We start from the raw sequence: 51,948 nt of genomic DNA on the forward strand, positions 1-51,948 counted from the left end.
CACGTTCGGAAGAGGCGCACCTACCTTGGAGGGGCGTTTGGGAAGCTTCGCCAGTCACCGAGGAATGGCACAAAACCTGAAAGGGCTTCAACGCCTACCTGGAAGGGTATCAGGTAGATACACACCAGCTCTTTCGTCTTCGCAGCTCGACCTCTGGGCGTCGACAAAGCGAGGACCTCGCCAATCAATTTGGCACTCCAAACTTGGCTCGGTCGTCAAAAACGGGTTTAGCATCACGTAGGACTTGTTCCAAGCGTTCTTCAGGGTCTCCTTCCGTTATAGCTGAGTCTTCAGTCGCCGACACGTCTTCCTTGGCCCTTACTGCACTTGTTCCTTCAACCGCTGAGCTCGCGTTGACGTCAGAAATGACGCCATCGTCTGCAAACTTGGACAAATGATAGGAGATATCTTGGCCATCGTGTAGCGCCGGCGTACGATCCGCTCGGACGTCTATCAGCTTGAACGCTGAGTTTATAGCCGGGTCACCCCTTGTCATCCCAGAAGTTGATACGACGTTGGTGTTATCGCGCCGCCTCTGGTCTTCGTCGGCTTCTTCGATCCTCCTCCAGCGTTCGGCGCATGTTAACTCTGGTCCGTTCTCCACTGGAGGGGGTCGCGTTTCCACCGCCGTCGGAATAGGGTATTTTCTTCTTTCCACAGCTGGCGTGACAACCAGTCCTCGTACAGTCGTTGTTCCTTCTGCAGCAAATATTTGTCCATCGCTGACTCAAATGCCAATATCTGCCAGTCACGGTATTTCGCCGAATTCACGCGGACATATCCCTCATTGGCCAGTACTCCGTGTGGTTGCCATTTTATCACATAAAAATGAGGTGGGCACCAGACTGACTTGGGTCGTACGTTTGTAATTAGGACATGAGTTGGCCTTCCCCGGCGATTAAAAACAACCGTTTGGAATCCAACCCTTCGTCCATCGCACCCACAAATCATGCGTTGATTCACTGGGTTGCCGCCTGAGCAATTTGAACTCAGCGGTCATTTGACTTTCGATTGTCAACCCGTCTGGTGTCCTACATGGGACATTTGGTCCGTACTCGGTCTTCGTCGGCGCATTACTTGATCGGATGAGTGGAATCACCATCTCATCGGGTAGCTTGCCGACGAGTTGTACAGATCCAGACGGATCCCAGCTGGGATCATGAAGTCAGTGCCGATAATCAAATCGACTCCGGCATGATGAGGCATTATCCACACTTCGAGCTCGTATGCCACCTCCCAGCCGAGTGTCACCTTCACAACTGCTCGTGACGTTTTCTCCATTCTGTCTTTACTTATTCCTTGTATGTCGATTCGCTTACCTCGGCTGGCCACTCTCTTGAGACGCAGTTTCCTCGCGAAGTACTCACTAATCGCCGAGACATTTGCTCCGGTGTCCAAAAGTATCCTGGTCCTTCGGTCGTTCACTGCCCCCAATACGAGAGCTCTCATTCTAACTCGGCGATCAAACGTCTGTGCTGACCACCATCATAGCCGTACTCCTGGAAGCAGCATCATGATTCTGGTACGATGCACAGCCTGGTCTGACTGCCGAGCTACACTTGCAATCGCTCGGTGGCTATCGTTTCGCTCACCGAGTTCACGTTCAATTTTGTCGATTTCACACATCCAATTGCCATCCCCGCTTCGTCCCTCGGGCCGTCCTGCTTCGCCTACGAAGGCAAACAAGAATTCGCCTCAACTGCAGGTTCAGCTGACTGTGGCAGCCAGGCATATTCCAACCCAGTCAGTGTTGGCGGGCCGCCGAGTTCAAATCATTCGGCGTGTAACGGTTTTGCAGGTCTTCTGGCACTTGCGACTTGTCGACAGCGTTCTTCACGAACGCAGCCGGCTTCTCGTATTGACGAAACAGTTCGCACTGGCCGACTTCATGGACTTGTCTGCAGAATTTGCAGCGCCGCCGACAGTAGTGAGCCGAGTGCCCCGTTCTTCCACAAGCTGCACAAGGTCCACGCTGTGAGTTGTCGCGTGATCCATCTCCTCGGTTCGACTGTTCCCGTTGGTTGTACGGTCGCGGAGGTCGACTCGCCGAGTTCCCCCAACTTCGATTCGAGCCATTCTGGTCTCCCGCTGAGTTACCTCGGCGTTCCGGTGTGTTTCCATTATCATTGGCAACGCCGGCGTCTATGTAGTCGTCGTGTTCCGCTGAGTCGTAACCTCCGGACTGGTCCTCATCATCCCATTCGTCTTTCGGAGTTGTATGGACTCGGCGGGTTCTGACCAAGTAGTTCTTCCCCGTCAGAGTCGGCGTCAACGAAAGTGACTCGGCGGTCGCGGTTGTCTTCTTTGCGACTACGCTTCCCATCTCGACGTCCATCTCGGCGTTCATCTCGGCGGCTTCGATCCTTCCGCTTATCGTCTCGGTCTCGTGCAATCACGAGTCGGTCGCGTTGCTTCTTGCACTTTTCACCGAGGATCCGACGATTAATTAACTGCTCTACCTTACTAATGTCTTCCAACTGCAAGGGGTACATTAAATCCATCACATCGTCATCACCACAATGCAGCAAAAAGTGCTCAACATGGTCAGCTGCGTCCGCGCCACCTTTCTCGTACTGAATCTTGGTTGTCGAGCATACCCATTGAGCCGGATCAAAAAGTCGCAGATCGGCTCGTTGACTTTACGTCTCGCCGAGTAGTAGCGAGTGTGGGCGGATTGGTCAAACTGTGAGCAATAATAATTTAGGAACGCCTCGCTGAGAAGTTTTCAGCATCGCGGGATCTACTTCGGCAGCTGCCTATACCAACCCTTCGCCGCGCGTCCCAAGCATAACGAGAATGGTTCGCACCAGGCACTTTGGGGCATCCTTGTGCTCTTCGAACTCGGCGATTTTGTCGAGTGAGGCGTGGGTTCGGACTTCTAGGTACTGATTCGAGTTTTCTTCTGCCGCGTCGAAGCTCAAGTTTCGGATGTAGTCCTTCACGGTCTCGTCACGGTTTCCTCTCACATCGAAGAGGTAAATCGTCATCTTCGTCCTTCTCGTGAGCTTCAGCTTCGTCTGCAGCGTCATACAATTCACGGTAGCGACCTGCATTCCGCTGTCCACGACTCGGCGCTCGCTGAGTCGGGTTGAGCTTCATCGGAGCTAGCATGTGGGAGTCTTCGAAGTATGGAGTGCCTTGCGTAGCGCGAAACACTTCACGTCTCTTCGTCTCTGGGGTCTTCCGCAAAGGTATTTTGCTTGGGTCTTCGCCGAGTGCTTTGAACTCGGCTACTCGGTTGTACACCTGCTTCGTTCCACCAGGGGCCTTCTCCAATCCAAATGCCACTCTCAACTTCTTCTTCCATTGCCAGAGATTTGCTCCGCCGTGGGTCAGACTCCAGTTGGACAGGATGAGGCTGTTTGGTCGGTTGTTGCACCGATAGCTCATTGCCTTCAGCAGCAACATAGTTTTCTTCCACCAACTGATTGATGCTGGCTGCACACACCGGTTGAGGTAGCTCGGGACCCAACATCGGCCACTTCGCCTGCGACATCGCCACAGGCGCGAACATCATCATCCACTCCGATCCCGTTCTCATCTCTTCGCCAAGTCGAGCCAACACTTTATTGGTGCTCGGCGTATCGGCGTTCCTCGTCGCTTTCGGAATATGGGGTAGACGGTCCCCTTGAACAGCGCCATGTTCTTCTTCATCTTCTTCATCGTCCGCACCTTCGTCGAGCTCGGCGGATAAGTTGCGCTCGACAGGACGTGGGGCTCCCATGCGTCCCACCTGCAGCGTCAACTCTTCCACCTCGCCAAGTAGCTCGGCGGTAGTCTTCGTTTCTCCGAGCTCGGCGGTCTCGGCCTTCTCTTCATACTCTCCTTCACTTGCATCTCCATTCTTGCTCTCCTGGTCTTGGCCATCCTCGTCGAACTGGACGGTTCGTCCCACCTCCATCGTCACGGCAATGAGTCGTTGATCTGCCGTGTCCGAACCCGCGAGAGGAAATCCTCCAGCCGTCGCTGGGCTTCCGTCGCTCGGAGTTGCAGATCCCTTGACCATCTTCACTCTTCTCTTCCTCTTCTCTTCCTCTTAACTTGGTTAGCCGGCACCTATAAAAACAAGCCCACACTCCTGTTCCCGGGTCGCGGAACCAGTTTTGGTAGTAGAGCACACAAATACCGTCAGATGTGGATTCCTTACACAAACCACAACGAATCGCTGAGTTAGGTCGGCGGCTGAATGCCTTGCGCAGATGGTGGTCACCTCGCGGTTCGGCCCTTCCGGGACAGACGCGTGGTTCGCTTACACTCGGTTCCGACTAACCAAGTCAGAGCACTTCCGAGGCTCCGCCGAGTTTGGTTCGGCTGAGGTCGCTCACAAACCCTGCGCCCCCCCCCACCCCCCACCCCCACCCCACCACCACAAAAGGATGGACGACGGCGCGCGAGCGCTTTTACAGGTCACCGAGCGCAGAAGCTGCTCAGCTAGAAGTGTTACGGCACCCGGGCTATCCGACCTACCGGCCCGCTGAGTATGCGGGACTTTCTTTCGCGCGTAGCGAGACTTTGTCCTACCCGGACCGACCTAATCTCTTGGCGCTACCAGTTAATACCCTACAAGCTATGCCTCTCGAGTATCGACGGCAGGCATAATCCAGGGACGTACCGGGAACATGTACACGTGTCTTGGAGTAGGAAAATTCTGCTCTGTTATTTGCTGAGAGCCTTTTCGGCTTCCCCTATTTAATCCTATGCTTCTCATACAAATATCTAGTGAAATGTAGTCGTTTCGGATCTCTACCGACCCTTCCGCTGGGTTCAGGGGACCGTTTAGCTCAGCGGCTATCCGAATGGCATCATCCTGACAGACCGCTGAGTACTTACCGTGATCCTTTGTTTCTAAGCTCTGGGTTATCAGACCGAGCCGATTTTTGATCTAAAGTAGGTTGACTTATGGTCGAATCTGGAAATCCCTACACCACAGAACCAAATACCGCGTAACCAGGATATGGCCTTTGCCAAGAGAGCAGTGATACGTCATTGACGCATTCTTCCGTACGAAGCACGAGGCAGGAATGGTAAGTCTCCGCACTCGACACGCACTTTCTGTATCAGAAAACTGAATGGCAAGTGGCGTGTTGTGCTTGCTTTCAATAAGCTGGATGCAGCTATCATTCCGGCACAGACGCGGATTCTTCACAAGGTTGTTCTGCAGAACAAGATGGAAGGGTGTACGTTGTACAGGACTACGAGCTAGCCCACGTCACCATAGTGTCGTCGTCCATACCTGAACTGATGCTCGCAGCGTATGCACAGGATGCCATGCGCGTAGCCCTGCTACGAGCGCTAGGGAGCGAGGCATTTAGAGACTCTGAAAAGGAATTGTGGGAGCCTACGCGCGAGGTCGCATCGATACACTCTCAATGATGGCCTGCTGTACTACAGTACTAACACAAAGGACACTCCTCGCGTCGTCGTTCCTCATGATGAGGACCTCAAGTATTGAATCCTCTACAGGGTTTACGATACACCCGTCGGTGGGCACTTGGGACGTGAGAATATATATGGCTCGGCGAACTCGATATACTGGTGGCTCAAACTGTACAAATGGGTGGGCACCTACGTACGCACGTGCGAGACATGTCAACGGACGAAGTCCACACCGAATGCGGCAGCGCAGTTGGCGAGCTTGTCTGTCCCCACGGGATGTTGGCAGGTCATCAGTATGGACTGTGCGTTTGGCCTTCCGAAGGATAACGCGGGCATCGTGGTCTTGTCGACCGATTGAGCAAGATGGCTCATCAAGGGGCGGTGCCGGACACCATTGATGGTGAAGGTACAGCGTTGCTTTTTTTAGACTGTGTCTTTCGCCAACATGGATTGTCGGAGGCAATAGCCTCGGATCGAGACCCGCATTTCACTGCGAAGTTTTGAACTTCGTTGTTCAAGGTGCTTGGCACCCGTTTGGACATGTCCACAGCGGAACACCCACAGACCGATGGTCAGACTGAGCGCGTGAGCCGCGTTGTGGAGGACATCCTCTGAAGCGTAGGCGCTGAGGCGCCGACACGCTGGAGAACGATGCTTCCTTTTGTCGGGATTGCTTTGAACAATGCGGTGCATGATTCGACAGGCTTCACACCGCACTATGTGAGCGAATTGACAGATCCTCGCGTCCCACTGACGCCACCGCGTAGTGGTTCAGGGCTTAGCGGGGGAGGAATAGCCGAGCAGCTTGCTGATATCCGCCCTGGTGCAGTACACAAGCAAGTCGATGGCTTTGTCTCGCTTAGACTTAGCGTTATGAGTCAGGTACGCGATGATCTAGGGTCAAGACCTGCAAAAAGAACATGTTGAGGCGAAAAGCAGATATAATGTTGAAGACTTTAAAGTTGGGGGTCTTGTTTTGTTAAATGCAAAAAAACTACCTACACTTGCAGTGCCTGCAGTGTTCAAGACCAAACTGAGACCTATTTGCATCGGACCTTTCAAGGCCATGTGCAAGAAGAGCCTGGTGTACACGCTAAGCCTTCCGAAGAGGATGCGGACGCATTCAGGCCTCTGCGTGGGCTGTTCAAGCCATATCGAGATCCGGTTCAGGTGCGCTGACGCCAGACCGACCGGTGGCTGAGCCACGACAGCAGGCGGGGCAGGAGCGAGAGGCGGAGCCACGACGGAAGCAGCGACAGCGGGTGGCAGGGCCACAGCCCGAGGGTCCATTTGCTGAAGATGCAGCAACAGGTCGATCAGACCGTACAGCTGAGCAACCTCACGCTCGAGAGAAGAGACCCGGTTTGGAACCGATTGCGGTTGATCTAACCAGTCCACACGGTTATGGATCTTTTCGCGGTCGCCCGCAAACCGGTGCAGGGCGTCGTTCGTATCCCACATATACCGGTTCAACGGACTCACACGTCGCCCTAGCGCAAATAAATTGCTACGACTTCCAGCGCGGTAATCCAACGGAGGCTCCTCCTCCACCTGCGCTGCCCGACAAGCCTGGGCAACGCCACTACATGTGGAAGTGGCGCGGCGTCGACGGCAGGGTCAAACCCAGTATCGGGTGAAGTGGCGAGGGTATCCTCATTCGCAAAACTCGTGGGAGGTTGAGGTCGTCCTGCGCCAGGATTGCCCAGACGTCGTGGATGCTTATGATCGGGCAAATCCGATGCCGACGCGCCACCTTGACGAACGGCGACATCGCCAGGCACGGAGCGCTTCTCCGTTGACAGGGAAGGCGAAAGGTCAGCAGCTGAGCACAGGATCGGACCGGTGGCAGGAGCAGTAGGATCATAAGGTATAGCCGTACTTGTAGCGGAAGCGGAAGGAACTGGGACCTTATGATTTTAAGGACGAGGTCCAGGAGGGCGTCGTCGTGATTTCGACTTTGCGAAGTCTAGGCGTAGACGCCTGTCCAAATGAATGTCAATTTTTGAACGCTAGCGAAACTCGCTCGGAGAGCCGCATAACTGGGGGGCCGTCGAGCGTGCTCGACCCAGTTCACAAACTGCACTTCGTAAGTGGCCGAATACGATTTTCCTGGGCTCAGGACCACAGGGACCGTGCGCATGGCTGGAGCCGACTGTTAGTTCAGCTGAATCCGAAGGCGCTCCCGATCCCTCTGGGGAGTGGTGACTTGTGGGGTCAGGAAGCGCTTACGGAACGGGTGACGTCGCACTCCCTCTTCTGCGGTAGACGCCGTTGGGCGACAGACATTCGTGTCCAAAAGCTGCTAAGCAGAACAGCGGTCCGTCTCGGCAGGATCACGGGGGTTAAAGCCATAGTCGCGATGCGACGGATTCGTGGGTGATCGATCCACGGGTCGAAAAAAGGACTGGGGAGAGCGCGACCGCGTGGATAGCTGTTGGCACTGAGCTATATCTAGGTCATCGGTGATGACGCACGATTTGAAGCGGTCAGTCTCTTCATACCGAGACGGTAGGGGTGGAGCATCGCGCAAGACGAGTACGGTGTCTGATATGGTGCTCGAAGCGCACGCTGTAGTGATGAGCGGGGGTCGCTGATGTTTGACCTCGGAAAGGCTGGGTTAGGGTGCGACTCACTGCCCATGATATCATCTTGATCAACCTGCCCCTCTTCGAGGTCTTTTAACAAGGGTCGGCTGCCCTAGGCGGCGTACGCGGCTCCGGCGAACTCGGAGTGTTACTCTTGTGGGCGTGGCGGCTCGTGGAGCGCGTGTCGTGACGGCGATGGTACTCGCGATGGTACTCCTTGACGGAGAGGATGGGTGAGGCTCTGAGAGCTGGCGCTGACTGTGAGCGACGATCGGGGGCTATTTGGGGGCGGAATTCGTGGGACGCGGCCATGGGCCGAGAGTGTGGAGTTGGCCATCCAAGAAACGAAAGTGTTAATGAGCTCGGTGAGCTGTGGAACGCGGCGTGAGAGGTGGTGACCTCTAACGTCTTGACAAGATAAGACCTCGCTGAGGTATTTTCAAGAGCGAACGAATTCTCATCTTAGTGGGGGAGAGCGTAACGGGGTTACACGGTGTGGGCCACACAGGGTACGGAATACACGGAGAGTTAACAAACGCTCAGTACATAAGCTGGATAGTTAACAATGTCTCTCAGTACGTTGGCGGAAAGCCACACGTTATGCATTTGATTAGGTTTAACTATGTTACTTCTCTCACCCACTTTAATATGACGATTTCGGGGTTTTAATAAATCGCACATAGCCGTATATTACAATTTTATTGGCTTAAATCTACTAATGTTATGGCTGGATGCAAACCACTAATTTCATGGTTGGCGGAGGCTTACACTGATCCACGTATCTTTCTAAAGAATCCCTAAGATGCCTAGAACACCGGGGAAGCAAGATGTGTTACCAACTACACGACTGCACATTGTGCTGTTCCTAGCGGAGCGGAGTGTCCGTAGTAAGCTCCTCCGTGGGGCTGTCTGTGCTGCTATGAGAGAGTTTAACCGCTCTCGTAATAGTATTATGAAAGTATGGTGCATCCAGGGCGAAGTGGACGCCATATCCGCTTCAAAACGGGTGCAGTCGAAACGTGGAAGGCATCTGACGTTAAACGAGGTTGGGCAGCTGGCACATGATGTACCTCTGTGCCAACGTCAACTCAACGGTCGCTTGCAGCTGCAAATGGAATTCCAAGAACTACACTCCAGCGTCACATCCCCGATGGCTCGCTACGCCATGCTTCCTCGCGTGTCAAGTCTACACTTACGGATAACCACAAGACTAAACAACTTCAGTGGATAATATACCACGTTGACTTGGGGTTAGGTATTGAAACCTGTTAAATCATAATTCTTAAAATTACTATCTGTTTTGCTCATACTAAAAATTATTTTGTGTCAAAATGTTTAGGTTCAAGGATGTACAGAATGCCTCACATGTAGGACACTGTACATGTCGATGAAAAGCAGTTCAACCTATCCAAAGGGGCTACAAAGTATTACCTGACTGCAAAGGAGCAGCTACCCTATCGCTCATGTCCAAACAAAAGGTGCATTGCAAAATCATGCTGTTGGCTGCCGTACCGCGGCCCCAATACGATTTTCACTAAATAAAGCAGTACTTATCGAGGGGTACTGGTTTCAGACGGTAAGTATACATAAACCGGTCCAACACGATCCCGCGATGATTACGGAAGTTTGATTATGCTATCGATGATTAGACGAGTAGGATGGTTGAACGAGTGTTGGTGATTGGATGCACCAAATGATTGGATGACCTAGGTAGTGAGGACAGTGTAAGCTCCGATAAATCAATTACTTCGGAATCTTCCTTCTTCACCTTAAGTGTCTTCGCTCCAGTCTTCTCCCCGAGTGGTGACTCTCCCCTTCGCTCCGTACAAGCCTAACGTTGCCCTAAATCCGTGACCTCTATCAGGTTATGAGCCCAAGTAACATGTCCTCTGCGCAAGACGTTTCAACTAAAGTCTACATCGACAGGTTCAACGGTGCCCACTAGGCGACGTGGGGCCGCTACATGCGTGGTGTACTCCTGACCAAGTCAGTATGGCATGTGGTGAACCGAGAGACGATTCCAAGCTTCACGGACCCTCGTGCGAAGGACGAGTATGTCAAGTCGAGCAACATCGCGTTCGGTTTGATGCTGCTCCGTCGAATACCTAGTGTTACCGATGGGTCTCGCTAACGCCCCGGTCACCTTTAATGCAGGATTACGCCGTATTTTGACGGACTTAAGTGATATTTGCCAGAGCTATTTCGACGATATATATGTGTATACAAGATCGCAATCGCTGGACACGCGCTTGATCGCGCACTAACGAGACTTGATAAACTTTTTTTTTTACGTGAAGCTAAGCAAATGCGGGTTCTGTGCGGATGAAATCCCCTGCCTAGGAGATTATGTCGGACGCAAAGGAGTTCGAATCGATCCTAAGAAAGTGAAAATACTTCGTGACTGGCCATTACCTCGTACTCGGAGCGAACTGCAGTCATTCCCGGGTACTGCGAGCTACGTTCAAAGATTCTGTCGCGACTTTGCATTAAATGCTGGGCCGTTGTTCAAAATGCTAAAAGGCCCTGCAAAACAGACTATTCGGTGGAGTCATGAGCTACAATCTCACTTTCTGCTGTTAAAGGAGAAAATTAGTTCGACACCAGTGCTTGCTGTCCCCGGGTTTTCAAAACCTTTTGGACTACGTATGGACGCGAGTGATCACGCCATTGGTGAGGTCCTTTTTCAAGAGGAGTTCATATGTGACAAGAAGTCGAGATACCAGTTGCATTCAGTGGTAGAAAGTAAAAGGACGCCGAGAAAAATTACTCTATTCGAGAGAAGGAGCTATTTGCGATCCGTTTTGATCTTCGATTATGGAGGGTCTATCTACTGGACAAATTATTCGTCGTTGAGACTGACCATCGCTCTCTGGATACAATTTTTACTCAGAAAACGATTTCGCGACGAATAGCTCGCTGGTTCGATGAGCTTAGCGAGTACCCAATTACTTTTCGATACATTAAAGGAGAAAAAATAAAACACGGTAGCCGACGGTATATCGCGCCGCCCTGTTTTTGTGCGACTAATTTTTTTACGATGGCATCGATTACATACCCGATGACAAGTTCTCGAGCGACTTGAACAAGGCTTAGCGAGTCTGGTCAAAGAGGCAACGGATCGATACGCTGACGACGAGTTCACGGCGATGCTCGAGCTGCACTTAGGAGCTAATGCAACGCCCACACAACCTCGACTTCGTCATTTCGATCGCTATAGTCGACAAAACAAGCATATTTTCTACCAAGCGCCTAGCGACGAGAATCCTCGACTAGGTTTACCTAGTATCATTGATTCGATGCAGTACGAATTTCATGATGCCAAGTGTTACGGTCATCCGAGATAATTGATTCGATGCAGTACGAATTTCATGATGCCAAGTGTTACGGTCATCCTTGTGTCAAACGAACACTCCGTCTCGTGGAAAAAGACTACTATTGGCGGAATATGGAGCGCTCTATTCGTGCGTATGTCGGATCTTGTGAAGTATGTCAGAGAACCAAAGAACGACATGCTAAAACCCTAGGTTTGTTGCGATCTCATTCAATTCCAGCCGCAAGGTGGACGCACCTGGCGATGGTATTTTATCGTAGCACTTCCTGAAACGAAGGCTGGTTATGATGCAATCATGGTTGTGATTGATCGCTTGACAAAGCGGGCCCATTTCCTACCAACAACTACAATACAACGACTATGGAGATAGCTGAGCTGTATCGAAGCCGCGCGTTTGTACTACACGGGTTACCCGAAGAAATACTACACGGTTACCCGAAGAAATACTATCCGATCGTGACACGAAGTTCACGTCAGCGTTGTGGACGTCGCTGTGTAATATGATGTGTACGCGTCCGAAGCTGACCACTGCGTTCCGTCAGCAAGCAAATGGTATTACGGAGCGTGTGAATCAGACTATCTAGAACAATTTACGCGCATTTAGCAACAGCACGAGTGATAAATGGGATAAATGTATATCTCTCGCAGAGTTTGCCATCAATACGAGGTACCAGTCCTCAATAGGAATGTCTCCTTTTGAAGCGGACATTGGTTACATGATTGCAACCCCTGCCATGTCCAGGGCGAGGGTACTGGTCGACCAGCCACTCAACAACGATGAACACGAGCTACTAAAGAATTTGTGGAGCAGCAAAAAAAATATTAGCTCGTGTTCGACGATAGCTTCAGGCTGCTCAAGAGCGAATGAGCTAGTATTACGATCGAAACCGACCAACAAAAGATTTCGCGTTTGGTGATTCGCGTGCGGCTGTCTACCAACAACTTAGCAAATTTCTACGCTGGCACCACGAAACAAAACTGGGACCAAGATGGATAGGCCCGTATCGTGTGGCGGAGCGGATTGGTCACGAAAACTACCGCGTTGAACTACCAATTGGAGTGAAATTTTATCCGGTATTCCATACCTCATTGCTGAAGCCATACGTCACCAGCGACCGCCCAGATCAAGAGATTTTTAAGGTGTTACTGCCTGATGGTATCGAGGGCGAGCATGTTGAGGACGTTTGGGGTATCGTCGGAAGCAGGGCAGGTAGGAGTATCACGTCAAATGGCTCGGCCAATCCAAAATAACCTGGGAGATTTGAAATACGAGCGAGATCTAATTACTCGGTATCATCAACGCCAACGACACAAAAAGAAGTGCTGGACCAAGCAGAAGGATGAGCATCGAGGAGGCCGACGCGGCGGCAATCGTCGAGGACGTGGGGCCAACAATGTCCACTGGCGAAACAACGACTACCACTACGGCTATGATCGCGTGGCGTTTGCGGTTTCGTTGGAATGTAGAGTTATGACGGGCAAGGGTATGTCCTGGCTGTGGGCAGTCAACAGCGGTGCGACGGACCATATCTGCAATGACAAGATTCAGTTCGTCATGCTGAACGAACAAGATGAAGGCGAGCTGAAGGTCGCTGATGGCACTAACGTTGATATCAAAGATGTGGGAACCACCATCGAGCGCGTGGTTCTGCCCAACGGCGATGAGCGCGAGATCGAGATCAATAACGCGCTCTACGTACTGAAGATGAAAAAGAACTTGCTATCGGTGCCGCAGATCAACAAGAGCGGTAAATTGCAAGTGGTATACGACGGCGAAACCATGCATGATGCGTGCAAGGATTCGAAGGAAGTGGTGGCTACAGCAGACCTCGTGGACGGGCTTTACTGGCTGCGCACTCCACTATATTCGGTAAACGCAGTGACTTCAAAGTCAAACGTTGACTTGCACGCGCACAAGAGCCATGCTCCTATCGACATGCTACGCAAGATGGTTAGCAACGGCATGATCAAGGACGCCAAGGCACCTTTGAAGTTAGGTGGGGAAGGTGTCTACCGCGGGTGTCAGCGGTCCAGAAACCGTTCCCCAGTAGCCGCGACAAACGCAGCTACGACACGTTCGACCTGCTTGATTTCGACATCTGCGGCCCCATGGAAGAAGAATCGTTGGGTGAGAGCAAGTACTTGCAGCTCGTCGTTGACAAAGCCAGTGGATGCATGAAGAGTTTCTGAATACAAGCCAAGTCGGACGCTTACGAATGCCTCAAGAGATACATCACGAAGGTACAGAGGCAATTTGGCAAGCGGGTCAAGCTCGTACGCCATGACGGAGCTCGTGAGCTCGCGACAAACTCACTCAAGGTGTTCTATGACGATCTAGGCACCGGACAGCAGGCCACGGTTCCGTACGCGTACCAGACGAACGGCACTGCAGAACGAGCTATCAGGACTATCGTCACGATTGGTTGCAGCATGTTGCACCATGTTAAGTTGGAGAAGTGTTTCTGGGGTGAAGCGGCGATGGCTGCTATCTACGCTAAGAACCGGATGCCGTCACCCAAGATCGAAAACAAGACTCCATATGAGATCGGACACAAGTCCAAGCCAGGTGTGAAGCACATGCGTGTGTTTGGATGTCGGACGTACGTCCTAGGGAGAAGAGACTCATGTGGGGTCCCAAGGCTCGCACAGGGTTGTTCATGGGTCATGAAGAAGCGTCGAAGACGTTTCGAGTTTATGAAATCGAGGCGGGGCAGGTGGTGATCAGTCACGATGTCAATTTCGACGAATCAAACTTTGGTTTTTCGACGGCTAGTCCAAGCGATGACGACGCCGATTCCGATCTCGACCTCGACTCTCTCAGCATCAGCGATACTGAAACTGCGGGCCCAACGGAATTCAAACAGGCAGGGGAAACTCAAGTCCCGCACAAGTAACGTTCACGGCATGACTACGAGATCGCGCGCTGCACAACAGGCTGCCGATTTGGAAGAAGCTAGTGCTCCAGAAACCTCCTTTGAGCGTCAAACAAAGCTCTGATCAGGTCTGCGAAATGGCCGTGATGTGGCCGATGAAGAAGAAAAAGACGTCGAGGATCAAGACGACGACGACGCAACTCCGCCTGTATTTTGGTGAGCATGTGCCAACGAAGTGGAAGCTGGCGATTTAGGTGAGCCGTCAACGTTCCAATAAGCGGTGAACGGGCCTGATCAAGTGCATCGGCGCAAGGCCATACGTGCCGAACTATAGTCGATGCGACTGTGCGGTGTGTTTCGAGCTGCCAAGTTACCGAACGGTCAACGGGCCATCGGGACGAAGTGGGTGTTCAAGATCAAACGCAAAGCGGATGGTTCGATCGAGAAGTACAAGGCGCGCCTTGTGGCGAAAGGCTTAAAGCAGAAGTATGGCATTGACTACACGGAAACGTTTTCACCCGTGGTGAAGTATGTGACGCTGTGTATGATCATTGCTTTGGTCGTGTACCTCGGCTGGCCCCTGGACCGGCTGGACGTGGTGACTGCATTCCTGTATGGCATAATGATGGAGGTGGTGTTCTGCATGGTGCCAGAAGGTGTCGAACTTGATGGTGACTTCGACTGCCTGAAGCTGGCGAAGGCGATCTACAGTCTCAAGCAAGCATCGCGCGTGTGAAACGAGACCTTCGACGACTACGTGTGCTCCATCGGCTTTCAAGGTTCAGCATACGACACGTGTCTCTACATCAAGATTGTGGATGAGCACTATGTGCTTCTGCTAGTCTACGTAGACGACGTTTTGGTGACTAGTAGCTCGGCCGAGCTATTTGCAACCACCCAGAGCGATCTCAAGAAGCACTTCGAGATGACCGACAGTGGCAAGTGTGCGTTCGTACTGAGAATCGAATTGGTGTACAACGCTGACGGCAGTGTGACGATGTGCCAGTGCCGATATGTCGACGACATCGTTAAGGATTTTGGTATGGATGAGTGCAAGGCGGCGGTGAGTCCAGCTGACGTGAGCTCTCGACTAGTCCAAAGCATGCCTCGACCAAGGTGGACACTCCGTTCCGCAAGGCTGTAGGCGCACTCATACACTTGATGACCGCGACACGACCGGACATTGCCTTTGCCGTGGAATACGTTTCTCGCTTCATGGAGAACCCATAAGTCGAGGACTGGGCTGCCGTGAGGCGCATCTTTCGCTATCTACAAGGAACTAAGTCGCATAGAATCTGCTTTAAGCCTGATGACAAAGTGGATTTCCGCAGGTACTCTGACGCAGACTGGGCTGGTGACCACTCCGATCACAAGTCAGCTTCGGGCTACACGTTTCTTTTGATGAGCGCACCCGTGCGTTTGGGGAGCAAAAAGCAGTCAAGTGTGTCGTTGTCAACAAGCGAAGCAGAATACAATGCGCTAAGTTTAGCTATTCAAGAAGCCAAGTGGGTTCACCGCCTACTTTGCGAGCTTTTGACGACAGCAGGGGAATCAGGACCAGAGCTCAAGATCCTCGAAGACAACCAGTCATGCATCAAGATGACCAAGAACCCAGTGAACCATGGTCGGGCCAAGCACATCGATATTAAGTACCATCACATTCGTAATGAGGTCAAGCTGGCGTACTGCGAGACCTCTGTGATGCTGGTGGACATCATGCCGAAGACTCTTCCGGGGCCACGACACAAGAACCTTAAGACGGCACTCGGAGTCAACGCGTGTTCGCATTGAGGGGGCGTATTGAGGGGTACCGGTTTCAGACGGTAAGTATATATAAACCGGTAACCAAACCGGTCCAACACGATCCCGCGATGATTACGGTACGTTGACTACGCTATCGATGATTAGACGAGTAGGATGATTGGACGAGGGTTGGTGATTGGATGCACCAAATGATTGGATGACCTAGGTGGTGAGGACAGTGTAAGCTCCGATAAATCAATCACTTCGGAATCTTCCTTCTTCGCCTCAAGTGTCTTCGCTCCGGTCTTCTCCCCGAGTGGTGACTCTTCCCTTTGCTCCGTACAAGCCTAACGTTGCCCAAAACCCGTGACCTCTATCAGTACTTCGACGGCAAAATCGTAATTAGGTCTATTGTAAAAAAGGTTGAAGCCCTCCGTAGCTCTGCTAATCGGCCTAAAGGTTCTCTCATTACTAAGAGTGTGTCAATGACACGGTCGCTATACTGCGAATTTCTTGTCGACAAAGTATTTCCTGCAATTCGAGCTAAGATGCCAAGTAAGTACGTTTTTTTTTGTTTTGAAACTAAAAGCTGTTTAATTAGCTCGCAGAGGCTCTACTTTTTTTGTCCAGCCAGGGAATGCGGAATCCCACGTCCTCGAAAATGATGCCCACCTACAGAAAACAGGGACTATTGATGGCTGGAAGATAACGATGCGCTGTCATCCACCTCGATCACCAGAACATATTGGATTTTGGATATTTTTTGTCAATTCAAGCTCTACAATATCGCAATGCTGCCTACGACTCTGACAGCCTTTTCGTGGCAGTACAAGAGGTATTTGAAGAGCTTAGATCTCAAACACTTGACAAGTGTTTTGTCACTTTGCAGAAGGTCATGGAATCTGTGGTGATTAGCGGTGGTGGCATTGATTATAAGCTTCCGCGCCCTACAAAGAGTGTTCCAGTCAATGGTCGAATGCCTATGTCTCTCACAATCGCGACCTATGCGGTAACGCTCGGGTACAGTCAGCTGTATGCTTAGTTGTTATCTTGAAGTGTTAATTTCAGTTTATTAATTCGTAATAATAGTCTTAATTTCTACTCAATCGCTGCTTGGTTAATAAAATTCGTTGTTTTACACCAATACACTGGTTCTTACAAATAAACCACGCTCCGGTCTCTTCGAATTTGTAGTACTTCTAACCCATCCCTGCGTACAAGAACGCGTCCTACGGCTGATCATTGTCTCATTTACCTGCTTCTAAATTACGCTGTGATATCGCTAAATATTGACTGAACTGCGACAAAAAAACAACGCTTTTTTAATGCGAGGTGTTTGGGCGGAGATCACTTATCCAAAAAAGGTATTCAAGCACTCTAAAAAATATGCTCGTATGCGCCCAGTCTGGGGCTTTGAGTTGGTGTGCGTTTTGTCGGTTAGTTAGCTCATTTTCTTGAGCAGTCGGTCAAAAACAGAGATTGTCCTTTTGGATTGCGCCCCAGAAGTATACAGTTAAACAGATATATTTACCCCTGGGCGGCTTGGCCGCAATAAAATTAATTAAACACTTCGGTTTTTGAAACAGAGAAGTCATTTCGACTTAATAACTCTCGAGTTCTGGATTTATGGCTGTGCTAGAGTCCCTTAGGAGAAGAAACTTTGTCTTAAGGACTCTTTGAGTCGAACGTCTTCCTCTGACGCTAAAGGTACGGCAGCCCTGCTGCATGGACGGTTCTGGCGCAGTGAGACATCCTTCCACTTAAGAGTCAACACCTCGTTAATGCGGCACATAACATAGAAGGCAAACGACGATACAGCCTTGAGCCACACACGACTTTCCTCGGTAAATCCTTGAAGACCAGCGGGAGAATCGGTAAACGCGTGAAGTACCGTAAGCCTGTCGAAAGTCATCGGGGCCGCTTTGGCTGGCACGTACTCTGACGCCTCGCGTCCACGCATGAACGGGCGTACGAATAAGTCTCTAGCAGAATTTCCACGTCTCCATCTTCGTCTTAACAAACGCACCAAATGTACACATCGGTGCCATCCTGTTTTCGTGAGAGGAAAAGTAGCGAGGGACGGCTGATTTCGCTTTCTTAGCTGTTTGGATCGAAATAGAACTGCTGGCCGAGATGCTCTGCAAGTATACAATTAATACGACTGGAAGCTCGTGGCGGCGCTTGTTTCCAAAATCAGGTAGCCCTTAGCAACACGGAATTCTGAAAACTTCTTAAAACTTGCTTCGTAGACAGTCTGCGTAGTTTTCCTGATCACCTCGCTAGCCGTTCGCCGCTCCTTTGCCAGTTCGGGGATTCTCGATCTCCCACTGAAGAGTCAGATTGCACGTGACTCACAGTACTTTTTAGTTTTATCACGTACACATTGGTTTGAACTGTATGAGCTCGTAGTCTTAGTTCTCTGATCGAAACTATTGGTTTGTACATCTACGTCCGACTTCTATGTTATTTTATAGGAATATACACGTACGTTTTGGTATGACTCATCTTAGAGTTTGCCGCACAGTCCATTTTTTGGAAGACAAAAAAAATGTTGGTCGAAATTTTGCCTGACCGGATTTTGTACATAATTGCATCCTGATTGGTCAAATGACACCAAGCGACGATGTCTCTTACAAAAAACCTAATAACACATATTTGACTTCTTGTGTTGAATCAAGCCATAGAGGGCTAGGCGTATTTCCATACCACGACGGTGCCGACACACCGACGGGCACCGACATCAGGATACACATATCGATTTTAGGAGTGAACAGTTTCCAGACCGACCATTTTGCGCAGTAGCACCATCGCTGGGTTTACCAAAAGCGAGAGAAAAAACTCACGTTGTCATTTAGAAGCTACGAGCAGCTAGTAATAATTTTTAGTGGTAAGATAAGACTGAATAAATTTCACGCGCCCATAAATTTGATTTGTTTAAACATATTAACCCACTACAATCGGTTCCGCAACTGCCTTTTTAAGCTGGCTACGTAGCCTTTGCCTGGTCCAATCAGAAATTGCTGGCTTAAAACCTGAGCAGATCTTCTCAACCCTGTCTTGGAATGACTGTGGTTTGTGGCGGGCGAGATGGCGGTGGAGTTTGTCGAAATAATGAAGAACAACAATTCCACAGTCAAATTTAATATTTTGCTGAGGATTGACCATGTAGGAATAGGACGTCACATCCGTGAAACCACTCTGTTGTGCTACCTTTTCCCGTGTAAAGCGGAAAAACCACTGCATTTGATCGAAAATATGCGCGGGCTTGTGTCCACCTTTTGAAGTCGCGAGAGAATCGATGTGATAAAGAATTGCATCAATTTGCATGGGACGCTCGCAAATAATGAAACAAATGTGGCCAGATAACACGACCGGGTAATAGTAAGTAAGGATATGAGTCCCAATTAAAATTCCCCGCCATTTTAAGTGCGCTAGCAAATCTCTCTGTTATGTTTTTGCAATTTTGATTACGTGAAAAAGTGAGCATCCAAACGTATAAGCTGATCCATCCGTCGGTACCATGAAGTGAAAAAGGAAGTAATCGAGAGCTCCGACTGTGACTTCTCCATAAGGTTCCAGCGACTTCAGATATGTGGCCATCACATATCTAGTATGTTTTTCGTGTGGATTTACGTTCTCGCTGTGATGGACCACGGATGAAAATAGAATGGAGTTTACTACGTAGTCACCGGGTTTTGCAGATGCACGGAGAACCATTGAACAGCTAGTTAGCTCTGTCCGGTCAGATGCAATAGAAGCACCCCAATCCGAATTTTTGCTGGCGATGCTGCCGCGCTCACCCCCACTATCGTCGGCTTCATTCGAGCTATCACTAGCTATGCTGTCGCACTCACTCTCGTCGTCTTCGTTATCACTTTGAACAGGATGCAGAGGAACTCTCCTAGCTCGCTTTTTCTCAGATATATCACTTTCAACACCGTCACAATCACCCGAATCATTGGCATGATCACTGGGGAGGTTGAGAAGTAGTATCCCTGGTAGAGAAGCGGTTTGTATCCAGCTATAATCGGGGTTCTGCGGCTCCATCGTCGGAGGCCACGCCATCCAGTGCAGTGGAGGCGTCAGACGTTGAAACTGCGAGTTAAAGAAAAATATGCGGCTCAAAGGCGGTTCCAGAGTCACCTGCTGTGGTTTGGTACGAGTGGTATGCTAAAACACCGCGACCGGGGGATGTGTGCGCAAACCAGCCAGAAAAATCGACGTACAAGCAGATCACCAACTATATGAAGTTGTTCTTGGCCAATGATTTACACTCGACCCGTCATCGAATTCTTATTGTGACCAGGTGATGCTCGTCGGCAAGGAGGCCGAACGCAGCTTGTATAGCTTCTTCAACATAAACAAGATTAGAAGCAGGAACGGCTCATCTGTTTTAAAGCAACGCCTAAAGCTTCATCGTGATAGTTGAGCAGCCTCATCAGTGCCTACGTTGCTCGTGTCAACATCGGCAGTATCCAGGATCCTGCTCCCGATCGTGTGAAGGACTTTCTTGTATAAGCGTAGTCTATGTTGAGTCCGCACCTACCCGTGAACGGGTCGATCTAACTCTCTTCGCATAAAAATTCAATTTAACTCGACCAAAACTTATAATGTGTCTTCCCATCTTAGAATTATTTGAGAAGATTCAGAACAATCCGACCAAGGTTCGAAATTACTCGACCATGATACAGTTTTAACTAACCCAAAGACTTAGATGACCCCGACCGGTCGACTTATTCTAAGGCCATGCTCTTGATTAACTCGACCGGTCGACTTATTCTCAAGCCGTGTTTCAGATTAACACGACCACTCGACTTATTCTATATCAAATTTTGTTTTAAATCGACAATGATCTCAGCAATTCACTGCAAAACGTGGGCTGCTCCAAAATATATTCTCAACCTTAAAAATGATAAGTAGAATTAAGGTCTGACGTTGATTGACTACAGCGCGTAGCCTAACTTAAGTAAATCCCTCCCCCTCGCTCCCCTCTTCCATCGGCTCTACAGACCATGTCTAAGCGGAAGACAGAGCAGGTCACTTTTGCCGAGAAGATAAACTAGCTGAGAATTTGACAGGCACACCCTTAGGGGAGAAGACTGACCCGATGCAACAAACGAAGTTTTATGCGTAGCGTGAAGACGGAAAAGCACGCAGTCATGAAAAAGACAGAAGGACAAGAATATGACGGGAGCGTACGGGCCGCTGACGGAAACTAAAGTATTGACACCCCAGCATGCTGAAAGGCATGGGCTACGGAAGAGCACGCATGTTCGAAGCCACGGTAGAGCACGTAACGGCAAGAGTGCACGAACATGAATTCTCCCATAGCACCACGGTAGAGCACGGACCACAGTCGACCGACCAAACATGAAGCCGCGGAAGACCATAAACGAAAAATCATCGAACATTAGAACACGATACCAGGGTAGAGTCGAGCCACGGAGCACTATATAACGGTAGCTCACGATAGCTCGGACGGCAGACCAACCGCGATACCGCGAAATAACACGATAGCACGGACGGTGGCCCAGCCACTAAATCATGGGAGAGCACGCGACCATGAGAGCTACAGACGGGAAACCGCCGAGTCGCGTAGTGCATCTGCGTTGCCCGTGTTATCGTGTTCTACAATGGCATCGTGCTTCACGATGTGCAATCGTGGCCACCCCAAGCGTCCCCCGGTGTATTTTGTGGCTGGTCCGCCGTCCGTGCAATCGTGTTCTAATGTACTACTGTCCTCCGTGGCTCGGTTAGCTCAGGTTCTACACTGGTGTCGTGCTCCGCGGCACAATACCATAGACAGCATTACCACACCTCGATTGCACGATAACGAGATAACGCGGCCCATGGAACCTCACGAGGAGAGCACGATAAACGGACGACGGAACGACACGACTGCGTGGAGGCACCAAACCACGGAATAGCACCCTTCGGCTAGAGTACCGGCAATAAGAGACCAACGGCTACGAAAGACTATGTACGACGAAACCGGTGCAGCCCACGTAAACGTTTAAGAACAGGGAATAGTTAGCAGCCACGAAAGAGGCCGTACTAAAGGGCATGAACCCAAAAGAGTGGGCGCATAACCACCAAGCAGCCTGGGCCACGGGTGAGCAGGGAACCACGATGCGAGGAAGAACACGGAAGAGCGCGGTCATTGAAGAACATGGCATCGAACCTGTAGTACGGGGTAACGGAAGCGTACCAAACCACGATATTATACGGGTCCACATGAGACTACGGAATGATAAGTGGTTAAGTACACAAGCCAAGGCATATGGGGGTGAACGACGCTCACAAAGCACGCGACCCCTAGAAGCACTTAAATTTGCGGTCACCTCATCTCCCACAAACCATGCCACTCCGCCGCGTAGCGGCGGCGGTCTAAACTATTAGCGCTAGCACGGTGTCTGTCCGTCCGTCACACGAAACGCTCCGATTTTGTAGCATTATCATTGTCTGTCGAGCAAAGGCTGCTCAAATTGGTTAAAACTCGATATGTAGCTTACATAAGTAAATGCATGTGGTACAGTGTACACATGGAGATTTGCACAAGGCTATCCATTTTCTGAAGGCGTTTTAACCCTTTCGCGCTAAAAGGGCGCCCACTGTGACCTTTAAGCCTGTTTCCAAAACACGCTGAAAATATCGCTCCAAAAGGACGCTCAGAGCGCTTTTTCCATAAATTACGTTTTTTGAAGCACCTTACTTTGAAACAAGTATTTTTTACAAATCAAAAACATGTGATCCAAACATGATGTGGTGAATAGATGCTGATACGTCGTTATGCCAACTGCCAGTACATCCTGATCCGTATTCTGGCCACTCAGAGCTACGCGTTTTAAACACTAAGTTTGTATGTTTACTCATTTCAAGATATATGCATAACTCTATTGGCAGCCACGCGTTTCAATCGTTTGCATACTAGTTCTTGGTTTAGTATAAATGCAAAACTTAATTTGCAGCAAAAATGCGAACATGATTTCTTGATTAAGAGGACAAGGCTCTCGTTCAAGTTGCTGTGCAGCTCGAGCTCGAAGGCCTTCGAATCACGTGGCCCTATGTGGCACGTGCTATGGCGAAGTCGAAGCGCAATAGCCGCGAACTCCAATTGCGCCTGGCGAGCTTAAGGCGAACGTACGGAAAGAAGGCGTCCTGTTCCCCCCGTTGCTTCTTTACAGGACTTGCGCCACCAAGTATTTTCCGAGTATCTCGGCGACCTGGCTCTCCTTGTCGACGGAAAGGAAGCAGAAAAGGGCAAGATGTTCACGGTGGCGCAGAGCTTCATGGTGTCTTTATCCGCGGCGGTGACGAAGGTGGTGGAACTAATGAGGACGAACACGGAATCGATGTTTGTGGGCGAAAAAGGCATGCTGGAGCTTCTGGCCCTGACGAAATTTCACACGTTCTGGATGGATCTCTTGGAATCGCTGGCACCGATGACCAAGATCGACATGGAGGTCTCGAAGATGATGTTGGGCAGGATTTAGCTATTCAAGCAGATCTAGTATCAGAAGAACACGCTTATACCGAACGTGTAGATCATGAGACTAGAAGGCCAATTGTCATTGTGGAAGAACAGGAGCGGTATATGCACGCTCTCGCGACGCAAGCTTTAATGGAGATATTTGGAGATGCTTATGCGGCGGATATTAGACAACAATCTGGACGAACGTAAGAAAATGCTGGGGAGATATTGCCCAAAGGGATAGCCGTTGTTATCGCCACCATCCGCCCACTCAGGACATTTGATGTTCTGTTGGATATTGGATCCGGCATTGGCAATGTGTTGGTCCAAGTGGCGCTTTCAACAAGTACTGGAGCGTGTATTGGTGTGGAAATGTGACCGAAGTTGTATGTTGTTGCGCTGGGACGCATAAGACGGCACGTGGCATCGCATCCTGCACTTGCCAAGGTGGAAATAAAGGCTTTAGACGTACGAGATGCTGCGTTGTCGTACCTGCCTTCAACATCTAATGCCACGATCATCTTCGCAAATATTTTTCTGTTTTAAGAAGCTGCAAAGTTAGTTGTATCGCGTGCGCTTAGTGTCATGGATAGTGCTCGGCTTGTTGTTTCGACATCGGTGTTCTGCCCCCGCCACCGCACGACCGTCAAACAACTCTTTTGTAAACGCTGGACTTTGATATCAAATGTAGATGTTTAATGCAACGCTGCATTACACCCTGCACATGTGTACGTACGCAGTGAATAAAACAACACTTCAAATAGAACGATATCGAATTATCATACTTTCTTCTATATGCATACACACATTTCGATGCAAACAATCGACACGTTGGAAAATGCAATGTGGGGGACGTGGCAAACGCGTATCACTACTTCTATCACTACTTCTATCCTTATTTCCGTCATACAGAACGCGCTGTATGTGTAAAGTACATTCGAAGGCATCTTCTAAGAGAAGACAGAGCATACGGTGCAATTGCCATATCCTCATACTTCCTCTTGCAGCAAGGGTCTTCATTGGTTATTTACTGCTCGGGTCTCTGTCGGTCAAAGCCGCGCACTTGCTGCCACCGATCTTCGTCTCCGTTGGTCATGGCGGTCCCTGTACTGCTACTTGCTCAGCTCGATGTCTGTCAAAGCGGCGCACTTGCTGCCACGGCTCGCGTCTCCGTTGGATATGGCGGTCCGTGTACTGCTGTTGGTCGACTCTGTGTTTGCTGGCCGCGCACTTACTGCTCTTTGTCGAGGCCTTCGTCTCAATGTCGCTTGGTGTTTGGTGGTAGTATCATTGAATCGACGTACTCATCGTTCCAGTCGCAACCTCCAACCTGCTTGCGATGTTGGTATAATATGGCTCGTACTCGAGCACTCGCCACTGATGCATTATTCTAAACATTTAAAGACATCAGTTGATACGAGCAGCCGAGATGTTGACTCAATTCTTATAGTGTCGGTAGCTATTGTCTTAATGTTTCTGATGGAATACATGTACGTTGCAAGACATATACTAGGGAAATATATAATACTACATACAGTTTTCAGTATTCATGCATACAAATGTGTGTATGATATGGTCACTTAATGGCTTGAAATAATGCTTGCCAGTCTGGTTTGTCTTTGTATACTGTGTCAATTCCTCATCGCTACTCGCTATGCTCTGTTGTTGTTGCTGTTGGGCTAAGTCGACGCTTCATTCTAATGCTTGAATTGTAACGTCAGTCATGGGAGCTGGGCTTGGTGTTGCTACAACTTCAGCACCAGAGTTTGAGCGACGTACGCAGTATCCATGACGTTGGACCTACTTCTTGCAGTCTTGCTCGGCACAGCGCGAACCACCACGTGTGACCGGCAGAAGCCTTTGGAAATAGCACCTTTCGTGAAGTCTGGATACTGACATCGCACCCCCCCCCCGCCGCCGTGGGTCTTGCAGCAACCACGTGACTGCACGGCACGACGGCATCCTTCGACACTGCAGTATTTGACACCTCCTTGTGCACTGCATTTGTGGCCAAACTGTGCTACGCGCTCGCAGCCTGCCTCAACTCAGAGTCTTCGGCCGCTATGACCCGAGCCACAATTGTTGAAAAGCACAAACTTGGTGCAGCCTTCCACTTCACAATGTCGCCGGCGATATCGCTTCGGAGCAGGTGTCTCGCTTGCATCTTCAACCCTCTAAATGTCCGTAATAGGCTCGTCCGATGAATCCTTTGCTAGTTACTTCAACTGCAACTACTGCTTTGATTTCCAGTGATTTACTAGTAGAAATAGCAATGGCCATGTGTGCAGCCGTCACGGCGGGTGTTGCAGCTGCAAGAGACACGTCGACCTCTCCCGAAACGGGTTTCTTGTGCTTGTCCTTGGTAATCACAGCCGCCTGCATTCGTTTGTCGATCCACTTACAGGGTGTCCTTGGTTGTCCGTAGGAGGCTGCAAGACTGACGCGTCCGGTTTCACAGACTGGGTAAGCTCACGAGCATCGACGTCGGGTGCTTAAACGTCATCGCCCAGGCCAGACTTTCCTGGCGGCCGGATCCTTCTCCACGAACGAGTCGGTCATCGCAGATACCATCGAGAACTACGGTCCGCAGACGATGTGGTTGGCCAACGACTTGAACTCGCTCGACCCCGTAGCGATGAATACCGTTGCGACTGACGGCATCGTATTGACGTTCCTGGTTACCGGACCGCAGGCAATCGCGGACTTGGATCTGTCGGGTTCGTCTACAACGGCGTTTGTGTGTGACTGGGTTGGCACAGCGTCGCCGCACCCAGCTCTTTGCATACGTTCGTCTTGCCACTCCTCAACACCGAAAGTCACACTACCACGCAGTTCTCCATCATGGCCAGTGACGTTTCTATCTTGACCAACCTCGTTGGGTCTGGTGTCACCGCCCGGCATGGAAATTTGTCGAATAACCGTAGGTTTGGTCACGGCGGTAGGTTCACTTGCTGCACGTAGCTGAGCGAGCTCGGACCCTCTACTAACATTACCCTTCGAGGTAAACAAGCGCTTGGCGAGGTAAAAACCGTGATATTTCTCCCAGCAGGTCAGGTACGCTCCGGGCATGTCCATGGCTTCATATTCTCACCGTGAACAGCGCGGCATAGACAGACAGCATGCGTATGTCAGTAGTTTGTGATTTCCGTTGGGTAACGGCCTTTCCATTGGCACACGATCCAACGGCGACGTTTGCGGTTCTTGTCAGCGTAAATTTGTTTTAAAGACACCGAGTAACACTCGGTCATAGGGCCCCCAAGGCTACGATCTGACATGATGGTAGGTGCAGATGCTATCGTGCTAGCGTGATCCTCCATATCTTGTTCCTTCTTGCGCCCAAACAGCATTCGATAATCGCTCATGACTTCTGCCCATTTTCCATTTTGTAGCTCGCACACAAGATCGGCCACGAAGTCTCGATGGGCGTCACGAGCTACTGAGGCACCACACACTAATCGCCGAGTCAAATATGCATTTGCCCTTGCCACATCAATAAGCGCCAAGGCTAACTTCTTATGCCAGCGCTTGAACGAGTGACTGTCGGAGATAGAAAACCTCGAGCGTATCTGGTCAAGCCGATCGACCCCTTGCACATTGGCGTTATAAGCGCTGACACAGGTCGGTGCTGGAAACGAAACATTGGCGCTACCCACCATGCGAGTCACGGGCGTCATGGTAAATGGGTCCGCACTAGACACTAGGTTTACAATATTTCCATCACACAAACTTGCAGCAACGATGATGGGTTCCGCTGACACCGCTTGGCGCAAATCACCTCTGACACATTGATCATTGTCCGTGTCCAGTATTGTGTGGCCTGGGAAGTGTTTACTGTTGGATCATATTGCTCCCCGCCCGTAAAGCCCTTTCACACGTAGTTCTTGGAGTAACTGGACCGATGAGTAATAGTTGTCAGTGTTGACAACTCGATTGGTACCAAACAGCGGTCGTGTGACTTCTAACACCTGTTGACGGATTTTACCCACCTTCACAAGTTCTTGCTGGAGTGCCATTCTCTCCTGATTCGACACCACGCCCACAAGACGACCAACAATGTCGGATCTGTTGCAATGCAACTTGTAGTCAAGTGCAATCCAGCTCGTTGAGAAGCATAGCATATATAGCCGAAAGTGATACTTACCCAGTAGCCTTCATGGGATTGTAGACAAGCATGTGGCGTCCGTAGCGGGATCGGCAAGCCACACTGGCTTCATCAAGAGCTACATCGCAGGCAACCACAACATATTTGTCTCCGGTCACTTTTAGAAGGTTCAGTAGTGGACGAATAAGCGCTACAGCATCACCCCCAAGTATCGTAGGCTCTGAGTTGAAGCTGAAGCAGCGCCTGAGTAGTTTAAATCTATTCAAAGTCATCACGCCGTCTATCCCCGGGGTGCTACCACCAAACATTCGATCTTCAGGCTGCTCCCCCCCCAATAGTTTGAAAATTCCCATTTGTCATGAAGTGCCATGTAGAACAGAATCCCTAGGAAAGTCATAAGCTCTGCCAGCGAAAAAGAACTCAAGATTTGAATCTTGTTTGCTGCGGCATATTCGTTCGTATCATGCAGTACTTGGTGCCAGAAGTAGATAGGTACGAAAAAGGCAGATGTTGCCGAATGCTGGAAAATGTGCTTGTACTCCGGGCGAACTCGATTTTTCGTAGTTCCATCAACATGCGTGTTTAGGTCTTTGTGTCCTTCTGTACTGCTAGTCGGAGCAAACCGCAGGTTTTTAATCGCCTCCACTTCCTCCAAGCTTTTACTGACTCTTCAGGGAACTTGTACTACTCAAACACTTCGCCCACCTCCAGATCTGCTTCGTCATCAATCTCAATGTCGTCGTCATTATCTGGTTGAGTGAGGACCTTCCAATCAGGGCTTTTGAGATGACCAAGCGAGCAGTAATCCTTGATGCCTTCCTGTATCAATCCAACGCTAACGTGTTCGACAGCATGCTGGAGCTGAGTATCCAGCCATCGCACTTGAAATAGTGAGGAGAGCCGGCCCTTGCGCATTCGCCGACAAACGCGCCCTATTATATACGCACTTCCTACCGCGCGATAAACACGGGCTTTCATTCATCGCTCTTTCTGCGGGAGAAACGCCACAAGCTTGTCAATATAAATATCCTGCAGCAGTGGCAGTGGAGACCTCCCTGGGGTACTAGGTGTGGAATTTAAATCAATTAAACTTCTGCCAATGTGTTCACTATTGTTTTATATTGCCACACGAGATTTGTTCAACAGATCCAAACTCACCTCCCAGTTCCCGAGCCACACTCCGTCCCTGCAACGGCAATCGCTCACAATCACGCGATCGCCCTCCGCCACGTCCTTGGGGTCTTCCTAGTCCCGGTATCGCCTGTTCAACGCCGTCATAGCCTTCGGAAACGTACAAACAGTTATTAGATATATTACCACATCCAACTTGACTCACCCATTTGAAGTATATCCACCGTCTTCAGTAGGCGTAGTCGCATTAAAGGGGATAAATGGAAGCAAGGCCTCTTCACCCAGTAGAAACGCCACACCTTCCTCGCCATTGACATCTCCTCCAGGTTTGATGTATCGATATCGACTGTCCAACCCAGGTCTTGGAGGCTTGGACGTCCAGCCTTCTTGGCGTAACTTGGCCCACGTACGCCTCAATTCAACGGCTCCACCGAGAAAATTGTGCCTATTGGGGCTGGAAGCCGCATCGGCTCGCGTAAGCCGGCGACGTTTAGGCTCAGGAGGAGACTCAGATTGCTGAGATCGCTTCCCCGCGCTAGGAACCTCCGTCATCGCGCGCTTGTATTCGTTTGAAAATCAAAGGCCTAAAAGAGCCGTTATTAAATATTTATTATGATGTCTGCATGAATATACTTAGTATTGCATTTGTAAAATATGATCAGATATATTGGAAGGGTTTATAAAGTCTCAGAATGTACAGGGATGGATATTCCCGGATATTTAACCGTATATACTGGGTTTTAGAGACTTACGTATAAAAGAAAGGATAGGTGCAACAACCAGCAGCTCTGATACTGTATTGAAGATACATGTGTATGTTAGGTAGTATAGATATCCCCAGACATTACAGACGGAGGTGGGTCCTCTGTCTACCAGGCTAACTCGTTCATTCTCAGTGTTTATTGCTGGTCCGCTATCTTCGACCTAGATTACCTCGATTCCTCTCCTTTCAGCGCTAGGCGCGCATTCGAGCTCCCAACTGAACGCAGTCGTCTTGACTGGAAAAACTTCGCGACGATCTGAAGAAAATGCGACAAGATGACGACGTGACATTACAACGTCAACCAACTGCAAGCATGCATAGGACCACTATTGCTGCGCTTATAGAGTGTCTGATGGTCGGGGTGAAGGACGGGACGGTGGAGGGTTTTGCGAAACGCCCTCTTTTACTTCTACGTCTGCACTTTCGTTTTCCAAGCTCATATATCATGTCTACCACCAAGTCTGCTGCGCCGTGTGAGGGGCTGCGGTCAGCCTGTTGGCCCAGTTCATCGTTGTCCAAACTGCTCCCGCCACATGCACCCATTCTGTGGACGTCCCACAGGAAGTAAATGCTTCGGACAATCTGTGGTTTGTCCCAAATGTGACCACGTTGACCAAGAGGCCCAAGATGCACCAGATAGCGCCTCAGCACTAAATATCATGGCAGATGCCGTGGTGTTGTTGGACAGTGATTCCGACGTTGAACTTGACTCGTCTCAGCAGAAACCTGCACAGTCAAGTCAATCTTTGCGCCACGCACAATCCGTAAGCAGTATTGCTCACCGTCGAAACGTTGTACGCTGGATGAAAGCGCACGAGGCGACCAGTGGAATTAAAGGCATGTATGCAAAGGCTGTAGACAAATATCCTGCTATTTTCAACTCGGCTACCCGTGCGGCTAACTTAGCCAAGGCTTTAGACTGGTGGAAGAAACGAGAGCGCATATTGAAGGCAGGGCGCGGCTCAGTCGCGGTTTCAGCGCGTCGATGTGGTGAAAGACAACGTATAAACGCAAACGTTATTGTGGGACGCGGGAGGTCAAGGAGTGCGTGGGTGGCGTTGCTGTACCCGTTGCTGTTAGACGAATTGGACAGACTCCGCAAATCTAGCGTAAAATTTGAGCCGGCATTGTTACTGCAGCTGGCCAAGGATTTCATCCGAAGCAGCCCTGGACCCTTTCATTTCAGGAGTGCCGACTCAAAAGGTGCGCTAATCATTGACAAAATAACATCGCGGTGGGCTTAAAGCTTTTTGGAGGCCCATCAGATCGTTATCAGATCTCAGACTGGGAAGAAACAGCTCAGCGAGGCAAAGATTTGGCACATAGAGAAAGAAGTGGCGTTCCATCTGGGTGAGCTACAGGGAGGTTTCGAAGACGGATCGCTCGATGAAAATGTATCGAGAACGTCACTTTGTCGTGGATTTTGACAACGGTAAGACACTCGGTTTTTGCGGTGACGGGACTGTCAAATATGCCGACGTAGTGTCAGGAGGAGAAGGAATGACGATGGTCGTCAGACTGTCTGGTGGATCGAGTGCGTGGATACATCCACCAATGATGATTTTTATAAGCTCAAGTGACAATTATTCTATCCACGGAGCTACAAACAACCCCCCCCCCCCTCCCGGAATATGCTATCGCAGGGATGGATGACGCAAAAGTTGTTTCGAGAATATCTCAAAGAGAGACGAGCGATGCGTGCAGACGTGGGTGGACGAAAGAAATTTATCTTCCTTGATAACCGCTCTGGCCACCTGGAAGCTGGGGAATGCCGTACCGAGCTTGATGCTATCAAATCCGATCTCAATTTTCCCCCTCCAAACGCGACAGACCTCTGTCAACCAGCGGACTCATTCGTAATCTCTAAGATAAAGGACGCGTGAAAGGTCAAGTGGATCGAGAAAAAGATAAGATTAAGAAAAGCTGTTGGCAAAACAAGATACGGAAGGATGGTTCGTGGTCCGGGAAGCTTCAAAATCCAGGCAAGAAGTTTTTCCTGCAACTTGCTGCAGAGGCGGTGAAATCAGTCAACCTTCAAAATGACAAGAACGATATGTCCTACGCGCGTAAGGCGATAAAACGGTGTGGTTTGTCGCTTGGGTTAGACGGTGTGTGGTCAGTTAAGCAGCTTTATCCTTATCACCAGGATATCATAAAGAAGCATCTCGTGCACTTTGAAGGTGAGCCTGTAGATGCGAATCACATCTGACGCGTTAGTGTCACAGTTAATACTTTTTGAACAAGTTAGTAACTGATACCAAATCGGCCGAGTCGGCAGTGCCTCTTCGTGTTACGGTGGGAGTGGAGGGTTCGAGTCCCTGCTCAATTAATGCTTTTGACTAAGACTATTTTAGAGTTCATAAATAGTATTAGTCATAAGTCAGGTACATGCAGACTTAACACAAAAAATAGTCTCGGTAAGACTAATTACCGTTAGACAGTGTATTTACTATTTTAATAATGCATGATGGTTTTAATATTTGAGTGCTTAACTGAGCCACTTACTCTCAAATGAAATAGCCCCTGTACTGTTTAGCGTACACGTAAGGATGCGTGTTTCCGAGGACATACTATTAATATACGAAATACTCTGTACTTAATAGTTTCTGCAAGTTAGAATAACTAAAATAATAACTACAACTGTTTTGTTGTAGAAATATTAATAAATTATCTGAGTGAGGTAACTGACTGAACTGCCAAATTGTAGTACATGTACAACAGAAGTTGGCCGTAATAAGAACTGGCCGTAAGAGCAACGCTGTGCAAATAAACGTGATCCCTAAAGATAGATAGTTTTAGATTGAACAAAAATAACTCATACTGTAAGCCATTGTTTTCTAAGAGTTGTTTAGACGCAAAATCCGATACTACTTAACGTGTCGCCGACAAGGGCGTAGGATACGATTTTAAATGGAGCGGCAAGACAACAACACAACACGAGAAGTGTAAGTTATAGTTGGTCAAGTAGACCCCATGAAGAAACGTTAATAAACTTGGAGCCTAAATGGCGTTTAACCATACTGAAATCATCGTTAACTATCAAATAAAAAGCACTACCGTCAACAACGACAACAGCATGGCGTCTTGCGACACATTATCCAAATGCTTTAACCCCAACAAGAAAAATTTAAGGACAAAATGAGGACCAAAAGTTGATGGCCTTGCTTGGCCTCAGTTTTGGTAGATGCTCCTGTGAGCATAAATAGAAATGTATCCCTGTGTTAGCTCTCTACAACCGTGCTAGCAATTCTTTGCTAAATCTACGCGTTATTGCATGAGCTGCTGTGCCGTACGGAGTCTGGAATGATTTCCCTGTCCTTAAGTTAAGGACAAAAATCGTCAAATGGAATAGTATAATCAAGTTAAATTTTTATTTCATACAAAGTGGCGTCGGGTGTCTCAACTGTCATATCAGACAGAGGCAATTGCGCTTGGTGCGGTCGATTTTTGTCCTTAGTATCGAGGTGTTACGGACAAAATCACTCAAAAATTTCACGATCTTGCATCTTATTTCGTCCTCATTTTAAGGACAAATTTTGTTGGGGTTAATCATAACTGGCACAGAATCGAGTGTCTAATGACTAATTCTGTACCAGCACAAATTGAACGCTACATGCATTAAAATATTACAATTTGAATATTTTTAGCTGTCATTGAGTTTAGTAAGAGAAGTGATCAATCTTTACTTACTTACCAGCTTAACTAGGCAGTACAAGCGGGTAGGTAAGTATGTCAGAAAGAGGCTACTATTCGAGTGCAGCGTCGGATGTGCTTTTGATTGGTTCCCTGCGTTTAAGTTCGGAGATTAACTTAAGCGCGTACTGGAACTATTTGCCAGTACAGTAGTACAGTACTTACAGGTATCTGCCAGCGAGCGGAGTTTATCGATGGTGGCGGAGCCTGAGGAACATGATGCGGCAGTACAGGGCCGCGTGACAGGTATCATTTATCCCCCACCGGATATCCGCGCCGTGGTGGACAAGACGGCGCAGTTCGTGGCCAACAATGGGCGTGCTTTCGAGAGTCGCATCGTGGGTGAGCGCGTGTCTGCTAAGTTCTCGTTCTTGCGCGAATCCGACCCGTACCACGCCTACTACGAGCACAAGGTGAGCGAGTTCACCGTCAAAAAGGAAGATCCTCTTCCAGCTCCAGAGCCGCAGCAACCGGAACATACAGCAGAGGGACAACAGGAGACGACACAGGAGATCGCCAAGGCGGTGGAGACTGTAGGCGACGTCGTTGTGGAGAAGAAGGCAGTGCAGGACGTCACGGCTCAAGTGGCCAAGAATATCAGAGGCAGGGAACTAGAACCGCCACCGGAGGAGATATTCATCATCAAGCACCCGACGCTTAGTGCGCTGGACCAGGAAATCATGTACCTTACTGCGCAGTACACAGCGCTGAGCGGCAGCTCGTTCCTGTCGGGTCTTGCCACGCGCGAGCAACGTAACCCTCAATTTGATTTTTTGAAGCCAACGCACCCACTCTTCGCCTATTTTACGGCGCTCGTGGAGAGCTACACACTCGTGCTGGCCAAGCAGGATGCGCAGATGAAGCGGTGCGTTAAGTGCATATATAATTTGCTACTGTCTGTATTAATGCAATTGGGGTTTCAGGATTGAGGATGGCATGGAGCGCATGAAGGTGTTGGATCGATGCGTTCACAGAATGGAGTGGCAGCGAACTGAGCAGGAGCGCGAGGACAAGGAGGCGGCGGAGGGTGATGCTGAGCGTCGAGCACTTGCGCAGGTTGACTGGCACGACTTTGTAATTGTGGAGACGATCAACTTTGATGACGACGACGACTTGGGTGCTTCTGCTACTGTTGGAGAGGGTGAGGCGAAGGGATCCGATGATGATATGGACATGGAGGAGGACGATGACGATGAACCCAAGCCGGAAATTAAGGTGGTCGAAGATTATGTGCCGCAAGCCACGGCAGGGACAACGCAGCAACCGCTGCTGAGCGTGGATGGCAAGACCCTATCGTCTGCTGAGGCCAACGAGCATATGCGTATTCTACTGATGAACCCAAAGTGGCGTGAGGAAACGCAGCGTCACTTAGAGAAACAGAAAGAGAGCTCGTACGCAGCAGGATCAGCGATCGCAGACTCGCTACGACGCTTTGCGACGAAGCGTGCAGATATATTTGCGTCGTCAGCCGAAGAAGAAGCGCGGTTGTTGCAAGCCACTACTGCGCCGACCATTACGGAACAACGGCAACAGCAGCAGGAAGACGACATGGAGGACAATTCTGACGAGGAAACCAAAACGGTACTTTCTTCAGATCTATCCCAGGCGCAGCAAGTCCCAGCTCCCACGGAGTTTGCGGAACAAGGACAGACGCCGACAGGTGCGCCAGGTTCTCAGCCAGTACCAGCAATGCTGATGCCGCCTGGTGTAGTACCGCTCGGAATGGGAGTTCGTATGCCAGCTCCAGGCATGATGCCTCGGAGTGCTGGGCCCTCTGGTTTGGTTCCCCCGCACCTCCAAGCTCCAGGAGCTGTGCCGCCAGGAATGAGCGCTGGTCCACCCGGTATCGCTGCCGGCCCTCCTGGTGTTTCGGGGCCTCCGGGTGAAGACCTTGAGCCGGCAGCAAAGAGGCAACGTACAGGAGGGTCTTCACTGATGCCGGAAAAGGAGTTTGCTTCCCGACATCCGGTTAGTTTTGTTTCGGGCATTGTTTCTACTGGTACTTCGGCTCGTTCTAGCTAACATGTTCGTTTGCTTTGTGCACACAGGGAATGGTGCGATTGATTGTGAAGGTTCCAAACGACCCAGACAACGCTCAGTGGAAACTCACGGGACAGACACTGACAGTGGAGCTAGACGTGAAGGACAACATGCGGACACTCAAGCAAAAGCTGATGGTAAGCGTCTTGTTGGTTGGATTTCCCTGCTTTGTCCGTTAACGATTGCGTTGTCTATGCAGGCCGACTTGCACAACATGCCGGTGAACAAGCAGCAGCTTAAGTTCTCGATGGGCTTCGTCAAGGATGCTCTCACGTGTGCCCACTACAACTTCATAAACGACACAGTACTCGAGCTGAGCGTTCGCCAGCGCGGTGGAAGACGGTAGAGACTCGGTACAAGGTGGTATAGTAGCTGTAAGACACGCAGTTCTTTCTACACTGCACGGACACCACAACTCTGTTTCATTCTGCTGCAAAACTGGCACTGGAGTTATTCAACTGACATGGTTACAGCACTGGGCAGCCTTTGTCAACCTTCTACATGTAGTACCCGTCCAGCTTTTCTTCCCTCACGTCGATTTCTTCTGCGCACTTGACCATGTACTGGAGCTCGACGGCGTATTGCTTCGTGGATTCGAGGTCCTGATCTTTGTCGTATACTTCACCCAGCTTGTTGATGATGGTATCGATGTGCTCTGAGACTTCCTTGCGGATTTCGTGCAACGTATCCACATCTAGCGCTTCGGCAATGCGTTCTCTGCAGTACAACACAGAGTAGCATCAGTCGACTGCGTACAGTACCCCATGCTGATTCTCTGTACCTGATCTCCATCGTCTGCATCAGCAATTCGGGATCTACGGCCGTGCTCGCAGTCTCACCGAGTGCATCGATTCCGTGCAATGCCAGCTACAGTAGTAGAAATACTAGCGTTAGGCCATTGCGAAGGATAGCAACTACACGCATTAAGATGCCAGTCTAGGGAACTGCCCACATTACCAAGTACTTGACGCGCGTGTTGGGCTTCTTCAGCATTTTGTATGCATCATTAATGACAGCGGCATTTACAGCAGAAAGCTCTTTTTCAAACTATACGTCACACGGAACAACGGTTGCCGTAGCGTTAGTCTTCACACTAACAGACTCGTGTTCCCTAACAACATCGCACCTCAGACTTAGATCCATACAGATCCGGGTGCAGACGCTTCTGCAAGTTCCAGTACGTCTTCTCGATGCTGCGTTGCTCCAGATTAAAGTTCTTAGGACTAAAGCACGCCACAGCAAATCAAAACAATTATCACAGTCAATTTCATAATTACACAGGGATACTGCCTTGGGCGTACACTTTGAACATCTCGAAATAGTCGCAGTGGCAGCCCTTGTCGATCGGCTGGATGGCGTTGCACGATTTGCAGAAGAAGGAGCAGCAGTCCGTTGCGTGGTGACATTTCCAACAATCCGCTACGGCAGTCACAACAGTCAGAACATCCCAGCAGCTCCGTTTTACAGTACTTCATTAAGACCTACGCCCTTTCGCTTCTCGGCGGCACGAGACCGCCGGCATATCGTCATCCACATCATCTACGACGGCCGCAAAGCTACGCATCGGTCGCGGTGCCCTCTGCGCGCGCTGCAGCCCGCGACGAAGCACCTTTCCAGACAGCATTAACTTTATAGATAAAACGCGAAGCAGCTACGATTTCGAAGTAAGCATCTGCCACAAAACAGAGGTCTTTAAAATGTGGACCACATCGTTTAATGTTTATTCACAAGGAACCTTAATTCGTTTAAGTACGACGGAGAAGGACAAAAAATGACTCAGGGTTTGTATGGAGGGTAAGGCGCTCCAGCTAAAGTGCAAAATGTCTGATATAACAGATCTTCCTTCAATTAGTATGGAGACTTCGTTTGTGAGTATCCACATATTGAGCTCAAGCTAAACAGTGATTTTGTCCTAGAATAAAGAAGAAAACACAGAGATATTTTGTTATTAGTGATACACTTGAGCGTCCAATCTCGCCCTGTTGGACAACGGTAGACATCGTGATGAGCATACCCCGGATAGAAGTCGTAAAGGGCTTTATGTCCATAGAAGAAGACCGTGTGAATGAGATGGGGGGTCACAAATAACTTTTTTGTAGGAATTTTCTGGCCATAATGATTATCATATCTTTTATGTTAGCGACAATTTACATTTTGAAAAGCAATGCCTAGATCCCCCAACTATTTTTGTAAACAAGGAAAAGACATAATACCGAATTTACCCTAACCACACGCTTGATTTTTCACATTTTTAAAGCTCAGAATTTTAAGGTATTGCTGTCCCGGACCCCCCGTTTTTCCAAATGGCGGACGGGAAGAAGGCTAAGGGTGAGCAGACGGCAGGAGGCGGGTGCAGCAGCGAGGGAGACACCGCGCATGGCCAAACACTTCGAAGGACAGCGGCGGTTAGACACCAGGGTGGAGAGGCAGCACGCGTCAACTCGCAAAAAAAGAGGAAGAGGAGCGTCGCCGACGCTGCTGCCACCCCGTCACCAGTTGCCGGAGGTTTTCACGATCCAGACGACGCTGCTCAATCCGTTGTTCGCGTGATGTATGAGCCATTCGCTGGGGTCTTCGATTCGTGGGTTTTGTGGAGGCGGCGACCACCAGGTATTAATGTATAATTATTATTGGCATTTATCTTTTAGCTGTTGTATTTTAAATAATTCTACTTTGTTTGTAGACACCAGTGCGACCCGTATATTCCAAGTATACAAACTGCGAACGAGCAACTTAATAATAGCTCGCAACCGAACTCATGCTCGGGGTGGAACGCAGCCGAGTCTATGGGATGAAGCACTGCGGTACTACACGAAGGGTTGGACATGCACTCGTGGAGGGCAATTCAAGTCGAGACGGAAGGGCTGTGAATCACACGACCCGTCGAATTCAGTGCCCTGCAAAGTTGAACGCATGCTGTTCGCCAACGAGGATGGTTCATTTCGCGTGCGTGTGAAGGTGCACGATTCCACTCACAACCACACCATCGACAAGAACGTATTCAACACGCACGCAGAGACGCGAAAGATCACGTCACCTACTACTCGAAGTGTCGTCCGAACAATGTGGTAAGGTACACTGCAAGCAACCACAAGGCTTTTTTATTATTTGTATGCTACTAAGCATGTTATGAAGGTGGATTCAAGAGAAATAAAAGTCTACGATATCTGAAAGATGTATCTGGAAAGCCTATTTAACCAAAGATGTGAGCAACATGATCGCAGAGATGAGACGGCAGTCTTACACAGCGCCTGACGACAACATTCACGTGATGGAGCTACTCCAGGACTTCAGTGAAGGCACTGGCAATCTGTTCAGGGTCCCCCGAGACGCTGATTCTATGTTAACAAGCTGTATTGTCGTTCAGACGAGCCACATGAGACGCATGGCGCGTCTTGTTCCCGAGTTGGTCTGCATTGATGCGACCCACGGCACGAAAACATCAGCAGGTGAGCTATATTGACATCCTGGGTGCTATAACCGGTTTGGTCGGTGCCATAATTGGGATCGCTGGTATGATTTGGTTATCCAAATTATGATACCAATTTCGATACCAATTTTTGTATTTATATTCAGCTTATAAAATCACACCTTTTTAACCATTATCAATTATTCTTGTCTTTAGGTATCGGTGTTTTAGCTTCACGGTAGCAAACAGGTTTGGCTGTGGAGGTTTTGCGCAGCTTGCACTCATTGACGGTGAAACAGAACAGAACATGAAAACAAATATGCTATTTCGGTGCTGAAGATCAACAACGAATGCTGGAAAGAAATTCAAGTTCCTATTATTGACAAGGTTTTTACAGAGCTTTCCACACTAGAGGCTGATTTTCCTGAGACTTCTATTATCCTGTGTCACTTTCACGTGATTGATTACCTCAAACGAGAAATTTGCAAACGTGATTATGGGTGTACAGGCTTCGAAAATCTTCTTCTCAAAACATTTATTACGATGATGGCTCGAGCTACAGCGGATGAGATATTTGATCATTTCCTGATTGCTCTGAAAGAGCTTTGACGTGAAAAATTGGGCTTCGTGGAGTATCCCAACTCGCTTTCATGCAAAGAACGATGGTGTATATTGCATTGAGGAGAACTGCCGCACCTCGATAATAACACCAGCAATAGGTCTTGAAGCTAGCTGGGGAGCGGCCAAGGACGTGCTGTCCAGACACGTGCCGATGGATGAGTGTATTGAAACACTTCTATTTTTACATCAGGCTGCTGAAGACGCCTACAAGATCAAGACTACACGGACCGTGCATCGTGCAACTACGACTAAGAGACACAGATGCTGACTCGTTGAGCCACACATTACGCGTGTAATCTTGTGGAGGAGCAGTACAAAGCTTGTCAAAGAGCTGAGTACACCGTGATAGCAGATGGTCTGACGCCTGCATTCCAAACAGTTGAAAGTTAAGAAACGCAGCTTGACTATGCGGTAGGTGGACTATTTTTTATTGGCGTCCGAGTGGTGATTTTCTTCGTTCGATTTCTTAATTATGACTCCCCCTAATCACCAGACATCTCCCAAAATATCAGCCCGGCCAGAATTGAAATGGATGACTATTTTCATTCATTTCTCTTCGTAGACGACTCACCGCATGCAGTCGTGAGGCTCAGCGGAAGACGCTTTGCACGTACGGAAGGGGCTCTGTACTCCTCCAAAGCGTGTAAAAGTGCCAAGGCCACTTGTACATGCTTTTTCACAGCGTTGGTAGGTGTATATTTGGGTCGATGGCCACGTAGCATGCCTGCTGCACTTCTAGAATCTGCATTTGTACATATCTGTGAGTTTGGCAGCTCAATGTAGCACGTTATAGCACCGCCGTTTACCAGAGCACAAACTACATCTTGTACGTACGCTTAGAGCGATGAATCGTGATGCGAAGGCTCCCGAACGCTTGTTAGCCGTGTGCAAGGGAGGAGGTGGCGGTGCACGTCGAAGTTGAAGGATTGAAAGACATACATATTATATGCATGAAAGCGTTACCTGTTTTCGTAAACCATTTTCGAAATGTAAATGGTCGCTAACCATAAAAAGGTAATCATTTTGGCCAAGATAATGTCAGCATAAAAGTCATTTCTACCCCCCCCCCTATTTTGTCTTTGTCCAAGTGGTGATTTGGTATTGTAAATTCCGGTTATATTTAGGATACAGGGTTGGCTCACTCAATCGCCCGCTCAATCAACAAGCGTTGATTATTGGTCAAAATAGAAAACGTACCCATTTGATCTCGACATGAAGACTGACAGAAAGTAAAAAAAAAACATCATATCGCACAAATTATTATATCTAACAGGCTCGGGCGATTGATTCGCGCTCGACTCGATCAGTCGCCCATCCAAATTTGGAGTAGATCCCATAATACCATATCTCGATTCTGACTCCCTACCAAGCCAATGCGCTATCTTTGGTCCTATTTTTTTCTTTAATGTCAAGGTGTTGTGGTTAAGAGCCTGAATCAGGAGCTGATTATAGGAGTACGTATCCTGCCAATACGAGGTGTGCTCTCTGGATATTTATATACAGTTCAGCGTTCTTACCAGGATCACAGACCCTCGGTATTAATAACCCTGTACGAAAACATACTTAGACTAATATCGTAATAACGTTAACCTAACAGGTTGGTTCAACTGTACTTTAAACGGTCGCAATACGTAATCAAATGCGAGACCTTATCTCAGAATGGGTGAATGTTGACCAGTCGGGGAAGATCGACATTTAAACAATCTTATGTGTAGCCAAGTTTCACAAGGCGAAAAACCTGAACAAAGTCGTAAGTTCCTATCTTTGAAATGAACGTTTATCCTGAAATAGCAGTACGAAGTGCTGCAGAGCAGCTGCAGCACTTCAATTTGATTATTGTCTTGAAATGGGTAAGAAAAAGAGGCAGTCACGCTCGACGTGAAACCGACGTGAGTCATAGCCCTAGGGTTTTGTACCAGAACTGTATCACCGTCATTTTTAACCAATAAATTGGCGTTTGACAACGCAAGATGCAGCCTGGAAGTTTCATTGAGTTGAAGGTAATTTAATAAAGGGTGAAATTGGGTTGTGCATATTCATTTAGCTTTCTTGTTACACAGCCGTACAGTTGGTCAGCTTCTGCAGTATGTTAAGCAGTACATCTACAGGATTGTGGAGTCGCAACAATCGCAGTGCCAAGGCGCAAGATGCACAAGGGACATGTAACGGGGTTACACAGTGTGGGACACACACAGGGTACGGGATCCCCGGAGAGTTAGCAAACTCTCAGTACATAAGTTGGAGAGTTAACAATGTCTCTACATATGTTGGCGGAAAGCCACACGTCATGCATTTTATTAGGTTTAAGTATGCTAGATAGTTAAACAGATACATTTGCCTCTAGGCGGCTTGGCCGCAATAAAAGTAAATAAAACACTTCCGATTTTGAAGCGGAAGAGTTATTTGGGGCTAAAACCTCTTGCTCCCTGGCTTTAAAGCTGTGCTAAAGCTCTTTGGGATAAGAAACTTTGTTTTAAGGACTCTTTGAGTCGAATGTCTTCCTCTGACGCTAAAGCTACGGCAGCCCCGCTGCAGGACATCAGTGACAGTTGTAAATATTAATCTGTGCTTAAGTCGTGAGTGACGCTCCATGTGAGACAGCCTAAGAGAAAGTAATCGTTGAACATTAAAAACAATCGATGATTTATTAATTAGTCGTCTATGGATTTTAGCGAATCAAGCAAAAAACGTTAGCATTTTTTTTATTGTTCTAAAAACCCGCAATATATGGTCATGCATGTCGAAACTGAGAGACTTCCAAAAATCTCCTGAACTGCGAACCAAGTCTAAATCTAGGCGCGGTATATTAGATTCCTTGGTACGCATTTAGTCTGTGTTGAATTCAGCATCGGCTGCCAAAAATGGGCCAAACGGCGTAAGGCGAGGTAGCCACTCAATATGTCACTAAAACAATTCGAAGTTGTTGACAGCATGCGCAGCAGACATATTGCGCTCCAGATTCAAGTCATCCGCTCCGCCCAGCAGCACCAGCGCATACGACGGCACCGAGTGCTACGTAAACTGCTAATGTATATTCTTCGTCTACGCATGCTATTGCGAGAGCGTAACTATTTGACAATTACAGCCTTGACAACCAGCGTGTGTTGCGCCTGGTCATACATGTACAAGACGCGGTGCGAAAAATCTTTTATCAACACGGTCTCAATTTCACCAGCTGCGTACGACTTGCTCCTCGAAGCTTTCAGTCGCCACAATGTCGTCAAATCAGGGCCTCCGAAACGTGGGCGGCCAGCTCGATTTGTTTCGAAGAACAACATTCTTGCGTGTTTGTTACACCTATATACTGCTGCCGTGGAGAGCAAAACCTTGGGCGAACTCTTCGGGGTTCCTCCCTACCCAATGAGCCGAACACTAAAGAGGCTGCGCTGATGGCCCTTTGCGAGATGTACCATTGGCCGCTGTGAGATGGCCGTCTTTTGAGCTACAAGTGACGTGGGCAAATCAAGTGTCACGAAAAGAGGGACTTATCAAGGGATGTTTCTGCGTTGTCGATACAAACAGTTACGCTGTACAGGCACCCACAAACAGCGGCAATCAAAATGCCTACTACAATAGTGAGGATTTTGTTGATTTTTTTTTTTTTAATTTATTATATTTTTGGATGGTTGTATAGTGTTAAGGTGACAGGGGTATTATGCTATGGCTTTGACGGTACACTGATCTGGGGGAAACACAACTCCTCAGGATTTGGAATGACGGAGAAATGAGCCGCCAGTTGCAGAACCGCTTAGCTCATCGAGATTTAACAATCGAGAGAGGATGCTGTGCGACAGACTCTGCTTTCCCTGTTAGCGACTCATGCAGAATGAAAATTATTACCCCCACTGAAAGATGGGGACCTCGAACGGGCGAGCCCCGAATGACGTGGGGTTTGCTAGCGATGAGCGCAGCCTTAGTTAGGCAAGCTGCTGAATGAGGTATGGGATGTGCCCCGAAGTATTATCATCGTTTGCTTCTACCACTTCCATTCGACCCAGAGAACCGTGCTGTACTACTTTGGAATACATATCACTTGTACAACATGCGCGTGCGTACCACAGGAATTAGCCAGATTCGGAATGTCTTCGCTTAAATAAATCTATCTTGATATGGAAAAACGTTCGTCTACATTCTCTGGTCATAAAGACTTGAATTTGTGGATACTCTCATGCTTTTTTTAAACAGAGTAACAACGACACTTTTATTTAATAAATGCAAATAATTTTTTTTAATATCCAAAAGCTGCGATCACTTTCTGACTGAGCTATACAACAGCTTAAGCGGCTGGTTTGTTTTCATCGTCGTTGCTGGGGCGGCAAATCAACGCTCCCACCTACTAGACGCGCTAAAAGCAACATCATCATCTGCTGGTTTCTTGCTCGTGCTGACGCTGGTAAATTTCGCGCTCCCTCCGGAATTGCGTCTCTCGTGCTTCGTGGCGCTCTTCCATTGTCATCAACATAGCTACCATGGGGCTTGCCTGGTCTGCGGAGCAGTTGTCGGAACGCAGATCACTTTCCACGTTTTCAATCACTCGATTCAACTTGATACGGCGACGTGAGATTTGGCTGATGGAGATATTGTCGGGTGACGCGTAGGGTCTTTTTCCTAGTGCTTGGGATAGAATTGCTAGCTCCGAGGGCTCTAACCACGCCCGAGCTGTTGCTTACAGCGGGGTTGAGGGAGCAGAATGCATGTTGATCTGGGTCGTTGGTATTGGGGGCCGGCGAGTTATCAGAACCGGAAGCGGCAGTGCCGCAAAGCATCCTAACTCCCTCGAGACTGTCGTCATCGAGTGTGCTCTCTCGAGTCCCAGTATTGTTGCTCACATTGTCATTGCTAAATGTGTCAGGATTCTCATCGTGGAGATCAATCACTGCAATAGGTGATTCTATCGCATACTGAAGACGCTTTGCCCGCTGTACCTCATCGGGACATAAACAATTACCTTTATAATAGATTAAATAATAAGTATTAAAAAATAATTTGTACGTTAACAGCGCTTACCTGAGGGCTTTGGAACCTGCACGAGCTTCTGGAACTTACGCTTTAGGATATCCCCATCTCGTTCAGTCCGCCCGGTAGGTATGTTTGCATTGAACTGAGAGGCAACGTTCTGCCACTGCTCAGAGCCGAAAGTTAATATATCTTCAACGATGCTCAGCATTCCTGAAAGACGCGAATAAGCTTAGCGACTTAAACACCAATAGAACAGCTGTATCCCTTACTTATGACTTCAGACGTGGTGAAGTTCTTGCCCTTGGTCGTGCCCTTTGCCATTCGCACCCGCTCTTATACGCTCTTTCAGTGAAATTGCAAACTGGTAGAACTCGTCAGGACCCATGCTGTCCAAGTACATGCTGAGGCGAACCCCCTCTAATTCGATTGTTTGGTCCGTACCAAACTTAGCGTTTGGCTAGACGTCCTCTGCGTCTGACCGTCTGGTACGACTTTGGTACACACATGGTACACAATATAGGAGCGGTTTGGTTTTGGTACTTAATCTAAGTCTCTCACTGTCGTACCAGAAATACATTTGGAGCGTTTTGATAGTATCAATAATTCCGGACTCACACTATCTGGTACCAAAATACGGTGGATACAAGTCCTTTTTAAGTCTTCCGCTCGCACAGCGACAACAAAATATGATTTTACTTATGTAGTACCGTAGATTACAACGACAAACACACACACACAAGAGTCGGCAATTTCGGTCTATTTGCTTTAGAAAATGGCACATTGTGCGCCCAATTGTGGCATTTATACAAGGATTGATGACCCTTTTTAGAGTTGTTTTTTTTGCAGCAATTCCCTTTTTTTCGCATTCTGTTGTCGAAAGTGACAAAAGGTGGTTTTCGTCTGCAACACTTCCAAGTGCTTTGTGTTCTCCCACCCTGAAGCTGAGAGCTAATGGGCGATGGCATTAAAGTACCGTCATTAGAAATGGTTACCGGGCATTTTTGTGAGAAATACGCACTTTTATGGCAAGGACTTGTGTGGCGCAGGCGGTACAGGTCGTTTGACTTGGTTTTGCTTTGTCGGCACCCAGCATGGGACACCTTCAAATTTGTAAAAATGGTCAAACGTAGGTCCCGTCTTCATCGTTTAGATATCCTAATTATCCATGATCTTTAAAAAACCAGTCACGGCAATTTTGCGCTTAAGTTGACACAGTAACATAGGGAAAGTAAATTTTAATTGAAAAATCTTGGACGATCCAGGATAGGAATCCTGTATGATTCCATAATTAAAATCCTGTCCGGCAACTATTCCCTTTTCGGTTTGTACGCTCTACCCGATAAATTCCGACTACTCTTAATTCCGACGGAGGGCGAATTGGGTTTTCATTTTGGTTTCGCGCGCGAGGATGAAACATGTCTCAAGCGGCGGTGGCGAAAGCGCCGAAGAAGGGCACACCGACGGCAGCGATGGGGGAGCTACGAACGCGTCTGGAGCAACTGGTGGTGCGCTAGCGTCGTCCCTCCGAAGACGTGGTCCCGGACTCTCGAATATGGCTTGTGGTTCTGTTGCATCAGGGATAAGTGGAGGCGCGGAAGTAGAGACTGGAAGTGGTCATGGAGACGATGAAGTGGAGGGAGCAGAAGAAGGTGTGGCAAGTGGCAGGGCGAGTGGTAGTGATGGGTCTAATGATGACGCTGAAGTCTCGGACAGCGCTAATGGTGATGATATGGGTGAGGTGGAACCTCTGGCGGTTTGGAATTCTAGTTGGGACGCCTGGCAGGCTTACTTTACTCTCTACTGTGATCGGACGATGCAAGTCTTGCGTGTAAAGGATGCTATGTCTCGTTCTGAGCGTAACAAACGCTTGAAACGATCGCCGACGATTCACAGTTGGTACCAGAGGGTTTTGACTCATATCAGCGTACATACATATGTACTCACGGCTGGAAGAAGACACAAAAAAATCGCGAGGCGAAGGCAGCTGTCCCCGCCAACATATCCGGCTCACTGACTGTCCATTTCGCTTCGTAGTGCAGTGGAATTTGTCTCGTGCAGAGTTGCAAGTCAAGAATGGCGTCTTCAAGCACAATCACAGAGTATCTGCTGCTGCTTATGCAGCCTACGCGACTTCTCGAGGTGTTAATAACCCTTTAGTGTGATGCCGTGTGGATGGCATGTTGGACGTTGGTGCCAAGAGGTCGAGAATCTACGACTACCTTCTCGAACACGACCAAAATGTTATACAAGTGGATGTGGATAATTTGGTGAATGATCACGCTTCGAGCGTCGCTTCGGTGGATGATAATGAGGCCACTGCAAGAGAGATTGCTCTGTTTTCAGCTGCTGATTAAGAGAACGTGTCGTCGGTTGCCGAAACTGAAGCCGGTGAGACTGGGGTAATCTCTTAGTCTACTGCGCACATGCGTCGAATGTTTGGACGCTTCAGCGAGATTTTGATGGTGGACTGCAGCCATAAGACGAACAGGTAAATGATTGGTGCCAAATACAGGATTTTTCCAGGACTAACCCATGATTTATCCATGACTATATTTTAGATACAACTATCAGTTGCTGACCTTCATGACCCTGAATCAATTTGGGGAGGGCTGTGTGGTACAGCAGTCTTTAATCGAGGCTAATGGCGACTGGCACATGGACAGAGCTATTGCCCATTTCAAGCGTAAGCATCCTACCAGAAGCGATTTGCTTCGTAATTGTCGTGGATAAGGACCTCAACGAGATCCGCGTGCTCGAGACGCATTTCCCAAACGCAAGAATACTTAAATGTCACTTCTATGTGATTAAGTATTTGAAAAAGATGCGTTCGAAACCAGATTTTGGGAAGATATCTGGGGAGGATGCAAGTCAAGTAGATGCTATCGCTCACAGAATGGTTTACGCACAATCTGAAGCTGACTACAACTCAATTTATGCTTCTCTAAAGGGATTGTGTGAAAGGATTGGAATGTCGGCATTTTTAACTACTTCGAAAAGAATTGGAATGGTTGCCAAGATCGATGGGTCATGTATCGGCGTCAAAACCTACCACATTTTAAGAAGCACACAAACAATCGGCCTAAAACCTTTTTGGTAAGCTCAAGGACAGTGTCGACGACTCGATGAGTATGTCAAGTTGTGTTAAGGCTTCACTGGCCTGCGATCGTCGCAAGGAGAATGAGTACAACTATCAACTATCCAGAATTGGCATGTTTGTGAACTCTAATTATGACGAAGAAATGCGAAACGGGCTTAGATTTACGACGCATTATGTGGCCGAGCAGATCCAGCACCAATATGCTGCGTGCTCGAGAAATTTGAAGATTACACTTTTACAAGAATGTCTGAAGATCCTGACATCGTTGGAGTGCGTAGAAACTCCAGACACTACACGTTAAGGCTGGATGATTGGCGATGTGAGTATTTCTATGAGTCTTCCCTGTGGACATGCAATCGCATACAGGAAAAAGAATTGTGTCGCTGGACCGTTGATTTCCTGGAATTGCATCCACGAAAGGTAAATAGAATCCAGGATTTGTCCAGGATTTATCCATGATTATTAATTTATGATTTGCTTGTAGGTGGACAACTCCTGCTAAGCAACTGAACAAAGTCCGTCCGTTTGCATATGAGAGGTTCGATAGTAGTGGATACAAAAAGGAGATCAAGCCTGTGTGTTCTGAGGCTGAACGATACCTTAGAGCGCCCCACTTAATCGCGAACGAGCTGGCAGACATCGACGACGACGAGGAGTTTGAAGAAATGCTGAACTTTGTTCTCAGCCAATGGAGAAACGTTAGACAGCGCAGTATTACTGGACATGACACACCCGTTGGTGGAAGGGCACCTATATCAGCAGGCGACAGCGCAGCTTTAAAGGCTGAGTTTGGAATAAGCAGTAGTGAAGAAGACGATCACGAAACGGGCGATGGTCAGGAAGCGGACGAGTCGTCAGTGAAGATACGCTTGAACCCAAAGTCGAAGAAGGTGGGTAGACAAAAAAAACAGAAGTCGGAGGTAGCAGCTAGTGAAAAAGTAGACCGGAAATGGTTTGAAGCTGTGGAGAAAGGTCGTAAAACTGCTGGCGAAATAACGCTGAACGACCTTATGTCAGCGTTGGAGCGAGAAGAACCCTCACTGGTCGAGACACAACGGCGTTTGTCTGGAGTGATGGTCAAACACGGTAATGGTGAAGCGAAGAAGCCAAAATTTAAGAGACTGAAGAATCCTGTATTAAACAAGGTAGCAGTTTACGTACTGCCGTCGAAGCTTCTAGAGGCGTGTTTGAAGCTGCTCCCAGTAGCAAATACCGTAGCAAGCGAGATTGAAGTCGACAAAGATGATTCCATGAAGAAGACACCAGTGAAGGAGTTGATTGAGTGCGTGTAGATCAAAGGGATTGGAGCTTTCTCTCGTGGCCACATCGAGCTGATCAAAAGAGTTCAAATTTGAAGGACACCGTCCAGCTCGGTGTAGACACGAACAAGTGGCTTATGGAATCAGCTCTTCCCTCCCTCCCTGCTGAATACCATAAGCTGGCAAGAAGAGTCTCCAAACAAATTGTAGATACATTTCCATACCAAAGTCTCCCTGGGCTACCAAATCTTCAAGAGTATCAGTACTCGTTACTACTCCACCTACTTGGCTATCGGACGCTGCAATTCGAGCTCTGTGCAACCGCTTGGTCGTGAATTTCCCCAAGTGCATATTTGCTAGATTTGTGTATGCAACTACCCAGAAGAAGAGGACTCGGACAAACGTGGAGACACCGATGAAATCAATTGTACGAGATCGTGTACTGAAGCAAGTAGCTGAACCAGAAGTGGATACAGTACTGCGTCCGCTGAATTATGGCAACTACCACTGGTGCTGTGCTGTGGTAAAGGTGAAAGCAAAGCGGATCTTCTTCTACGATCCGCTAAATCAAGCGATGTATATGAACTCCGTATAGGCCATCGCAACATATATGCAAATCAGCGGATTACAGGACTACGACGTTATGCCGCAGAACAATCCCATACAGTTTGACGAGTTTAGCGGTGGAATCGACGTTTGTTGGATGTTTACTTGACAAGTAACGCCTGGGCCTCCACAGGATATGAGCAAGGCCTCGTTGCCGAGGCGTCGTTTTGAGCTATTCTACTACTTGCTCACGGGGCGACTTCTCCCAGTTCATGGTCCAGAAGAAAGTGGTGAAGACGACGATATGGAGGATAAGGTACAAGTACCAACCTCAGCTGAAATGGAAGAAGACGATGAAGAAGTGCCGTCAACCCATGTCACGATGTAGGTTCCTAGTACCTTAGTCCAGCGTAATACATGTCTTGCATTCGCTGCTCCTGGTGTCCTCCTACCTATGTCAGTGTAAAAACTACTTAGCAGTTTTTCAACAATCGAAATCATGGTTATATCCATGATTAAATTTCAAAATATCCTGGACACTCCCTGGAACAGGATTTCGACATGAATAATTCCTGGGAAAAATCTTGCAAGCTTTTACAGCCACACATTACATGTATTACACGTTATCGACGAATCTTACCGAATAGCTCCGGAATCTTCCTATATCTTCCCACATATTTACTGTTTTAAGATAGGATGTCGTATCCAGGATTAATTCTGTAGTGAATACTGGATAATCACATAATTATAATCCTGGCCAGCACCCGCCAACTGAAAAGGTATCAATACCTTGCCGCAAGAAACTGCCCAGTGTGACGACGGCGAAGGGTCGCTTATCTTCGCTTAACCCTATTGCTGCCGTTGTTATACTTGTGAAGGTTTGTGACGACACTTCAGTGAGAAACTTGGCGTCATTTGTGCCAATGAGATGGGATCCCTAAATATGGGACTAACATCGCTTACTTGTCTTCACTATACTTACAAACTGCGACAGTTATAGAAATGAAATGCTGGCATATTAGTCGGGAGCATTTCAGAAGTACATGTACCAGTAAATTACCGACATCGAGCCTTAGAAGAACGACTCTGAAGATCGTCATCATTACCGGAAAAGTCGTAAAGATAGAGCGCTCATGGAAACTAATAAATCTTTCGTTTTGTGAGGGTCTAGCGCTACTTCACAGATTACTTTAAAATAAGAAAGCCTTTGCATAATTAATAACATGTTCATTGCTAGTGCATCAAAGTGCTATATCATTACGACTTTTCCGGTAGTAAATTGGATTGGATAATTAAGGGTTATTTTCCTGAGGCTAGATTCTCTTTGTTTTGCTTGCTCTATGAATAAGGAACGCGCGTCTCCCTATTAATAGCTCATCGTAGATAACAAAAGATTGCCATAACGAATAAATTTTGTTGTGTAGCAGTTTTCTATTAGAATTAGTAGAATACTGTGGATATAACTGACTGTGGTGGTGCAGTACTGACTTAACCCCTTAGTTCCCGCATGTTGGACCGCTCAACATAACGGGTGTATCTTTTTTTTGGGCATCTATGTTATGCTGGACCTCCAACATAAGCAAAAGTCATACTTGATTTTTGTATTGGAACAGATCTATTGAGATCGGCATACTGAAGTCAAGGTAGTATTATGGGTTTAAGACGAGCCATTGCACAGGGCTCGGGGTTTTGGATCAGGATAGTGTGACAAAGTCAAAGCACGCCATTCCCGTTTGAACTGGTGGCCGCCAGCCCAAATCTCTCCTCATTCTTCAATTTCGCAGCTTGCACGTAAGACCAAAAGCGATGGTCGCTACGGCAGGTAAAGGGCCACCCGGGCGGACACCACGGACCACTGAGCCAGGACACACTGCAGGAGAGACAAAGGAGCGACACGCGCAGCTGCTGACCAAGCTCAGCGATCGACACCGCCGCCATCTTCTTCGGGACAGCGCAGCGCTGGACCGATTTGGGGCGCTTGCAGAGCGCGACGTGGTGGCACCACGTCATCGTGACGGTACTGCTCATGCGTGCATATACTTTGATGAAAGCGGTAGTACTGACTCTGTTGTGATTGTACGTGCTCGTGATGACCGTGATCGTGCTGGCGGTAGTGGTGGAGACACAGCTGGCGCTCAGGAGAACGCGGAACCCGCTGAAAGTGCTTTTGCGAATGCTGATTGTGTTTCTTCCGTTGCGGGGGCTAAGCAACCCGCTACCGCAAAGCCGCAGAAGAAACGAGCTGCTAAAGACCGCGCTAAACTAACGACACCAGCCATGGAAGTCCGAAAGGCGACGGGAGTGTACAAGCCATCAAACCCTGGGAAGCCTAGCCAGGACGCCGAAGCCAAGGACGCAGAGGACGTTGAGGTTGACGCGACGGACGTCGCTGCTGAGGCAATGGCGATACCGTCGTCATCCGCAGCACCTACCGAGGCTCAGGTGTCACTAGAACCAGCCGTGGTCGAGATAATGGCCGACTTGATGTCCAATTTGGAGAGCGATGTCGCGGCTCGCGTGGACAACGATGCGGACACCCCTGCGCGTATTTCTTCACGGAGGTCAACAAAAGAGCAGATTACGCCGAGGCCGCCATCTCTTGGCACGAGCCGTCGACCCCTTAAGCCTCGGAAGTTAAGTCAATCGAAGAAACGTCGACGTCCTGTTTTACAAGACGACAACCTGGTCAGTGGTGATGACGAGGACGCAGTGGGCACCACAGGGCCCCCTCCGGGTCTGTCCACGGGTGATGGGGAGGGAGAAGTGGAACGTCCATTTGGAAAGTCCGACGTGTATGGTGAGTGGAGACCCGAACCTAATGGAGATTGGTGCTGAGCAATGCACTAGGTTGAACTCTGACGAGGAGACGGGATTCGATGAGGAGCCAGAAGAAGAAGACGATGATAGCGGGTGGAGTGAAGACTGGAGCCTCGGCGAGCTCACGGATGA

The 51,948-nt window shown here is 48.7% G+C and overlaps 3 protein-coding genes across 3 annotated transcripts; 1 reads left to right on the top strand and 2 right to left on the bottom strand.

The window, feature by feature from the left end:
• Positions 1 to 33,245: 33,245 nt before the first annotated feature.
• PITG_04538 (splicing factor 3 subunit, putative) lies at positions 33,246 to 35,287 on the top strand (the record flags this gene model as incomplete). Its single annotated transcript, XM_002905263.1, has 3 exons — positions 33,246 to 33,933; positions 33,992 to 35,036; positions 35,117 to 35,287. The coding sequence occupies 3 exons, from the start codon at positions 33,263 to 33,265 to the stop codon at positions 35,285 to 35,287; spliced, it is 1,887 nt and encodes a 628-aa protein (XP_002905309.1).
• Positions 35,288 to 35,605: 318 nt separating this feature from the next.
• Positions 35,606 to 36,761, bottom strand: PITG_04539 (uncharacterized protein; the record flags this gene model as incomplete). Its single annotated transcript, XM_002905264.1, has 6 exons — positions 35,606 to 35,825; positions 35,890 to 35,975; positions 36,066 to 36,155; positions 36,235 to 36,331; positions 36,410 to 36,527; positions 36,594 to 36,761. The coding sequence occupies 6 exons, from the start codon at positions 36,730 to 36,732 to the stop codon at positions 35,606 to 35,608; spliced, it is 750 nt and encodes a 249-aa protein (XP_002905310.1).
• A 6,586-nt stretch (positions 36,762 to 43,347) lies between these two features.
• PITG_04540 (uncharacterized protein) lies at positions 43,348 to 44,446 on the bottom strand (the record flags this gene model as incomplete). The annotated part of the gene is made up of 3 exons (XM_002905265.1): positions 43,348 to 44,086; positions 44,146 to 44,307; positions 44,367 to 44,446. 3 exons carry the CDS (start codon positions 44,416 to 44,418, stop codon positions 43,665 to 43,667), a joined length of 636 nt encoding a protein of 211 aa, XP_002905311.1.
• Positions 44,447 to 51,948: the final 7,502 nt, after the last annotated feature.

The sequence above is a fragment of the Phytophthora infestans genome, genomic scaffold (genome assembly GCF_000142945.1).
Source record: "Phytophthora infestans T30-4 supercont1.6 genomic scaffold, whole genome shotgun sequence".
NCBI classification, from domain to species: domain Eukaryota; phylum Oomycota; class Peronosporomycetes; order Peronosporales; family Peronosporaceae; genus Phytophthora; species Phytophthora infestans.